This window comes from Salvelinus alpinus, chromosome 18 (assembly GCF_045679555.1).
Source record: "Salvelinus alpinus chromosome 18, SLU_Salpinus.1, whole genome shotgun sequence".
In the NCBI taxonomy this organism is placed as follows: domain Eukaryota; kingdom Metazoa; phylum Chordata; class Actinopteri; order Salmoniformes; family Salmonidae; genus Salvelinus; species Salvelinus alpinus.
This window is the reverse complement of record NC_092103.1, coordinates 17,257,480-17,329,568: the sequence shown is the minus strand read 5'-3', so window position 1 is coordinate 17,329,568 and position 72,089 is coordinate 17,257,480. Positions and strand designations below refer to the sequence as shown.

The following is a 72,089-nucleotide window of genomic DNA, read 5'->3' as shown; positions in this document are numbered from 1 at the left end:
TTAGAAAAACTCTGGTCCAATCATAGCCCATATTCAAACTTTTTACAACAGATTTATCACGTCATACAGTATCATACAGTATAAGGTCCAAAGGTTTACCTGGTTAGGTTACCAGATCAGGAAAAACAACAGCCCCAGAATGTTTTCTTTGCCACACCACTCTGGGACCTGTGGTGCCATCTCTGTTAGCAAGCATCTACATCCTGTAAATAGTGAACTTGTTTGTATTGCTCAATAATCTTCCCCTTATCCATGATTTGCAGTAAATCCCCAGTGCCCAGCTAATTGACCCGGAACATCCGTTCCAGACTTTCAGATATGGTCGCTTAAGAACATGTATTTTCTTTGTCTTTATAAATCTGGCACTTCTACTATCACATCTGGTATCACCTCTGGTATCACCTGCCACTGTCCATATTGATACAATATTCCACTTCTCTATGGAAGGTTGCGATATCAGAGAGCAGATACTATATCAGCCTTTAGTGAGATTATTTATGCCCCCAGTTTAATTTTGTATAGCTTGTTTGGTGCAGGTTGAAGGTGGACGTTTCAGCTGTCTCTAATGTCTGTGTCTATTAAAAATAATGACCCAGCAATGCTTTGTTCTGGGAAGAGTCTCTTTGATCCCAGTGCAATTTACAGTTCATTTAAACATGTAAAAAACTAAAATCAATAACCAGTTCTGATAGTCAGAGACGGAGTAAACTATCTAGGGATATACGTGGGATAAGACAATTTTTCTCCTATTCTTCCCAGCTATTCGTCATCATTGAAACATACTGTATTGGGAGAGAAATTTTTTGTTTTAGCCTAGAACAAGAACCAATTTTTCCCAAGGCATATTAGGCTCAGAGGCTGGCACATAGGCAGACAAGTAGGAGGATCAGCAGACAAATGGATAAACATAAATAATATAGACAGATTAACAGACTAACCTTACTCATAGACTAGGTGTGAGCTCACCAGTGAAAGTGTCCATGCAATAGACAAGCATGCATCTGTCACACCCTGACCTTAGAGATCCTTTATTCTCTATTTTGGGTTAGGTCGGGGTGTGACTAGGGTGGGCATTCTAGTTTCTTTATTTCTAGGTTGGCCTGGTATGGTTCCCAATCAGAGGCAGCTGTATCTTTGTCTCTGATTGGGGATCATACTTAGGCAGCCTTTTCCCACCTGTTGGTTGTGGGATCTTGTTTGTGTATTGTTGCCTTGAGCACTGCATAGCGTCATGTTCGTTTTGTTCTTTATTGTTTTTTTTTGCCGGTTCACGTAATAAAGATGATGAACCCAAACCACGCTGCAATTTGGTCCGATTCTTACAACAATGTTCGTGACAGCATCAGCCAGTCACTTCATCGAGACCTTCAGTGCAGCTGTGCTTTTATGTCTGGGGGTGAGAGGTCAGCTGAGGTAAGGTTGAAATAAAAGGTCCAGTTTAATCTGAATGCAACCAATCAACTCCCTCAAAGATCTTGCCAAGACACACCCAAAAGCCCTGTTAGAAACATTAAGCTCTTAATAAGCATCAGGTTTTACATGACTAGTTTTTAACTGTCATATATAACTACATATCTATCCTAGAAGTCACCCTGGATGAACAGTGCCTTAGGAAAGTATTCAGACCCATTCACTTTTTCCACATTTTGTTACATTACAGCCTTATTCTAAAATGGATTAGAATAATTTTTAAAAAATCCTCAGCAATCTACACACAATACTCCATAATGATGAAGGGAAAACAGGTTTTTAGAAATGTTTGCCAATGTATTACATATAAAAATACCTCATAAGTATTGAGACTCTACTATGAGACTTGAAATTAAGTTCAGGTGCATCCTGTTTCCATTTATTATCCTTGAGATGTTTCTACAACTTGATTGAAGTCCACCTATGGTAAATTAAATGTATTATACATGATTTGGAAGGCACACACCTGTCTATATAAGGTTTCACAGTTGACAGTGCATGTCAGAGTAAATACCAAGCTATGAGGTCGAAGGAATTATCTGTAGAGCTCAAAGACAGGATTGTGTCGAGGCACAGATCTGGGGAAGAGTACCAAAAAGTGTCTGCAGCATTGAAAGTCCCCAAGGACACAATGGCCTCAATCATTCTTAAACAGAAGAAGTTAGGAACCACCGATACTTCCCGGCCAAACTGAGCAATTGGGGGAGAAGGGCCTTGGGAGAAGGGAGATGACCAAGAACCTGAGGTCACTCGGACAGAGCTCTGGAGTTCTTCTGTGGAGATGGGAGAACCTTCCAGAAGGACAACAATCTCTGCAGCACTCCACCAATCAGGCCTTTATGGTAGAGTGGACAGACAGAAGCCACTCCTCAGTAAAAGGCACATGACAGCCTACTTGGAGTTTGCCAAAAGGCACCTAAAGACTCTCAGACCATGAGAAACAAGATTCTCTGGTCTGATGAAACCAAGATTCAACTCTTTGGCCTGAATGCCGAGCATTACTTCTGGAGGAAACCTGGCACCATCCCTATGGTGAAGCATGGTGGTGGCAGCATCATGTTGTGGGGATGTTTTTCAGTGGAAGGGACTGAGAGACTAGTCAGGATTGAGGGAAAGATGAACGGAGCAAAGTACAGAGAGATCTGATGAAAACCTGCTCAGAACCTCAGACTGGGGAGAAGGTTCACCTTCCAACAGGACAACGATCCTAAGCACACAGCCAAGACAATGCAGGAGTGGCTTCTGGACAAGTCTTTGAATGTTCTTGAGTGGCCCAGCCAGAGCCCAGACTTGAACCTGATCGAACATCTCTGGAGAGACCTGAAAATAACTGTGCAGCAACGCTCTCCATCAAACCTGCCATTAGCTTGTAGTGTCATACCCAAGAAGACTCAAGGCTGTAATCGCTGCCAAAGGTGCTTCAAAAAAGTATAGAGTAAAGGGTCTGAATACTTATGTAAATGTGATTATTGTACTTATTTTTAATAATTAGCAAACATTTCTACAAACCTCTTTTTGTATTGTCATGATGGGGTATTGTGTGTAGATTGATGATGGGGGAAAAAACCTATTAAATCAATTTTAAAATAAGGCTGTAACTAGGGCTGCCAGGAACATGTGATACAGCTGCCCGGGGAAGCAAGTGCCACTGCTGCCCATTGGGAAGCAATAGTGGAAAGCACCTTGATACAACACCGTTGCACTGGTCATTCACACATGTTAGCTACAGTAATTGGAATTTCAAATTATTTATTTATTTATAAAGCCCTTTTAACATCACCATTTTACATTAACCAATGTCACAAAGTGCTGTACAGAAACATCTCAATCTAAAATCATGGGATTAATATGGAGTTGGTCCCCCCCTTTGTTATAACAGCCTCCACTCTTCTGGGACGGCTTTCCACTAGATGTCGGAACATTGCTGCAGGTACTTGCTTCCATTCAGCTACAAGAGCATTAGTGGAGTCGGGCACTGATGTTGGGCGATTAGATATTGCCAGCTGTTGTACATATGTATATTATGGTGTTTTATATCATCTATTTTACAAGTGTACTGAGAAGTGACTGATTCCAGCTGCATCAGAAACCAATAAAGTGTTGACTTCAACTTCTGGATCATGTCATTGTGATATTCATGAAATGTATTTGGATTAACTAACTTCAATCTTACTTCCTAGACAAATCATGCAGGGAGCTGGTGTATCATTTAAACTTTAATTTGTTGGCAAGTAAACATGTTTCAATAAACAGATTAGTCTGTCAATATAGCAAAAAGTAGATATGGCTTGTATTCAAGACAGTTTATTTGCTCCGGAAACCGAGGCGAGTTTACACCGCAGTATGCAGGAACAGTAATGATTGACATATATACAGTAGAAGAAAAATATACTACTAACGTTTATAATAAATTATTAAAATATTAGCTATAGTGGAATAGTTATGTCTGAAACACCCTCTCATCAATCAGAATTATGTAGGGAGATAGGAAAAACACCCCAAATAATGTCTAGTTGTGAAGTTTCCCTTTAATTAACCAGAGCCATGCTGCTGTTGTTGCCAGCATAAACTAACTAGCTGGGAAGAGCATGGCTTATCAGGACAACTGACTGAACCGAATCCATTCATATCCACTCGAGTCTCAGCTGCGCAACATACGTCATCAATTTGGGAACCAGGCGTGTCCTTATAGCTGCTCCCATGTTCCCTGACAACTGGAATATCCGGTTGTTGGGTATTTGGAACATACTAGACAAAGATGGATATACTGACAAGATACACTACATGACCAAATGTATGTGGACACCTGCTCGTCGAACATCAATCAGGAACAGTAATGTATGACATATATACAGTAGAAGAAAAATAAACTACTAACGTTTATAATAAATTATTAAAATATTAGCTATAGTGGAATAGTTATGTCTGAAACACCCTCTCATCAATCAGAATTATGTAGGGAGAAAGGGGGAAAAAAACAAATAGTGCACTTGCTTCCATTCAGCTACAAGAGCATTAGTGAAGTCGGGCACTGATGTTGGGCGATTAGGCCTGGCTCGCTGTCGCGTTCCAATTCATCCCAAAGGTGTTCGATAGGGTTGAGGCCAGGGTGCTGTGCAGGCCAGTAATGTTCTTCCACCCCGATCTCGACAAACCATTTCTGTCTGGACCTTGCTTTGTGCATGGGGGCATTGTCATGCTGAAGCAGGGAAGGGCCTTCCCCAAACTGTTGCCACGAGGTTGGAAGCACAGAATTGTCTTGAATGTCATTGTATACAGTAGCGTTAAGATTTCTCTTCACTGGAACTAAGAGGCCTAGTCCGAACCATGAAAAACAGCCCCAGACCATTGTTCCTCCCCCACCAAACTTTACAGTTGGCACTATGTTTTTGGACAGGTAGCGTTCTTCTGGCATCTGGTGAAGCGTTAATCATCACTCCAGAGAACACAGTTCCACTGCTCCAGAGTTCCATGGCAGCGAGCTTTACACCCCTCCAGCAGAAGATTGGCATTGCGCATGATAATCCTAGGCTTGTGTGCGGCTGCTCGGCTATGGAAAGCCCTTTCATGAAGTTCCCGACAAACAGTTATTGTGCTGATGTTGCTTCCAGAAGCAGTTTGGAACTCGATAGTGAGTGTTGCAACCAAGGACAGGCTATTTTACACGCTACGCGCTTCAGTACTCGGCAGTCCCGTTCTAGGAGCTTGTGTGGCCTACCACTTTGCGGCTGAGCCGTTGTTGATGCTAGATGTTTCCACTTCACAAGAACAGCACTTACAGTTCACCGGAACAGTTCTAGCAAGGCAGAAATTTGACTAACTTACTTGTTGGAAAGGAGGCATCCTATGATGGTGCCACGTTGAAAGTCTCTGAGCTCTCCAGTGAGGCCATTCTACTGCCAATGTTTGTCAATGGAGATTGCATGGCTTCGTGATCGATTTTATACACCTGTCAGTAAAGGGTGTGGCTGAAAAAGCCGAATCCACTCATTTGAAGGGGTTTCCATATACTTTTGTATATATTGTGTACATGTCTCTACGCCCTAACAATGGGAGCAATTGTTCACAAAGCAGCACGGCAGGCTCTCTAGCTCCCGACTATCCTTTATTTGGATTGGTGGATACATCTAATCATTGTAATCCTTTTTTGAATATTCGATGAGGATTGTTGACATCAACCACCTGTATTCAATGGAGGGAGATGCTATGCTACTAGCCTCATGCCATGAATATGCATAGCCTTCTCGAGACAAAGGTGTTTTTTCTCAAAGTTGCCGGGATATCACGTGTCCTACTTTTATCAGTACACACGTAACGATTTGAGCATTATGAAACGTCTAATAGATCAAGTAACCTCACATAGCAAATAAGCCATTCATATTTTTGCTAACCAAATTTGACACTTTCTCATTGACCTCCCCCAAAAAATCCTTGCCTGGTGGGTGAAATGTTGGGGTGCCCTTGTTGCTGGGGATTGGAAGTGTCCATTGTAAGAGAGGCAGGTTGAGGTGGCCAGAGTCAGAGTAGTGCAGAAGGTGTAGTATGCTGAGGCAGTGATGAAAGTGGAGGAGGACGGGTCAAGGGTGAGGGATCCACGGAGGATCCCTGTAACTAGCAGATCTGTGCCAGCACAGAAGTATAGGCCAACGAGTGATATATGCTTCAGTAAGGTTGGCTTCTTAGCATTCATAGCAATGGTTATCAACTGTGCCGCAGAAATGGAACTTAATCATAGAAAATAGATGTAGGCAGCTGCAGAGAAGTATTTGGATATACGAGATATGACTTCAAAAGAGTTACAGGGTGTGTTGAGTGTTGGGTCCCGGTCCTCAAGCCGTTGGCATGGTGCAGGAGCAGATAGGTTCAAAGTAGTGGAATGAGGTAGTGGATTTTTAATGAGTATAGGGTTAGTTGGAACTGTATTTTTTTATTTGTATTATTAATAAATAAATAAAAATTGTGTGTGACTTTTTTCCATTTTGTATCACAAAGTATAATGGATTTATATTATAGTCCAGTTGGGGGTGGTAATGCAACATGTTGGATGCCAACTGCCGTTAAACCCCAAAGAAGAAGAATGCCCCAGTATGTAGGGGATCTAGTTTCAGGCATTTATTTTTGCCTGCTAGCTGCAACCTGGACTCATGGATAGACATAACATAGTAAATGTAAATCTGTCATACTCCAATTGGTATGTATATATTTGTTGATGTTCATCATCCATTTCATATAATATGTTACAAATTACAATTTGTTGTGACTAAAGTTAGGTGTCTAACGTTAGGGTTAATGTTAGAGTTAGGGGAAGGGTTAGCTAACACACTAAGTAGTACAATGTAGTAAGTAGTTGCAAAATGTCTAATTAGCTCAAATGCTGCAGTTGTCCTTCATTAGATTCAATATGCGTGTTACACGTAATGTAAGTTCACGTTATGTAACCATACCAAACATAACATATCAAATTTAATTTGATTGTCTCGGATTTACATTTAGTCTATTATGTTACGTCTAGTCTATTAGACCAGTCTGCTACATTAGATTAATTTGATCATGCCACACTTCATTCATACAGGAAGCTCCGTTTGACGAAGGTGGAGACAGGAGACATTTGATTGGTTAAACCACACGTGAAGACTCAAATGCTGGGGGCACGACTCACGAGTAGTATCTCATTAAATAGCACTTGGATGTCTTGAGAGAACATTCACATGAGCCATCGAAAGGTGTGATACTGTAACAACGTTTAGAATGGAAACAACTGGGATGTGATTTTCCGAAGCTGTTCAGCGTGTTTATTCTCTATTCTTCAAGCTAATTGCAGATGGACTTTATTAGAGTGATTTTGGAGTGAATATTCCGTAAGTAGCCTAGGTTTATTCTTATTTTTTACGTTTCTTTTTTGGCCATCTTTTCACAAATTAGGGCTACTTCGTATGCAATGTGTGTGTCCATGTGTTTAGTTTTTAATAGCTCGTTAACTGGGTCGTTCTACGAAAACGATGGCTTTCCTGTCCCACAATAAGTGTTTGAAGTGTTTTAAGTTAAATTGCAAAAAAAATAAAATGTTGTAGATCAGTAGCATTAAATTGGATAATCTCTGGGGTCATGAGTTGAGGTCTAGAGACATATTTTGTTTAAAAAAAATAAGTTGTCTCACTTTACATGTCGTAATACAGAAGTAATAATTAGCTTTATTTAGTTGACTACTTAAAACCATTACTAATATAAAAAATCATTTCAGGGAATAGCTGCTATAATTCCATATCACTGGTGTTAGCATATCCTTTTATATATAAAAAAAAAAAAAATACCACTTTGAACAAATTCAACATCCCTGACAACTTTTTCCTGGGTCAAATCTTTTTTTTTTTAAAGCACACGGTGGGTGTGCATTCTAGCAATTTGGTCATTTCATGCAAGGCTTAAGATGTGTTAGTGGTTTTATAGTAAGGGGAAAGGACATTTTAATTCAAATAATTGATCAAATCACATGTTTAAGTGATTTAAAAAAAATGTATTTACATTTTAAGAATTGTGGTTCAAGCTATTATGGGTGCCATTTTAGCTATGCATCTTGTCTGCAGATTTGTCACTTAGTCACTGGTGTTGTTTATAGTGTTACCTACACTAACCTTAAACATGCCTGTTTTTAAAGTAAATTATTACTAATCAAAAAAAAATCTTAGAAAATATAAATTTTGTCTTTGGTTTATATATGCATATGTATGCTACATCCTAAACTTCCATAGTGTAGTTTGGGTTTTAATCATCTCAGGAACTCAATTTTTTTATCTTGTATAATTGTGTCAGATGCTCATTCCAGTTATTTCCGTCTGTCCGTAACATTAGGGTTTTAACAGTGTCATTATAGATTGAGTATTACATTTGGTGTTTTTCTTGTTCACAGATATCATTCTGGTCTTTGCTAGAACAACTTTTAGCTCCGCTCCATACAACGTCCAGTCTGAGAATGAACTGTACACAGTAAGTGTTCACTAATCCTTTGGATCTCACCAAACACATTTGTAGATGTTAGATATTTTTTGGGGGGGGAAATGCATCCCCATTTCTCACCATCATTTTCTCCTTCCATCCTCAGAGTGCTTCATGTGTTTGGAGGCCACTCCATACCCCAGCAGTCTGCCATGCCAGTGGACCTCGCCATGCGACTGTGCCTGAGCCAGAGCCTGCCTCTCTGTCACCTACAGGGTGTGTCCCCTATGAAGGTCCTGAGACCTCACCTTCACACCAGAGACTACCGGTCTCCCAGGGCCAGCCTTCACACTGCTGCCCCGCATTCCTCATCTTCATCCTCCTCCTCCTCCCCAGAGCGATCAGAGACCAAGAGCTGTGTGCGCAGGAGCAGTGCCAGCCCTAAGAAGAAGCATGTAGTGTTTGCTGATACTAAGGGGCTGTCTCTCACTGCAGTGCGACTGTATATCCCAGACAACTCCTTTTCCACGGCCAAGAGGGCTGACTCCTCTTCCCCCTCTACCTCCTCTTCCCCTGTCAGACCGCAGGGCCTGTGGCCGGGTCCTGCCGGTGGGAAGCAGCAGCTCTGCAGATTAAGTCTGTCCTTCCCCCAACCCACGGCAGACTTCAAGACCTTCCAAGCCCGCCTGCAGGAGGTCCTGGTGCAGCTGGAGAGCTGCAGTGTGACTGAGCGATCACTGAGTGGCACAGTGCGTGTCTGCAATGTCAGCTTTGAGAAAGCTGTGTACGTGCGAGTAACCTTTGACTCGTGGCGAAGCCACCAGGACATCCCCTGTTCCTACCTGCAGCAGCGATATGGGGGTGCTGAGACTGAGGTGTTTGCCTTTGATGTCCCCCTCCCCCAAAACCTGGATCCCAGCGAGCGTCTGGAGTTCTGTGTGTTGTTCCGGCCAGGCAGCGGGGCCGCACTGCGTTGGGACAACAACGGGGGACAGAACTACTGTGTGTGTGTGGAGCCCGAGGGGGCTGGGTATAGTAAAGCCCAGGTACAGCGCCGCATCACCACTCCCCGCTCCCTCCAACGTCCCCCCTCATGGCCAAGGAGTGGGGGAACCAGCCTGAAGAGCCCCCTTTACCCTGGACTCTCCCACCCCTCGGAAGCATTCATCAGCCAGAGTTCGGGGTGACTGGATAACTGTCACTTTCTGGTAGAGTGAACTCTCTCTCGTTTGGTCAGGAAGCGAGCCAGCTTTGCCATTTCTGATTCAGGTGTGGATCTAAGTAGCTGTCTCAACTTGCCAGCTGGACAATCTGTTGCTAAGGAAATGTGCAATGTTAAACCTGATTTAATCTTGATCGAGGAAGTGACTCATTGAATTGACTGTTAAAATTGAATTGACCCCATCTGATGGTAGAGGTTAGGAGGACTACAATGTGTTCCTTTGTAGTGGCCCTTACGTCCACGGCTCATCTGGGCCCCAACTAATGTGAAATTGATTTGCACCTTTGTATTTCTTACAGAATATGTGTGTTACTGTTTTTGTTTTTTTTCCATTTCAGTGTGTGAGTTTCCCAGCACCAAGATCATAATATCTTATTTTAGTGTACCTAGGCTTCTGGGAAACATCCAGATGTTTTTAGGTGTATATGGGGCACTAATTGTATAAACCCAATGCCCTCCCACTGAGGCTGGGTGTTCTTTATAACTGCCATGCAGACTCCAACTTCACCCACCTTAACTGGCCTTTGAACAAATGTAATATGTGCTTTGAGTTTTTATTAAACATTTGAATATAATATTAAGTTCTCATTCTAGTACTTGCACATCACTCCAGTGTCAATTGCTAAATTGTAATTACTTTGCCACTTTGGCCGATTTATTGCCTACCTCCTTACTTCATTTGCACACACTGTATACAGATTTTCTAGTGTTATTGACTGTACGTTTGTTTGTGTAATTGTTTTTGTCACTTTGCTTTATCTTGGCCAGGTTGCAGTTGTAAATGAGAACTTGTTCTCAACTGGCCTACCTGGTTAAATAAAGGTGAAGTAAATAAATTCTGAAACTTCATGGATAGCTAAACAGACACAACATACCACCCTCCAGTTTCCTATACTAGTTATCAGAAGACATCTAAGCTAACCCCTACTATAAGCACGCATACCAAAATGAGCTACTCAAGTGAGCCTACTTTGACAAATGTGGACGGAATCTTGCACATTCTTTCTGTTGTCCCATGAATGGAACGCAGTAGGAACAGGTTTTTGTCCAAAGCCGGTGAACAACAGCAATTATAACTAATCAAGCTTTTTAATTTATTACAAAAAAACACAAGGAAGGGGTAACATTAAAGTATTAGAACATGAAGGACAAACAATACAGCATCAAGACACTATCAAACATGTATCAGTCTTTCTGCAACAGAGCCATCCTTGTGTGAGTGTGCATGATAGTGATATAAAATATATGTCATAGCTTCCTTTTTCATGATCACAGTCTTGTGAATAGCTGTCCCTCAACCATTTGAGACCCCTCCCACAGTCCCCCCCCCCCCCCCCGAAGAAAATACAATTAATTCCATTCCCCACCCCCAAGAACCCCCAAATGCACCAACAACCAAGAGAAAAAAGGAAGAGACAGAAAACAGCTAACAATGCAAAAAAATATATATATATATATTAAAACAAAGGACATCAGGGACAACTGAAATCATAACAGCAATGCCAACTGTATATGTTTGTGTGCATGTCTGGCACTTACATGTACGTGTGTGTTCTTGTATGTGTTTATTTGAATGAGAGTGTGTGCATATGCACGTGTACAAACACCTGCACGGCATCAGTCTCAGGCAAACCAGCATTAGTTGTAAAAACACTGCCACTTAGTGTCATTCAAATGTACTTTTATGTTTTATTTTGACTTTTTTTTCTTTCCTGTGTCTTTTGACCATCATTCTCTCTCTCACACAGCAACTCCACTCCCACTTGTCTCCAATTCCACATACCAACCCTCAGCCCATCCCATCTATCTTTTCTGGCCACCCACTTCGTGTTTCTACTCAACACATATCTTTCAACTATGCTATGATTAACGTACAATTTCAATCTATCTAATCGAATAGAATCTACAGATTGCGTGTTGAAGATAAATACTTTTAGTAAGAGTATTAGTATATTAGTAATTGACTGACCCGGTCTCTCCAGATCTCCTAACAGTACTATTTCTAGGGTCAATTTTAGATCAATGCTATGCATTTTCAGCCATTCCTGAACCTGAGACCAGAAACAGGCTACCTGAGGGCAATACCAAAAGTAATGGTCTATTGATTCTGTATCCTCACAACAAAATCTGCAGAGCTTCAATGATTTTATGCCCCAAATATTCAACATTTTGTTGGTGGCAAGAATTCTATATAATAATTTTAGCAGAAAAGCACGAAGTCTTGAATCTTGCGTTGTTTTATATATCAACTCAAACACCCTGTACCTTGGAATCGGTACATCAAAAATCTCTTCCCAACTATTTTGCAATCTGTATGGCACAGTTGTCAACATCCTAACTAATCAAGCTTTTGAGTTGTGTCCATATTAGTATATAAGTCAGGTGTGCAGTTTGCTCATGCTTCCACTACCGAACACTATCTAAAGGCTTGTTATTGTGCTCTACATCAATAAGGCTCAGATTTCCCTGGGTGTCTTCCTATCTGCCACATCATGCATTCCAAACAGCCTATGTCAATGGATGTTCTGGGTGGAGGAGTGATACAATGGCATGCCTCCACATGAGCCACCCTGACTGGCACGCCCAACTATCTGCAGTACTGTTGGGTAATGCTGTAGAGCCTCCGGCAACGTGAACATCAGCTCACTTGGGCGGTAGAAACAGTAAGTGGTTTGTTACCATGGCAGCATTGGAGCCTGTGTTTACATGCTAGGTGGAGTCACCATGTGTTCGGAATAGAGAGTGATGTGAGTCTGCTTTCACTTGTTCTCTCTTACCCCCCCCCCTAGTCCAATGTCCTTGGACTACAGATGTTGTGAATAGTTCCAGGTAGTTAGGTCAGCCTGAAACTAGTGTGTGCGTGTGAACACGGATCTCACATTGTATGGTCATCATGAAAGGTGATGCCATGTGTCATGACCCCTCCCCACAAAACATAAACATGATAGTTCTCTATTTCCAAATATAACTCAAAAGCCAGCATGGCATGTGTCCACTATTGTATGTTCTGACCAGCATGGACTTGGAGCATTTCATATTATTCTGTATGTAAATCCGAGACACTCCATTTAGTAGGAGTTAGGTTAAATGGTTAGGGGAAGGGGAAGGGTTAACTAAATGCAAAGTAACTAAAAGTAGTAAGTAGTTGAAAAGTTGCTAAAATGGTAAAGTTGTCCGTGGGCAATCCGAGTGACACAGCGGTCTAAGGCACTGCATCGCAGTGCTTGCGGCATCACTACAGACCCGGGTTTGATCCCGGGCTGTGTCAGAGAGATCCATGAGGGGGAACACAATTGGCCCAGTTGTCCGTGATGAGATTCAAACTTGTGTTATATTTGCCCACCCATCCACCTCGACCAATCACCCCACTTTAGATTTTGCCTTAAGGTAACCATCTGTCTTATGTAACCAAACATAACATACAGGTATCATACTAATTTGAGAGTCCTGGATTTACATTTACTGTGTTCCGTCTGACGTCTGACGTCTGAGACCAGGCTGTTCTGGCAGGCTGGTACAGGTAGACCTACATGTTATGGAATGTTCCAAGTTCCAACCCCACAATGAAGCAGCACATGCTGTTCCGAAGAACAGAAACACTACATATTACCCAATAAGTATGCCAAGTTAAAATGTCTGGACACGTGTAAAGCTCTCCCAATGAAATGTCAGTCGGTGGTCTTTTTCTAAAATGCAGGCCAGTAATTTGCCGCCAACCATTCTGCTTCTCGGTGCCATTCTGAAAGCTCCCCTGTTGAGTCTAGTGTTGTCCCACCTGAATGCTACTAACATTTATGAACCACTCGCTAAACAGAGGGTTTATGTTGCTGTGTGAAGTTTTTCTGTCGCTTATTGCTGCTGCTCTTCACCATGACAAGAGGAAGAGGGGGAACGCTCTTTTGTCTGTGAGCTCTTTTGTCAGCAGCACACCTGAGAAGGGCCTGAGCAGACAAACAGAGAACTGGTCACATTGCGTTCCACAGTTTGGCAGGTGTTCAAATATGTTGTGCATATTCCTCTCAAAGTGCAGGACTTATCACTAGTAGGACATATGAAAACATTGGTGCCCTCTACTGGGGGGTTGAATGTTGGCCTGCAGTGTACAATATTTGGGCCCTGTTTGAATTATAATCTCTTTGCCTCCCTCTTTCTTTACTTCCATAGTGGACAGTTATCCAAATAGAGAGACAGTGACACTAGTGCGAGTTTCTCAATCTTTATTAAGTTTCATCTGTTACTTAGTTTATCATCCACACAATCTCAAATATAAATAAATCCAAGAGTACAGTAGAACGAAGTGTGTTACTGGCTGGTAGGTTGCGAGTTACTGGCTGGTAGGAGCGAGTTACTTGCTGGTAGGTCACAACCAGATATAGGACACAACAGGTAACATCAATAGCTGACAACCAAATAGATTCAACTCAAGAGTGGTGACTTGAAAAGATAAGGTGGTTTTAGCGGGGGAAAGCAATTGAACAAGGAGCTACCTGGACCACTGAAGGAGCAGTGGTGGAAAAGTATTAAATTGTCATACTTGAGTAAAAGTAAAGATACCAGAAAATGACTCTAGTGAAAGTCACCCAGTAAATTACTACTTGAGTAAAAGTCTAAAGGTATTTGCTTTTAAATATACTTAAGTATCAAAAGTAAATGGAATTGCTCAAATATACTTACTGTAGGTATCAAAAGTAAAATTCTAAACCATTTCAAATTTCTTATAGCAAACTTTTTTTACACGGATAGCCAGGGGCACATTCCAACACTCAGACATAATTTACAAATGAAGCATTTGTGTTTAGTGAGTCCGCCAGATCAGAGGCAGTAGGGATGACCAGGGATGTTCTCTTGATAAGTGTTTGAATTGGACCATTTTCATGTCAAAATGTAACGAGTACTTTTGGGTGTCAGGGAAAATGTATGGAGTACATTTAGGAATGTAGTGAAGTAAAAGTTGGCAAAAATATAAATAGTAAAGTATAGATACCCCAAAAAACGACTTTAGTATGACTTTAAAGTATTTTCACTTAAGTAATTTACACCACTGTGAAGGAGCTATCTGAACTATGTTGTGTGATGGCTGCAGGTCTATCCAGCAGGAGCAGGGTCCTCTGTGGGCCTTATTTCCTGTCACACTCGCAGAAGAACTTCTCACAACCGTCATTGTTGCCTGAGGATGTGAGAGAAAGAACAATAAGGAGGGTAGAGAAAGAGAGTGACATGGAAAGAGCAAGGTAAAGAGTGTGATGAATACCATGAGCAGTACTATAAATAATGCAGTACATCGCTAATCATTGCCGTGTATGAGGTGAGAGGGGAGGGGACTCTTTGGAGCAACAAGTGACCTTTCTGAGGCTCTGGTCACAGTCATGGGCATAGGACTCGGTGTAAGGATTGTCAACGATGGCCCAACATTCATTGTGCTGCATGGCATCATTGTACTGTAGCACTTGCCATGGACCTCACAGCACCCGTTGGATGATACCATAGAACACACTAACTCTGAGACAATATCAGAATAACACACACTGGCAATACTTTGGTCAGTACTTTGGTGGCAACAATAAGTAACAAAGAAACAACACTTTAAAGCAAAACCTTCATTGATGTCAATTCAACATAGATTCATTAGTGGTTGGGATAGAATGTGCGTGGACTGGAATGGTTTTAACACTATTGCCATATTCCCAACCCTTGTCACTTGACCCTTAACCCCTGACCTGTCCAGATCGTCCACAGGGGACCAGAGCCTCACTTGCCACAGTAGCATCCGTAGTCAGTGTAGTCCAAGATAGGCCAACTATCAGGCATGGTGCAGGGGATCATGTTTCTGAGCTGCCACAGGGTCCTGTCGTTAAGGTTGGTTGCTTGGGCTATAAGAAAGATGATAAGGGATGGTTCAGATCAGATGAATATAAATATTAAGATTTGACCCCTTTACTTGTTTTCTTCATCCATTGAATACATTTAACATATTCACAAATATTGGATGATGCTAACAAGGATGATGATAATGATCGAGACTTATGCATGACAACATGGAATTGAAACTGTTGCAGGTAAACATGCCCGATTATAATTAGATCGTATGAAGCTGCTAGTCACCAACAGAGAGGCCCAAAGCCACAAGGAAAACTGCTTGGAGGGTGTTCATGATGTCAGCCAATAAGAAGAAGTGAAGTTCTGGACCTACAGTAAATCTCTGAAATAGGGTCTACTTATATTACTTGTAACTCCAAGACAAATCAGTAGTAGACATTTTGGCAGATACTGTTTACAGGAGAACATGCAGCCCCTCTTTCCAGACACATATGGTCATGTCTGAGATTGAGATTTTAGTCATTTAGCAGAAGGTCTTATGCAGAGCGATTGGGGTTAAGTGCCTTGCTTCCAGCCGCACCTGAGATCGCAGGAGAACATACAGTCCAGTCCAGACAGACATAACTGAGCTTGTCTTGTCTCAAATAAGCTAAGAGAAATGACAGTCCATCATTACTTTAAGATATGAAGGTCAGTCAATCAGGAAAATGTAAAGAACTTTGAAAGTTTCTTCAAGTGCAGTCGCAAAAACCATCAAGCGCTATGATGAAATTGGCTCTCATGAGAACTGCAACAGGAAAGGAAGACCCAGAGTTACCTCTGCTGCAGAGGATAAGTTAATTAGAGTTAACTGCACCTCAGATTGCAGCCCAAATAAATTATTCACAGAGTTCAAGTAACAGACACATCTCAACATCAACGGTTTAGAGGAGACTGTGTGAATCAGGCCTCCATGGTCAAATTGCTGCAAAGAAACAACTACTAAAGGACACAAATAAGAAGAAGAGACTTTCTTGGGCCAAGAAACACAAGCAATGGACATTAGACCGATGGAAATCTACAAAACACCAGTTTTAATGTCAATAGTGAAGAGTTCCTCTGTCCAGTGTCTGTGTTCTTTTGCCCTTTTTTATTTTTGTTGGCCAGTCTGAGATGTGGCTTTTTCTTTGCAACTCTGCCTAGAAGGCCAGCATCCCGGAGTTGTCTTTTCACTGTTGACGTTGAGACTGATGTTTTGTGGGTACTATTTAATGAAGCTGCCAGTTGAGGACTTGTGAAGTGTCTGTTTCTCAAACTAGACACTCTAATGTACTTGTCCTCCTGCTCAGTTGTGCACCGGGGCCTCCCACTCCTCTTTTGCGCTGTTCTGTGAAGGGAGTAGTACACAGTGTTGTACGAGATCTTCAGTTTTTTGGCAATTTCTCGCATGGAATAGCCTTCATTTCACAGAACAAGAATAGACTGATGAGTTTCAGAAGAAAGTTATTTGTTTCTGGCCATTTTGAGCCTGTAATCAAACCCATAAATGATGATGCTCCAGATACTCAACTAGTCTAAAGAAGGCCAGTTTTTTGCTTCTTTAAAACTTCTTATGGATCAAATCCCTTTAGCGGGATCGATTTGACAACATCCGGTGAAATGGCAGAGCGCCAAATCCAAATTAAATTACTATAAATATTAAACTTTCATGAAATCACCCATGCAATACACCAAATTAAATCTACACCTGTTGTTAATCCAGCCAACGTGTCAGATTTCAAAAAGGCTTTACGGCGAAAGCAAACCATGCTATTATCTGAGGACAGCACCCCATCAAAGACAGACAATCATAATTCAACCCGCCAGGCGTGACACGAAACTCAGAAATAAAGATATAATTCATGCCTTACCTTTGACGAGCTTCTTCTGTTGGCACTCCAATATGTCCCATAAACATCACAAATGGTCCTTGTTTGATTAATTCCGTCATTATATATCCAAAATGTCCACTTATTTGGTGCGTTTGATCCAGAAAAACACCGGTTCCAACAAGCACAACATGAATACAAAATATCTCATAAGTTACCTGTAATCTTTGTCCAAACATTTCAAACAACTTTCCTAATACAACTTCAGGTATTTTTTTACGTGAATAATCGATTAAATTTAAGACGGGATAAAATGCGTTCAATACCGGAGGAAAACAAAGTGGAGGGGGCTTTTCAGGTCACGCGCCTCTATCAAACAGTACACTTCACTCGACCCTCATTCTGAACAGGGCTACTTCTTCATTACACAAAGGAAAAACATCAACCAATTTCTAAAGACTGTTGACATCCAGTGGAAGCGATAGGAACTGCAAGCAACTGAATTCTAGATTTCCATTGAAAACCCATTGAAAAGAGAGTGACCTCAAATTCTTTTTTTTCCTGGATGGTTTGTCCTCGGGGTTTCGCCTGCCAAATAAGTTATGTTGTACTCACAGACATCATTCAAACAGTTCTAGAAACTTCAAAGTGTTTTCTATCCAAATCCACTAATACTATCCATATCCTAGCTTCTGGGCCTGAGTAGCAGGCAGTTTACTTTGGGCACGCTTTTCATCTGGACGTGAAAATACCGCCCCCTAGCCTTAAGAAGTTTTAATCACAACAGTTTTCAGCTGTGCTAACATAATTGCAAAAGGGTTTTCTAATGATCAGTTACCCTTTTAAAATGATAAACTTGGATTAGCTAACACATCGTGCCATTGAAACACTGGAGTGATGGTTGTTGATAATGGGCCTCTGTACTCCTATGGAGATAGGAGCTACAATAGTCATTTACAACATTAACAATGTCTACACTGTATTTCTGATCAATTTGATGTTATTTTAATGGACAGAAAATCTGTTTCAAAAACAAGGATATTTCTAAGTGACCCCAAACTTTTGAATGGTAGTGTGTATATAATGTTGAAGTCGGAAGTTTACATAACCTTAGCCAAATACATTTAAACTCAGTTTTTCACAATTACTGACATTTAATCCTAGCAAAACTCCCCTGGTTTTAGGTCAGTTAGGATCACCACTTTATTTTAAGAATGTGAAATGTCAGAATAATAGTAGAGAGAATTATTTATTTCAGCTTTTATTTATTTATTTTTATTACATACACTCAATTAGTATTTGGTAGCATTGCCTTTAAATTGTTTAACTTGGGTCAAATGTTTCGGGTAGCCTTCCACAAGCTTCCCACAATAAGAATTTTGGCCCATACCTCCTGACAGAGCTGGTGTAACCGAGTCAGGTTGTAGGCCTCCTTACTCGCACACGCTTTTTCAGTTACATTTACATTTTACATTTTAGTCATTTAGCAGACGCTCTTATCCAGAGCGACTTACAGTAGAGTGCATACATTTTATAAAAAAATTTTTTTTTTTACATACTACATACAAGGATATCCCTACCGGCCAAACCCTCCCTACCGGCCAAACCCTCCCTAACCCGGGCGACGCTATGCCAATTGTGCGTCGCCCCACGGATCTCCCGGTTACGGCCGGCTGCGACAGAGCCTGGGCGCGAACCCAGCCCAGCCTGGGCGCGAACCCAGAGACTCTGGTGGCGCAGCTAGCACTGCGATGCAGTGCCCTAGACCACTGCGCCACCCGGGAGTGAGGACAGCTGAATGTGGTACCTTCAGTTCTGCTCACAAATTTTCTACAGGATTGAGGTCAGGGCTTTGTGATGGCCACTCCAATACCTTGACTTTGTTGTTCTTTAGCCATTTTGCCACAACTTTGGAAGTATGCTAAGGGTCATTGTCCATTTGGAAGACCCATTTGCAACCCAGCTTTAACTTCCTGACTGATGTCTTGAGATGTTTGTTCAATATATCCACATAATTGTCCTCCCTCATGATGCCATCTATTTTGTGAAGTGCACCACCTCCCTCCTGCAGCAAAGCACCCCCACAACATGATGCTGCCACCCCCGTGCTTCACGGTTAGGGTGGTGTTCTTTGGCTTGCAAGCTTCCCCCTTTTTCCTCCAAACATAACAATGGTCATTATGACCAAACAGTTCGATTTTTGTTTCATCAGACCAGAGAACATTTCTCCAAAAAGTACGATCTTTGTCCCCATGTGCAGTTGCAAACTGTAGTCTGGCTTTTTTATGGCGGTTTTGGAGCGGTGGCTTCTTCCTTGCTGAGCGGCCTTTCAGATTATGTCGATATAGGACTCGTTTTACTGTGGATATAGATACTTTTGTACCTGCATTTTCACAAGGTCCTTTGCTGTTGCTCTGGGATTGATTTGCACTTTTCGCACCAAAGTATGTTCATCTCTAGGAGACAGAACGCGTCTCCTTCCAGAGCGGTATGATGGCTGCGTGGCCCTATGGTGTTAATATTGTTTGTACAGATGAATGTGGTACCTTCAGGCGTTTGGAAATTGCTCCCAAGGATGAACCAGACTTGTGGAGGTCTACAATTTTCTTTCTGGGGTCTTGGCTGATTACTTTAGATTTTCCCATGATGTCAAGCAAAGAGGCACTGAGTTCGAAGGTAGGCCTTGAAATACATCCACAGGTACACCTCCAATTGACTCAAATTATGTCAATTAGCCTATCAGAAGCTTCTAAAGCCATGACATAATTTTCTGGAATTTTCCAAGCTGTTTTAAAGGCATAGTCAACTTAGTGTATGTAAACTTCTCACCCACTGGAATTGTGATACAGTGAATTATAAGTGAAATAATCTGTCTGTAAACAATTGTTGGAAAAATTACTTGTGTCATGCACAAAGTAGATGTCCAAACCGACTTGCCAAAACTATAGTTTGTTAACAAGAAATTTGTGGAGTGGTTGAAAAACGAGTTTTAATGACTCCAACCTAAGTGTATGTAAACTTCTGACTTCAACTGTATATATATATATATACACACACACACACACTCTGGACTGCGACATTGCTCATCCTAGTATTTCTTAATTCCATTATTTTACTTTTTAGATTTGTGTTTATTGTTAGATATTACTGCACTGTTGGAGCTAGGAACACAAGTATTTCGCTACACGCGCAATAACATCTGCTAAATATGTGTATGTGACCAATCAAGTTTGATTGGATTGATATACATTTATTCGAAAGGTACTGTACGAGATAAAGTACAGTAGTTTTAGTGAATTTAAAGTATCCCAGACACTCTGACTCAGGCAGATGTGTTCCCAGAATAGCTTTGAGATAACATGGCATGACAAAACGAACGGACACACTACTAGATAAGAAGACGAGGTAACGTTGTTGAATTTCCACCAAACATATGACAACTTTCACTGCAATTGAGCTCAGGGCAAACCAAAGAATTACATTACTAGTTGACCAAATGCTTTTTTTTTTAAGTTGATGCAACAATACATCAAAATCACACATTTATACTCATGTAGATTAAACATATATGTTGTGTCTGGAAAGTGGGGCTGTGTGTACTCCTGCCATCACTCTCTTCAAGGTCTCTATCCTTTTCACCCCAAAACATGTCCAGGAAAGAAATGTTCATATTGCATTGGGGAAGAATATTTTTTTTTCAGACATATTGCCGTCTTCACACTTTTAGAATGCCATCTGGCTCCTTCTCCTAGGATTAATAGGGCCATGCCCCAACAAAATGTTACCTATTACTTGAACATGAAAGAATACTAATATAACACTTCAATAGATTAACAATATTTTGGTTCAACGAATACTGTGGAAATCAAATCAAACAAAGGGGAGGAATACATTTTGATTAGATCTTCCATATGTGACACTCAAATTGATAGTCAAGGGGCTATGCCCATCTACAAGAGTTGTATTCCTATCCATGCTGGTAAACCCTTTATTTCAGAGATACCACACAATAAGAATGCTATAAAATCAATTATCTTTATTGGGATAGAAATCTGGAAACAAAGGAGAAAAATGTACACATCATGGTCCAAGAGGGTTACATTAACAAGGATGTCAAAGGAGCTTCAGCCTCATTAATCCATCTCCAACTCTGCTTGTCTGTCACCCCACTGAGTTGGTCCCTTGGATTCACATGTAGGGGAGGTGTTTTGACCATATATAGTCATTTAGAAAATATACACAGCACTATCTAATGATTACTTAACTTACTACTATTTAAATAAAACATGTGCACTGATACGCAAACTGATATAGCTGGTGAAGCATAATGATCCAAAGGCCAGGCACACTGGCCAAATGGCAAGTAACAGAGGCTGGAGAGAAAATCACAATAAAAAGGCAGGAAAAAATCTCCACTGGCAAAATCAATGATTATTACTACTGTACAGCAACACTGGGGCATCCATCCAAAATCAAACACTGTATGGTTTTCCATGATACTGCATCTTACCTACTACTTCCTGTTCTACTATTTCCTGTTCTTGTCTGATGAAGGGACCTCCTGCCATCAAGCACAGGCCACAACACAACCCTTACGTATTATCAGTCAGAATTCACCACCACCCCCAAAACGTCTCTATCCTTCCTATGCGTAACTATTCTGCTACCTAGTACTCCTTTATGTCTATAACAAAGCAAGGTTGGCGATCAGCAAATGGGATGGCAGTCATTGAACAAGAGGAAAGGCAGACTGAGGAGGATTGGGGTGATAGAAATAATTCAAAACTGAGATATGTACAGGTGTAATGCTGGAGGCTGTGCTGTGAGAAGCTGTGGTGTCTGCGGTGCAAAGGCAGAGACCTCTGGTCAGATCGGCTTATACAGCAGGGTGGTGACATACTTCTTCTTGTAGCGATGAGTCGCACTAAGCACCATCACACCATCCTGAGAGGAGAGAGAGAGAGAAATATACAACTCCATTAGCACATACTTGACATTTCCCTTCACCTCTCCAAAAGCAACTCTTCTGGGAGTCCTTCTGTTACCTCTTGCAGACGTTGAATCAATCTACTAAGGCTCCATGGCTTTGATTTAATCTTTCTGATCTCCCTGTGGTCTTACCTTGATGGACAAGGCGTAGAGGTGATTGAGCATGACATGGTTGGGTTCTGGGAGCAATGCAGGGTCACACTGAAGAGGGAGAGAGAATACATCTTACTCCAGTGCATGCACATTACTGTCAATGACATGAATAGTTCTCATGTCTTCATCATTGATATTCCCATGAGGGTTTGGATTCAGTTGTTAGCGTCTTGTACTCACAGAGATTCCTGTGTCCTTGTTTAGGATGACCTGTAGCAAGTGAGGTGGGAGAATGGGCGGAGACTTGAACTTTTCTTCCTGCTTGGGTATGTAAGGGTCCTGATGGTACGGTCCGGGAGGGGAGCTGGACAGGTCTAACTCACAAACAGATGGGAGGAGGGGCAAGTTAATAAATACAATGGGAGAGCGAACACCAAGATTTGTCAAGTTAATATTTTGCTATTGCAAGTTGAAATCTAACTTTCTAACACCATGGAGACATTTTCCAATACAGTAGCATAACTTGAATGGATGAACACGTTATGGATACTGACCTTGACACTGACCTGACATATCAGAGCATTTCTGTGAGTCCACCATAAGTGCATCAAACACCTCAAAGTCAGTCTTCTTCACTTGGATGACATTGTTGACTGTGCCTAGCTGGTTGGTTACAACAGGCTGGCGGACCACAAAACCAGCAATCAAACAGAGAACTCATAAACATCAAATATGTTACAGTCATTCACTACCGTATGCCTGTGTAAATAGCTGAGTAGACAGTTGTTCCTAAAAGCCATTACAACATGTAAAACAGAGGTCGTTCTGGTCCCAAAAACACGCTGCTCACCTCAGCTGGGTCATGGGTCCACGTTCCGTCCACATAGAACTTATACTGATGCTCCCCTTCAGGCAGATCCACAATTGCCACAAAGTTGTTCTGACTGAAATAGAGAACAAACTAACATTAAGCGTTATGAATTCGGGGGCAGAAATGATTAAATATTAAAGCATTAGACCTCTCACTAAAGGTCTTCATTCATACAAAAACTATACATAAATCCAAACTGGTTCTCTAGCAGATAGGTAAGAATCGCTCACCCAGTGTTCAAGAATGGCCCTTTTCCCTTGATTCAGATTACAACCTCTCACTTGTTTAAAAATGAAATAATTTCCAAAATATCACTATTTTTAGAACAAGCCATAGAAAGTTGGTTGCAATTTCAGTTTAATCCACCAGAAAAGACAGAACAAATATTACAACAGATATAGTTAAACTCAAATATACAAAAAAAAAAAATCTTTTTTTTTTTTAAATATGGAAATGTCTGCTCTGTCCAAAATTACAACCAACTGATTGCAGCATTACCACAAAAATGGAGGAGGAAAGTGAAAGGGGGAGAAATTAAGGGACTTGTCTGTCGGCCCTGAAGACCATAATTGGTTAAAGAAAACTGCTATAAATAAAATGTATACTAGTTTCATTTAAGGACCAAAGAATTGACAGCTGTGTTGTATAGATTGCAAAATAGTTGGGAAGAGATTTTCGACGTACCGATTCCATGGCACATGGTTTATGAACTGATACACAAAAGGATGCTGGATTCAAAACCTAAGAGTTATTCAATTTAAATGATTTTACAAAACTCTTGCAACATATATAATGTTATATGTATGGGGGATACAACCATCCCAGCTCTGAAGATTTTGCCGCGAATAGACAGAATCATCAGATCATATGTTTTGGTACTGTCCATATGTAGCTTGTTTTTGGTCTCAGGTATGGCTGAAGAATTCAAATCAAATTGTCTCTCAACCAGCTTCATGAGGTAGTCACCTGAAATGCATTTCAATTAACAGGTGTGCCTTGTTAAAGTTTATTTGTGAAATATTTTTCCTTCTTAATGCGTTTGAGCCAATAAGTTGTGTTGTGACAAGTTAGGGGTGGTATACAGAAGATAACCCTATTTGGTAAAAGTCCATATTATGGAAAGAACAGCTCAAATAAGCAAAGAGAAACGACAGTCCATCATTACTTTAAGACATGATGGTCAGTCAATCTGGAAAATTCAAAGAACTTTTAAAGTTCCTGCAAGTTCAGTCGCAAAAACCATCAAGCGCTATGATGAAACTGGCTCTCATGAGGACTGCCACAGGAAAGGAAGACCCAGAGTTACCTCTGCTGCAGAGGTAATAAATGCTTCACAGAGTTCAAGTAACAGACACATCTCAACATCAACTGTTCAGAGGAGACAGCGTGAATCAGGCCTTCATGGTCTAATTGCTGCTAAGAAACCACTATTAAAGGACACCAATAAGAAGATAATTTCTTGGGCCAAGAAACACGAGCAATGGACATTAGACCGGTGGAAATCTGTCCTTTGGTCTGATGAGTCCAAATTTGAGATTTCTGGTTCCAACCGCTGTGTCTTTGTGAGTTGCAGAGTAGGTGAATGGATGATCTCTGCATGTGTGGTTCCCACCATGAAGCATGGAGGAGGTGTGATGGTGTGGGGGTGCTTTGCTGGTGACACTGTCTGTGATTTATTTAGAATTCAAGGCACACTTAACCAGCATGGCTACCACAGAATTCTGCAGCGATACACCATCCCATCTGGTTTGCGCTTAGTGGGACTATCATTTGTTTTTTAACAGGACAATATTCCAACACACCTCCAGGCTGTGTAAGGGCTATTTGACCAAGAAGGAGAGTGATGCAGTGCTGCATACGATGAACTGGCCTCCACAATCACCTGACCACAATCTATCTGTAATTTTAAAGCTGATCTACCCCCTTAAAATAAAATAAACAGTAAGGGCATACATACAGTATACACTGAGTGTATAAAACATTAGGAACACCTTCCTAATATTGAGTTACACCCCCTTTTACAAGGTGTCGAAAGTGTTCCACAGGGGTACTGGCCAATGTTGACTCCAATGCATCCCACAGTTCTGTCAAGTTGGCTGGATGTCCTTTGGGTGGTGGACAATTCTTGATTAACACAGGAAACTGTTGAGCGTGAAAAACCCAGCAGTGTTTCAGTTCTTGACAGACTAAAACCAGTGCGCCTTGCACCTACTAACATACCGCGTTCAAAGGCACTTAAATCTTTTGTCTTTCCCATTCACCCTCTGAATGGCACACATACACAATCCATGTCTCAATTGTCTCAAACCTTAAAAATCCTATAACCTCTTGAAGCTAGGGGGCAGAATTTTTATGTTTGGAAAAATAACGTTCCCATTGTAAGCTGCCTATTTCTCAGGTCCAGATACTAGATATGCATATAATTGACAGAGTAGGATAGAAAACACTCTAAAGTTTCCAAAACTGTCAAAACATTGTCTGTGAGTATAACAGAACTGATTTCGCAGGCGAAAACCTGAGGAAATCCAACCCGGAAGTGACTTCTATTTCGAAAAATCACTGTTCCATTGCCTGCCTTTCATTCATTTAAAGGGATATCAACCAGATTCCTTTTCCTGTGGCTTCCTCAGGGTGTGAAAAGTCTTTAGACATAGTTTCAAGCTTTTATTTGGAAAAATAAGCGAGATTTATCAAAACGCGTCAGTGGATAGATGGATGTCCCTCCCTTAGTTCTTGCGCGCGACAATGGTTGCTCAACATTTTCTTTCTCTCCAGTATTGAATAGTTTACAGTCCGGTTGAAATATTATCAATTATTGATGTTAAAAACAACCTGAGGATTGATTATTAAAAACGTTTGACATGTTTCTACGACCTTTACGCATACTATATGGAATTTTCGTCAAGCCTTGATGACTTGCCTAAGGCTGTGGAATACTGAACATAACGCGCCAAACAAATTGAGTTTTTTTTATATAAAAAAAATCTTTATCAAACAAAAGGAACATTTATTGTGTAACTGGAAGTCTCGTGAGTGCAAACATCCGAAGATCATCAAAGGTAAGCGATTAATTTTATTGCTTTTCTGGCTTTCGTGACCAATCTACATGGCTGCTAGGTGTTCTTAATGTTTTGTCTAGTGATCGATAAACTCGGATTGCTTTCGCTGTAAAGCATATTTTCAAAATCTGACACGACAGGTGGATTAACAACAAGCTAAGCTGTGTGATTTCATGAATATAAATATTTTTTGCAATTTTTTTGAATTTGGCGCTCTGCAATTAAGCGGTTGTTGATGAAAATGATCCCGCTAAAGGGATCCGTGCGTCAAGAAGATAACCGGTCTTCATCTACACTGATTGAAGTGGATTTGACAGATGACATCAATAAGGGATCATAGCTTTCACCTGGTCAATCGATGTCATGGAAAGAGCAGGTGTTCCTAATGTTTTGTACATTCAGTATATACTCACTCACAAAACTGTGTGAATTGCACCAAAGGCAGGTCAACAATAGTGTTATAAGTATGATGCCCTTCTCATGGCTGCTAACCCACCTCCTGGTTAGGGGGATCTTGTTGGCCCAGTTGTTGAAGGATCCGGACAGAAAGACTTCCTTTCCGCTTCCAGTCCAGCGGAACACAGTGGGGCGGTCCAGTGTGGGCCCTTTATCAGCCTCCAGGTCCTGCCGCCATGCAAGGTACTCCTCTTTCTCTAGTGGAGCCTAGGAGACAAGGGAAGAGGGAGAGACAAGTCTCTCTGTGTGTGTTTTGACCAATGGGTAAAATACTATGTTAATACTGTAGATAATCCTCTAAGAAAACCAATGGTCCAAACCTAATGTCTCCATCATAATCCATTCAAAAGTTATTGAAGTTTTTACCCTTGAAGGACAGACAGAATTAGTTTGGCATCCTACAGTGTGACTAAATGGAGGACAGAGAAAAAAAGTGGTAATAAATCTGGAAAAATGTCATCAAGTCAGCTAGGCGGGATTCTGTGCAAGAATTAAGGCTACTGTCTACCTGACAATCCACAAAACATAAAACAATAGAGGTAAGATGGATAGGACACATGATATGTAGTATTTTATTTAAGATTCACGTTCTTTTTCGAATATTTCTCACAAAAACAAGCGTCTCTCTGTGAAATGTCAACAGAGCACTGAGCTTATACCCAGCTTTTTATTTTCAAAGCCTTTTACATTTCATTCACCTCATGTCATGCTAAATTAGCTTTTTAAGACCCACTGAAATAACTTTGAAGACGACGACCACAAAATGTAAAATCCTCAACAGTTGTTACGAGAAACCTGCACCACTGTCAACAGAGCTCGGTGCTTATTATCGGATGTATTAGGTTACGAAATCTGTCTTTTTGGATAGAATGTTAATGATATGATAGAGAACGACCCCACTTGAACGATTCAGAACATGAATAATCATATTTGTCTTGGTAAAATGTATTTTATAAACATAAGGAAGTTACATTTTATCACCAAAGCACGTTTTCTCTGGGGCAGAGTGGTTGGACACCCTACATAATTACAGAGGTTCACTCCTGTAAAACTGACCTTGATGTCCTCTCCATGGAACATATCAGCATCCTCTGGACTGTCCATAAGGATTTTAGGCCTGTCGCCCTCCTTGGCGCGGCTGTCCCGCCTGTGTCCCGTACCCATACCGGTGTTAGTGTTCCCCATGGTCCCCTCTGTGTCAATAAGCCAAAATCACTGTGGACAAAGGTTGGAAAATTGCTTAAACTAATGGGACAACAGTAAAAAAACTTAAATCAATACGGGACATCATGGACAGAGAATGTGGGCACATCCAAAGACTATGCGTAGGGTAAATGCATTTGAATTGAATCACTTTTTCACAGCATCCCTTTTAATTTAAACAAAACTTTGCATACATGTTTTCCCATGGAAGAAGTGGTCAGAAAGATTGTTTTTGGACATGAATGCCAAAACATTCAGGAGATAAAGGTGCTCAAATTGACCCATTTTGCATACCCCACCATACCATGAGACATTCATGTCTTCAGCACTGGAAAAGATAAACGGTTGAGTTTTATATAATTGAAAATCTTACAGTGTTGTCAAACTATTCTGTTATTTTTTTATATATATATATATATATATATATATATATATATATATATATTAGAGGTCGACCGATTAATCGGAATGGCCAATTAATTAGGGCCGATTTCAAGTTTTCATAACAATCGGTATTTTTGGACACCAATTTGCCAGATTTTTTTTTACACCTTTATTTAACTAGACAAGTCAGTTAAGAACACATTCTTATTTTCAATGACGGCCTAGGAACGGTGGGTTAACTGCCTTGTTCAGGGGCAGCACGACAGATTTTTACCTTGTCAGCTCGGGGATTCGTTTTTGCAACCTTCCGGTTACTAGTCCAACGCTCTAACCACCTGCCTTACATTGCACTCCACGAGGAGCCTGCGTGGCAGGCTGACTACCTGTTACACGAGGGCAGCAAGAAGCCACGGTAAGTTGCTAGCTAGCATTAAACTTATCTTATAAAAAAATTATCAATCTTAACATAATAACTAGTTAACTGCACATGGTTGATGATATTACTAGTTTATCTAGCGTGTCCTGCGCACCGCAGGATGCCTCGCCTGTTAATTTCTCATTGAATCACAGCCTACTTCGACAAACGGGTGATGATTTAACAAGCGCATTTGCGAAAAAAGCACTGTCGTTGCACCAATGTACCTAACCATAAACATCAATGCCTTTCTTTAAAATCTATACACAAGTATATATTTTTAAACCTGCATATTTAGTTAATATTGCCTGCTAACATGAATTTCTTATAACTAGGCAAATTGTGTCACTTCTCTTGCGTTCCGTGCAAGCAGTCAGGGTATATGCAGCAGTTTGTGCCACCTGGCTAATTGCGAACTGTGTGAAGTCCATTTATTCCTAACAAAGGCCGTAATTAATTTGCCAGAATTGTACATAATACTTGACATAACATTGAAGGTTGTACAACGTAACAGCAATATTTCGACTTAGGGATGCCATCCGTTAGATAAAATACGGAACGGTTCCGTATTTCACTGAAAGAATAAACGTTTTGTTTTCGAAATGATAGTTTCCGGATTCAACCATTTTAATGACCAAAGGCTCGTATTTCTGTGTGTTATTATGTTATAATTAAGTCTATGATTTGATAGAGCAGTCTGACTGAGCGATGGTAGGCACCAGCAGGCTCGTAAGCATTCATTCAAACAGCACTTTCGTGCGTTTGCCAGCAGCTCTTCGGCTGTTTATGACTTCAAGCCTATCAACTCCCGAGATTAGGCTGGTATAACCGATGTGAAATGGCTAGCTAGTTAGCGGGGTACGCGCTAATAGCGTTTCAAACGTCACTCGCTCTGAGACTTGGAGTAGTTGTTCCCCTTGCTCTGCATGGGTAACGCTGCTTCGAAGGTGGCTGTTGTCGATGTGTTCCTGGTTCGAGCCCAGGTAGGAGCGAGGAGAGGGACGGAAGCTATACTGTTACACTGGCAATAGTAAAGTGCCTATAAGAACATCCAATAGTCAAAGGTATATGAAATACAAATCGTATAGAGAGAAATAGTCCTATAATTCCTATAATAACTAACTACAACCTAAAACTTCTTACCTGGGAATATTGAAGACTCGTGTTAAAAGGAACCACCAGCTTTCATATGTTCTCATGTTCTGAGCAAGGAACTTAAACGTTAGCTTTTTTACATGGCACATATTGCACTTTTACTTTCTTCTCCAACAGTTGTTTTACTATTTTCTACATTGCAGAATAATAGCGAAGACATCAAAACTATGAAATAACACATATGGAATCATGTAGTAGCCAAATAAGTGTTTTAAAAAATCTAAATAGATTTTAGATTCTTCAAAGTAGCCACCCTTTGCCTTGATGACAGCTTTGCACACTCTTGGCATTCTCTCAAACCTCTTCACCTGGAATGCTTTTCCAACAGTCTTGAAGGAGTTCCGACGTATGCTGAGAACTTATTGGCTGCTTTTCCTTCACTCTGCGGTCCAAATCATCCCAAACCATCTCAATTGGGTTGAGGTCAGGGGATTGTGGAGGCCAGGTCATCTGATGCAGCACTCCATCATTCTCCTTCTTGATCAAATAGTCTGGAGGTGTGTTGGGTCATTGTCCTGTTGAAAAACAAATTATAGTCCGACTAAGCGCAAACTAGATGGATGGCGTATCGCTGCAGAATGCTGTGGTAGCCATGCTGGTTAAGTGTGCCTTGAATTCGAAATAAATCACTGAGTGTCACCAGCAAAGGACACCCTGACAATCACACCTCCTCCTCCATGCTTCAAGGTGGGAACTACCCATGCGAAGAGCATCCGTTCACCTGTTGAAACCAAAACTCTCAAATTTGGACTCATCAGACTAACATGCTGACCAAATTTAGAAATCCATGTTATTCAATTATTGTGCCAACGAGCGTCTAATAGAAGTCATTCCTATTTCTGACACAGATCGCGCTGAAAGTCCTGCCTCTCCCATCTCCTCATTGGTTTATAGAAACAGGTACCCACATGCCATCTCCTCATTGGTTATACCCACGTAGGTGATTGAAAGACGAACTTTGTTGCAGGTTGTCGTGGTAATACTATGAAAGTTTAGATGAGATCACCATATAAGTTCAAAGATGAAAAAGCCTGGAAGGAGGAGAGATGACTAGAAACGATTCGGTTGGCCGTTTTATGTGTGGATTAATTGTCGGAGTAGAGGTCCTTGTGTATTTCAGGTAAAATAACAACTCAATGTTTATATCCCAGGACAAATTAGCTAGCAACAGCAAGCTAGCTAAATAGGACAAATTAACATTAGCTAGCAAGTGCAAGCTAACTAGCTAAATTGCCATACATGTTTAATGCTTTTCGACCTGTCCCCAAATTAATGTCATTAGTTCAGAGTTTGTTTTGATATTTTAACCTGCGTGTCGTGATCGCGTTTGGTGTGGGTGGACAAAATAAATGTATGCACGATAGCGCACTCGCGCAGCAGGTTTGGGTTCCGTGTAAAGGACAGATTTATACAGGTCTAATGTCCATTGCTCCTGTTTCTTGGCCCAAGCAAGTCTCTTATTATTATTTGTGTCCTTAAGTAGTGGTTTCTTTGCAGCAACCTTCATGTCTTAAAGTAATGATGGACTGAAGTTTCTCTTTGCTTATTTGAGGTAATAAATACATTTTATTCAGTTAAGAACAAATTCTTATTTACAATGACGGCCTACACCAGCCAAACCCAGACGACGCTGGGCCAATTGTGTGCCGCCCTATGGGACTCCCAATAACGGACGGTTATGATACAGCCTGGATTTGAACCAGGGTGTCTGTAGTGACGCCTCTAGCACTGAGATGCAGTGCCTTAGACCGCTGCGCCACTCGGGAGCCCAATATAGACTTGGTCTTTCACCAACTAGGGCTATCTTCTGTATACCACCCCTACCTTGTCACAACACAACTGATTGGCTCAAACACTTTAAGAAGGAAAGAAACTCCACAAATTAAGTTTTAACAAGGCACACCTGTTAATTGAAATGCATTCAGGCGACTACCTCATGAAGCTGGTTGAGAGAATGCCAAGAGTGTGCAAAGCTGTATTTTGATGTGTTTAACACTTATTTTTTGGTTACCACATGATTCCATATGTGTTATTTCATAGTTTTTGATGTCTTCACTATTATTCTACAATGTAGAAAATAGTAAAAATAAAGAAAACCCTGGAATGAGTAGGTGTGTCCAAACTTTTGACTGGTACTGTGTGTGTATATATATATATATATATATATATATATATATATATATATATATATATAATATAATATATACACACACAGACAAATAAATAGTTTGACAACCCCGTTTGTAAGCTTTTAAATTATATAAATCTCAAATGTGATTTTTGCAGTGATTAAGACATGGATGTATAATGGTATGGTGGGGTATGCAAAATAGGTCAACTGGGCAGCTTTGAATTAAAATGGATTTACTCCATGTTAGCTAGCTACAGAGCCTTCAAAAAATATTCACACCCCTTGACTTTTTCCACATTTTGTAGTGTTACAATGTTTTCACTGGACAGTTACTTTAAGCTGCAATATCTAACTTTTTAGGCAACCCTACCAAATTCAAATAGAAAATATGAGTTTATAGGCCTCTCATTCCCTTGAAAGACAGTCTAAGAAGTGGTGGATATGTCCTATGTGAACTATGTCTATGCTTCCCGTTCTAAATACTATATTTTCAGTTATTGAAAATATATTTCACAATGGTTTAGATGGTACAATGATTCTCTACATTCTCTATGCTTGTTTTGTCACATATACCGAAATCAGGCAAACTATTAGAAATTTAGCAACCAGGAAATGGCAGAGCGATTTCTGCCAAAAAATGATGGATATACTGACAAGATACTTCTCTCCCCCCCAAACAGCCTCATCCCATGAATATGCATAGCCTTGTGAGACAACTCCGATATAAATAGCAAATAAGCCATTTGTTTTTTGTTGTTGATCAAATTCAACAATCTCATTGATCTCTATACAAAAACTCCTTGCTTGGTGGGCGACAAAACACCAACTGCTTGAGGGAGACAGATTTTCCATCAAGTGGAGCCTCGCTTTGCCGAGTCCTGTTTGTTTCTGCATAGTTCACCTTTAAAACAGGCTGACATTTTTTTGATAAATGGATCAACTTCCAATTCCGGGAAACGCAGTAAACAATACGGGAATGGCGCTTTTTATAACCATTACTTGCAGGTGAATGGATAAATTGTTTTGGGATAATTTAAACACTCTTTATATTCTACTATTTTAAACAACGAAAATACATCCGCAACAGGGCCCGGATACGCTACATAATTGCAATTTGTTTTTTGGAAGGAAAACGATTTAACTCATATTGTAATTAATTATAGGTTATATTTCATACTAGACATCTAGAAACACCGGACAGTTTAGTATCCCTGGTTAGGGTGCTGTGTTAACGTAGCTAGCTAAAAACATTAGCTAACGTTCGCTTTACGTTACCAAGCAATGTTTAGTAGCTATGTCAAATAATTTGTGTGTGCTTCCCTGGGGTCAAACTTTTCCACATGGTCGGATATTAAATGTTTTACAGGGAACAGATAATAGATGCGTGCTGTGTAGGCAATCGGGCAAGCTCTTTTCGAGCTGCTGCAACCGATGGATTATTGGATGCTATAGTTACTAGCTAGCTAGCTAAAGTAAACAGCTAGCTCCCTCTGTGGCTATATCTGATTTAACGTTGACAAGAACCACAAACTGAGTAGGAAATATGAATATTGAAAACCATACCTTAGAATTGATGTCAGTTTACACCACTAAAATGCTCGTCTTTTATTTTACAATTTTCCCACGTTCTGTTGTTGACAACACAACCTTCTTCATCACTCCAGAGGGCTCCGCCTCCTTTCTTAACTGTCAGATAGCGCATGCAGTTTCACTTTCTTACCACCAGGTGGAAGTGTCGACCTTTAATGGGCTATCAAGGCTCAGTCCAGCAGGGAAAGCTAGATTTCTAGGACATAAAAGTTATAGACCATCCCAGCTAAACACTCATTATTTAAGCATTATTTAGACATTATTTCAAACATTTTCCTTGTGTATATCTACAGTCACATAACAATGTATAATCCCTGTGCTGAAAGTCAAACTAGTAGTCCTTGTGTTTTTCAAGTCAACTTTACAATCATGATGACGGGCAGTCAAACAAACAAGAATGGTCACTTGCTTATAAACTTCTGATATGGTTTTTCCAACACGCTACAGCTCTCAGCAGCTTGTGAAATAGCCCTGAGTGGCTGGCTCTGGCTGCACTGTCTGGTGGCTCCCTATATTCAGTCGGTCTGGGTGTGAGGAGAGCTACAGAGGAGACTGCAGATGATTCTGTCCCTGTTTCATCCTCACCTTCTGAATGTCCTATATGCCAGTACCAATTACTCCCTTACCAGCCTCCCTCCATAATACACAAACAGAAGGCTAGTGAGAAGAGAATGTCTCATAATGATACCTGAAATGGAGAGAATGGAATGGTATCAAATGCATGGAAACCATGTTTGATGCCACGCCATAGTATTCCGTTCCAGTCATTACTATGAGCCCATCATTCCCAATTAAGGTGCCATCAGCCACCTGTTATACACACACTCATCCACTCATAAACAGACACACTCATTATACACAGTTGCACATATTTCTGAAGCTGGAGTCTTATATCTCCCTCTCTAACTTTAAGCATCAGCTGTCTGAGCAGCTTACCAATCACTGTACCTGTACACAGCCAATCTGTAAATAGCACACCCAACTACCTCATCCCCATATTATTACTTACCCTCTTGCTCTTTTGCACCCCAGTATCTCTACTTGCACATCATCATCTGCACATCCAGTATTAATGCTAAATTGTATTTATTTTCACCTCTAGGGCCTATTTATTGCCTACCTCCCCACTCTTCTACATTTGCACACACTGTACATAGATTTTTCTTTTGTGTTATTGACTGTACCTTTGTTTATGGGGAACTCAGTGTTGTTGTTTTTGTCACACTGCTTTGCTTTATCTTGGCCAGGTCGCAGTTGTAACTGAGAACTTGTTCTCAACTGGCCTACCTGGTTAAATAAAGGTGAAATAAAAAAAATAAACGCACTTTTCAAGACATAGACACGTACACTCTCTCTCTCTCTCTCTCTCTCATGCATAGGCCAGGTACACATATACATAAGGCATCCTCACAAACATACGGATACCCTCCAGTTTTGCTTGCTACCGCACAGGGAGCCTGTGCCCTTTGCTGTGGCTCATAATGAGGTCTCGGATCAAAGTGCTGTTCAAAGGGATGCTGGGTTGTGATGCTCACAGACAGTAGGAGGCTAATTGTTACCAAGCTATCTAAAAACATAATCATTATATTATAGTAACATGGCCCCATGTTTAAAATCCAATCTTCCTTCACCCGAATCCCTTTTATTCAAATAATGAGCATTACTTTCTAGCTGGGAGCAGGATGGTGCTGAAGGTCCAGCATCCCTGTGGTGCCCTGTCTGTCAATCACACGGCACAGCATGCCCCTAGAGGCCAGGCCAGTCAGCAGTCCTTCCTCTGAGCTCAGTGGGACGTTTGTTACCCTTTACATTGATTTACACTGACCTTCATTCAGTCACACAAGAGACTCTGCATAGACACACTCTGGCTTGAATGGGCCCTGACCCTGCTGTCACTGAGTGGATCATTGCTGTGGTAAAGAATAGCAGTGCTGTGAGCTATTTTTGAGACAAAGGCTAAATCAAATTCAACTTCAAATGAAATTGTATTTGTCACACTTTGTAAAAAAAACAGTTGAAATGCTTACTTACCAGCCTTTCCCAACAATGCCAATATATTGTTTTTAGAAATAATAGAAAAATAATAAAATGAGGAATGCATAATGAGTAACGATAACGTGGCTATATACACAGGGTACCAGTACCAAGTCAATGTGCAGAGGTATGAGGTAATTAAGGTAGACACAGTTGAAGTCTGAAGTTTACGTACACCTTAGCCAAATACATTTAAACTCAGTTTTTCACAATTCCTGACATTTAATCCTAGTAAAAATTCTGTCTTAGGTCAGTTAGGATCACCACCTTATTTTAAGAATGTGAAATGTCAGAATAATAGTAGATAGAGTGATTTATTTCAGCTTTTATTTCTTTCATCACATTCCCAGTGGGTCAGAAGTTTACATACACTCAATTAGTACTTGGTAGCATTGCCTTTAAATTGTTTGACCCAAGTTAAACATTTGGGGTAGCCTTCCACAAGCCTCCCAGAATAAGTTGGGTGATTTTTGTCCCATTCCTCCTGACAGAGCTGGTGTAACTGAGTCAGGTTGAAGGCCTCCTTGCTCACACATGCTTTTTCAGTTCTGCCCACAAATTTTCTATAGGATTGAGGTCAGGGCTTTGTGATGGCCACTCCAATACCTTGACTTTGTTGTCCTTAAGCCATTTGCCACAACTTTGGAAGTATTCTTGGGGTCATTGTCCATTTGGAAGACCCATTTGCGACCAAGCTTTAACTTCCTGACTGATGTCTTGAGATGTTGCTTCAATATATCCATATAATTGTCCTCCCTCATGATGCCATCTATTTTGTGAAGTGCACCAGTCCCTCCTGCAGCAAAGCACCCCCACAACATGATGCTGTCACCCAAATGTTTCACGGTTGGGATGGTGTTCTTCGGCTTGCAAGCATCCCCTTTTTCCTCCAAACATAACGATGGTCATTATGGCCAAACAGTTCGATTTCTGTTTCATCAGACCAGAGGACATTTCTCCAAAAAGTACGATCTTTGTCCTCATGTGCAGTTGCAAACTGTAGTCTGGCTTTTTTACTGCGGTTTTGGAGCAGTGGCTTCTTCCTTGCTGAGCGGCCTTTCAGGTTATGTCGATATAGGACTCGTTTTACTGTGGATATAGATACGTTTGTACCTGTTTCCACCAGCATCTTCACAATGTCCTTTGCTATTGTTCTGGGATTGATTTGCACTTTTCGCACCAAAGTACGTTCATCTCTAGGAGACAGAAAGCGTCTCCTTCCTGAGCAGTATGACGGCTGCGTGGTCCCATGGTGTTTATACTTGCATACTATTGTTTGTACAGATGAACGTGGTACCTTCAGGCGTTTGGAAATTGCTCCCAAGGATGAACCAGACTTGTGGAGGTCTACACATTTTGTTTCTGAGGTCTTGGCTGATTTCTCTTGATTTTCACATGATGTCAAGCAAAGAGGCACTGAGTTTGAAGGTAGGCCTTGAAATACATCCACAGGTACACCTCCAATTGACTCAATTATGTCAATTAGCCTATCAGAAGCTTCTAAAGCCATGACATCATTTTCTGGAATTTTCCAAGCTGTTTAACGGCAGTCATCTTAGTGTATGTAAACGTCTGACCCACTGGAATTGTGATACAGTGAATTATAAGTCAAATAATCTGTCTGTAAACAATTGTTGGAAAAATTACTTGTGTTATGCACAAAGTAGATGTCCAAACCGACTTGCCAAAACTATAGTTTGTTAACAATACATTTGTGGAGTGGTTGAAAATGAGTTTTAATGACTCCAACCTAAGTGTATGTAAACTTCCGACTTCAACTGTATGTACATATAGGTAGGGATAAAGTGACTAACCATCAGGATAGATAAACAATAACAGCAGCGTGATGAGTAAAAAGAGTTAGTGCAAAATAGTTACCCGGGCTAACTATTTAGCAGTCTTATGGCTTGGGGGGTAGAAGCTGTTCAGGGTCCTGTTGGTTCCAGACTTGGTACATCGGTACAGCTTGCCGTGCGGTAGCAGAGAGAACAGTATGAATTGGGTGGCTGGAGTCTGACAATTATTATGGCCTTGCTCTGACACCGCTTGGTATAGAGGTCCTGTCCTGGATGGCAGCGAGCTCGCCCCCAGTGATGCAAGTTGCCATACCAAGCGGTAATGTAGCCAGTCAAGATGCTCTCAATGGTGCAGCTTTACAACTTTTTGAGGATCTGAGGGCCCATGCTGAATCTTTTCATTCTCCTGAGGGGAGAATGCCCTCTTCACGACTGTGTTGGTCTGTATGGAGCATGATAATCCCTTAGTGATATGGACACAGATGAACTTGAATCTCTCAACCTGCTCCACTACAGCTCTGTCGATGTTGATGGGTCTCTGACCATCTCACTGTAGGTCTCATTGTCGTCGGTGGTCAGGCCTACTACCATTGTGTTGTCGCCAAACTTAACGGTGTTGTTGGAGTCATGCGCTGGTGAGCAGGGGGTACAAGAGCGGACTAAGCATGCACCCCTGAGGGGCCCCAGTGTTGAGGTTCAGCATGGTGGTTGTGTTGTTGCCTACCCTTACCACTTGGGGGCGGCCTGCCTGGAAGTCCAGGATCCAGTTGCAGAGGGAGCCATTTAATCCCAGGGTCCTTAATTTAGTGATGAGCTTGGAGGGCACTATGGTGAGCTGTAGTCAACGAACAATATTCTCACATCGATTAGTTGAGTTTCTTCAGAACTGCCAATAGACAGAATATCATCACTTAATCTGTTATGAAAGCGTTATAAACGCTCATCTAAGAAAATATCCCCAAGCTTAAAACTCCATTTAGAGATGGATCCAATCTTTTATTTTTCAGAAGAACAGTCTTGACAAACTCCCGGGGATAGTGTTCAGTGGTGTTGGTGGCAGTAGCCACTCGCAGTAACCATTTTACGCCCACCACCGCAAGGTAGGGCTTCTTAGAAAACCACCCAGCCAGGGAGAATGTGGATCACTCTGTGCCTTTCACGCTTACTGGCGCCACATGAACATCTGAGGGGTTTCAATGAGCCACTCCACTCAACAACACTCCAGTGAGCTGCTTAGGATACAATGGTTAGTCACTATCTATATAGTACTCCTGGCATTTATTTACAGTTTTACACATTTACATTTATCTCTATAGAGCAAATGTAATCTAGTAAAGACACTAACGTTTGTTCCCTGAGCATTGGACACTTAGCAAAGAAACACGTAGTACATAGAGTCCATTAGGAGGGTTGATGCCATGCATTTATTTCATCACTGTCACATATTCCCCAGCCTTTACCATCTTAGCATTCAAGTACCAGACATTAGACCTTCATTACATGAGTATAAACATGATATACTGTAGCACCTGGGAAAATGTATCAACATGTTCCCCTAACTAACCCAAACTGTAATGCCACTCCATAAAGCCAATACATTTCACAGTTAATGTACAAGTCGAGTCTGACGCAATGCTACTGCAAGTATCATGAAGGCCGAATGTGTAGGCTCCAATCTTACTCATCCTACGGAGATCCTTTTAAATGCATGATTTCAATTCCAAGAAATAACCCTCAAAAGCTGTACAATTCTACATTTCTGTGTTCAAATAAAATATTAGAATGGCAGCAGCAGATTATTCCACTTTGTCATGTGCAGTGGTTGTAGAAGGCTACTACAGGAGCAAATATACTTATGGATGAATGAACAGGCCAGCTACTGGATTAGTGTCCAATACAACAACAAATTCACAACCTTCATCATAGTCTTCGCTTAAAGATAACATAAATGGATCTTAAACAAGTGAGTGGAAAAATGGAGGGTAGAATAAATACAGCTTTTTAAATGCATAATAATATATGTCATTATACTTATATGGCATATGTCTTGATATATAATATTATGTATGCACATAGCTTTCATTCCTGTTTGGTACATGTGCTGATCAGGAGCAGTTGCACTGTCAGTCTTAACACAGAAGTCTATCCGTTCATCAACCAAGATTTGAAGGGGTTTCAAAATCTCCCTCAATGACAGATACTATTTTACTTTCAACAATTATGATACAATACAGAAGATGATCCAAATAAGATGCTTGAACCAATAGCAGGTTATGTGATAGCATAAGACAGCCTATCAATGTAATTCTTATCCAATTCAAAATCGATCACACAAAAGGTGTCTTAGACTGTAACATGACAAATGGAATGTATAAAGTAATCATTTAGGGCAGCGTTTCCCCAACTCCGGTCCTCAAGGACACCAAAAGGTACATATGTGTGTTGTGGCCCCAGACAAACACACCTGATTTTACTTGTCAACTAATCATGAAGCCCTTGACAAAAACATCTCATTTAATTTGTCCGGGGCAACAACAAAAATGTGTGCCGTTGGGGGTAATCAAGAACCGGAGTTGGGAAGCACTGATTTAGGGGAAAGTGAGCCTCTCAGGATACCCCGAGCCTTCAAAGCACCACTGAATTGTTGGCTTGTGTGTGAAAATGGGCTGTTGCCTTTTTATCCTTAGTGTTTTCATGATTGTCTATAACAAGTGGGCTGTCTGCTTGTGTTGTCATTTTACTGTCAGTAAGTACATTGAATGTTGTTTTCAGTGGGTCGTTGATTGGTTGTTTTCAGTGGGTCGTTGATCGGTGGTGTCAGTGGGTCGTTGATCGGTGGTGTCAGTGGGTCGTTGATCGGTGGTGTCAGTGGGTCGTTGATCGGTGGTGTCAGTGGGTCGTTGATCGGTGGTGTGAAGCAGGAGATCTGTTGATGGCTTGTTCTGTCCAGTCTCTTAGTGGTGCACTATTCCTCTATTGGGCTCAGGTTTGTCCCCTATACTGCCATGGTATATGCTCTCCCAGGCAGGGTGAGGTCTCTTGGGCTATAGTGGTAGGCGGATGTGCATGGCCAAGCTGTTGGGCCGTGCAGCCAGGATGTAGATGGCACTCTCCCTCAGGAAGTCTTCCCAGCTCACTGGTCTGGTGAGGGGAACAGAGAGGTTAGGGAGCCAACTCCTCTAAACTGAGGCTTGCTTACTGCAAACACACTAAATATTATATTTAGTACATACCTGTTGTCATCTTTCTGACTGCTTCTCTCACTGCTGGAGCTGGCTGGACTGCTCTCAGATATGGGGCCAACGTGGCTAATACTGCCTCAGGAAACACACAACAGAAATATTGTATCACTATACACTACAATTGGTGGCATTGAGTTTCCAACATGTCTGCCAAGGACAAGACACCTTTTTCTTTCAAAAAGTGTTTTGTTTCAGCTGTGAAGAGGTCAGGTGCAAATATAGTGCAAAACCACATTCCCACTGAAAATGTCTCAGTGGGTTATTGAGACCAAACGGCGCTCTTCCAGGCCACAGCCAAACTCATGATTTATTAAAGACAGAGAAAGGTTCAAGGTCTGCTTTGTGAACACTTTCTGTTACATCCTCAATCTTCTCACACTCTCTGGCTTAATATTATGTTTACATTATACATTCTCCGGCTTAAAATGATGTATATCATATACTATAAGTAAGCTCTATGCAAAAGCTGTAAAAAAATAAATAAAAAAAAACAGCAGCTTCTGACCTAAGAGGTGAATTAGAATGCATTCTCAGTTCTGGGCGTAGACCCTCTCACGACAACTTAGCCCCCTGTGTCCTCAAAGCTGATGAGTGAAGCCTCCTAGAGCTTCTCACAGAAAAACGAAAGCCTATCTTTTGATCTTTCTAATGAGAGGACTGGATCGATCTTATCAAACCAACAGGGAATCATCATAGGAAGGACTCTTGGAGTACAGGCTAGACATCTCAATTTGTTCTTTCAACTTTATAGCTTCCACCTGTAGTGTTTGATCTGTGATTTCCTTATTCCTCAGGTGGATTTTATCCTGGCCTTGGTGGGTGGGGGAGTGAAATGATGGGTGGAATGTCAACAGGGAATAGGTTGTGTGAGATTACTTGTGGATTGAGGGCTTGGATGTGCCGAATTGAAGAAAAATACGTATAACCCATGCCGTGCTGTGTCACTTACCCACAATTCACAGGAGAACACAATCCAAAGAGTCTGTGAAGGATGGAATGGCATTACATGACATATAACAATGAAGGAGGGTAACAAGTTAGTGCATGCACACACTTATTGTGAATTAATTGGTATCAGAGAGAAGGTCTAGATCACAGTGAGACCAACACTGAGATGAAGAGAGGTGAGTTATAGAAATAAAGCTAGCTTATGTAAATTATTTCATACAGCTCAGAGCAGCCCTGAACAGGGCCAACTCTACGAGGTAGCAAAGCCGGGCATGGTTATGTCATAAGGGACCATCTTTACCTTGTTAAGGAAGCTCATCGGATCCCAGGGTGGGGTTTCTTTCCTCACAGGGGGCGAAAAAAAGTAGTTCACTTTTGCAGACAGCTAATAATAACCTAGCTAGTAGATACTAGCTTTGTTATGTTTTGGTAGCGACAAGCTGAATAATTATAGGTGGTTGGCTAAGCGTTTATCAGCATGGACATCCAAAAATGGCTGGGCACTGCCAAGAGCACAAAAAAATAAAAAGAGGACCATGTCGAGAGCGATCCCAAGCTCACTGATGAGCCTGCAGCAGGCCCGGCCACTGAGATGGAGAAGAGCCAGGGCCTATCACCAGCAGCACAAGGGTAACATCACAACAAGCACCTGTACCTCTGTTACCCCAGTCAATAGCAACTGACAACCTGTTGCATCTAACCAAAACTGAACCAGTGGAGTTTATTGTGGCTTGAACATTCTTGCAAAGTGAAATGGCAACCACAGCCAGCAACAAAAATGGACCCCACTGAGTGTTCTTCAAAGACAGGATGGGCATTTGTCAGCAATGCAGACTGTGCTGTTGGTACTGAAATATGATTAAAAGTTGAGGCATCTACAGCAATGTGAGAAAATTCAGATGAAACCCCTGCAGTCAGCTTTAGTTCACAGCTCTCACAGGCACAGTCAATTTGCTGCATCTCACACCATAAAAAAACGAATATTAGTTCTTCGTTTGTAGAGCAGGGTTCCCCAACTGGCGGCCTGCGATTTCATAGATTTTTTTATTTTTATTGTTGGACATAAAAGACTGAAAACACCAGTAAAATCAGCTCCAAGGGAGCTTTGGAAATCTGTTCCCAAGTATTCCCACACATAATAGAGATATACTGTATGTGATTGTATACAAATTTAAGCAAGGTTTAAAAGTACTATGTTTTCGTACAAAATTATATCCGTTTGGGCTTCTTGCAGTCAATTTGCAGTCTACAAAATATTTGTAATTATGAAAATATCATCCCGCAGCTGAATTTAGTTGATGTTCCCTGTTGTAGAGTATGAGGCGGATAGAAGAGGAGAAATGGGTCACATTGAGTTGGAGCGCCTGACTGCGAGTCTGTGACAGACATTGAATTAACTTTTCAACCTCATCTCCTGTAGATGGATGGTCCTGAGCCCAGTCTCACCAGCGTTATGCTCACCTCACGTTGCAGGACTGGGACTCCTTGCTGAACTTCTGAAACCAGGACTGCTGGGCCCAGCAGGTCTCTGCTCCCGTGACCACACCATCTTTATCCAGGTCCAAACCCACGAACACTGACCGCACGTGGTCTCTCTCCTTAGCGCTCAACAGACGCACCAACGAGTTCTGGGAACAAGGCAGTGTTAATTTTGGCTCTCTTTTTTAGATTTAGTCCAGTCTCATTTTGACTAACATATCATTAAGTCTTAGTCACATTTGTCATTTGATTAATGATTTAGTTTAATTGTCAAAATTATGAAAACAGTGGGCCATTTTAGTCAAATAAATGCCCTTTCATTTTAAATCACATTTTTATTGCCTCATTAACCTATAGTTAACATAATCAGTGACCATGTGCACAAACATACATAGCCTTGTCCTACCAACATATTTTAATGCATAACATCCTATTCTTCCCAACAGCAGAAATATGACAAACATAAACTCAGCAAAAAAAGAAACGTCCTTTTTTCAGGACCCTCTCTTTCAAAAGATAATTCGTAAAAATCCAAATAACTTCACAGATCTTCTTTGTAAAGGGTTTAAACACTGTTTCCCATGCTTGTTCAATGAATCATAAACAATTAATGAACATGCACCTGTGGAATGGTCATTAAGACACTAACAGCTTACAGACGGTAGGCAATTAAGGTTACAGTTATGAAAACTTCGGACACTGAAGAGGCCTTTCTACCGACTCTGAAAAACACCAAAAGAAAGATGACCAGGGTCCCTGCTCATCTGCGTGCAGGTGCCTTAGGCATGCTGCAAGGAGGCATGAGGACTGCAGATGTGGCCAGGGGAAAAAATTGCAATGTTCGTACTGTGAGATGCCTAAGACAGCGCTACAGGGAGACAGGACGGACAGCTGATCGTCTTCGCAGTGGCAGACTACGTGTAACAACACCTGCACAGGATCGGTACATCCTTAAATCACACTTGTGAGACAGGTACAAGATGGCAACAACTGCCCGAGTTACACCAGGAACGCACAATCCCTCCATCAGTGCTGAGGGCTTGTAGGCCTTACCAGACATCACCCGCAACAACGTCACCTATGGGCACAAATCCACCGTCGCTGGACCAGAAAGGACTGGCAAAAAGTGCTCTTCACTGACGAGTCACAGTTTTGTCTCACCAGGGGTGATGGTTGAATTTGCGTTTATCGTCGAAGGAATGAGCGTTACACTGAGACCTGTACTCCGGAGCGGGATCGTCATGGTCTGGGGCAGTGTGTCACAGCATCATCGGACTGAGCTTGTTGTCATTGCACGCAATTTCAACGCTGTGCGTTACAGGGAAGACATCCTCCTCCCTCATGTGGTACCCTTCCTGCAGGCTCATCCTGACATGACCAGCCATACTGCTCATTCTGTGCGTGATTTCTTGCAATGGAAGGAATGTCAGTGTTCTGCCATGGCCATTAAGCACGTCTGGGACCTGTTGGATCGGAGGGTGAGGGCTAGGGCCATTCCCCCCAGAAATGTCCGGGAACTTGCAGGTGCCTTGGTGGAAGAGTGGGGTAACATCTCACAGCAAGAACTGGCAAATCATTGTGCAGTCCATGAGGAGGAGATGCACTGCAGTTCTTAATGCAGCTGGTGGCCACACCAGATACTGACTGTTACTTTTGACCCCACCTTTGTTCAGGGACACATTATTCCACTTCTGTTAGTCACATGTCTGTGGAACCTGTTCAGTTTATGTCTCAGTTGTTGAATCTTGTTATGTTCATGTTATTTTTTCCACCTTTATTTAACCAGGTAAGCTAGTTGAGAACCTGGCCGAGATAAAGCAAAGCAGTGCGACAGAAACAACAACACAGAGTTACACATGGAATAAACAAGCGTACAGTCAATAACACAATGTTAAGTTTGCTGAAAATAAAAGCAGTTGGCAATGAGAGGAAGTTTCTTATTTTGCTGAGTTTATAAGAATTAGCTGGCCATGTAAATTCCTAATTCAGCCTACATAGATATTACTCATTACATTAAAAAAAACAGAGAGAGACAGAGAGAAGCACAATCACCAGATGGTGCAGCAAAGTATTGGCAAAGTAGTATGGGTTGCACCTTGCATCATTGCCATTGTTGTCAATGTTCCACAGATGAATCGGCCACAATTGGGGTTTCGCCCAGTGATGTAGTTGAGTCACTAAACCGCATGTCCAAATCGGGAGTCCCAAGTCCCCTGTACTCGAGTCCCAGACAAAGTCCGATTCACCAATGGTCGCCAATAGGACCACAAGTCCCTATGGCTGAAGTCTGAGTCCCAGTGCTCAAGTCCTGGTCCAATTGCTCAAGTCTGAGTCACTGGGTCCACATTAACTCAAAATAACAATATTTACCAAGTCAGTGTAGTGGAAAAAGGAAATTGGTCAATAAATTGTTTGCAATCCCTTTTCTTCTGTGCCACCAAATATTTCTGGTAATGTTACCAGTTGCAAAATGTTGTTGAATGTTGCTGGTAGAAATTCCATGAATAGAGACGACGTTGTTCCTATGCAACACGTCAGCGAGGCATGTTTGTTTTACAGATCATATTTCTATATCTGAATGTTCCAAAATGTTCCATCGTGCTGAACACGCCCCATGTTAGCTATAGCTAGCTAATGAGGTAACATAACCATTTTAGGCTACACCTTGTTCAGTTAACGGTCCGGTTTAGAATGGTCTACTATATGCTCTATGAATGTAAATGAAATGCAGTGGGGATTGTGGGAAGATTGAGTGAGACTACAACTTCAAAGACATTCTACTTTTCTACACTCAAGGGAGATAAAGGCATAGCTAGAATGTTGTTTTGCTATTAAACAATGCGGTTATTGTTTTTAATTTCGTAAAGCAGCTTGTGTTTCTTAACCAGACAAAGGGTAGCTAACTAGAAGGCTGGTGGTGACTGGTTAGCTACAAGGAAGCAAGAGAGTGCGGCGGAGCTGGAGCAGAGCCTGTCTGCCCACACTCCCTGGAGCGGAGCCTGTCTGCCCACACTCCCTGGAGCGGAGCCTGTCTGCCCACACTCCCTGGAGCGGAGCCTGTCTGCCCACACTCCCTGGAGCGGAGCCTGTCTGCCCACACTCCCTGGAGCGGAGCCTGTCTGCCCACACTCCCTGGAGCGGAGCCTGTCTGCCCACACTCCCTGGAGCGGAGCCGGAGCGGAGCCTGTCTGCCCACACTCCCTGGAGCGGAGCCTGTCTGCCCACACTCCCTGGAGCGGAGCCTGTCTGCCCACACTCCCTGGAGCGGAGCCTGTCTGCCCACACTCCCTGGAGCATAGCCTGTCTGCCCACACTCCCTGGAGCAGAGCCTGTCTGCCTACACTCCCTGGAGCGGAGCCTGTCTGCCCACACTCCCTGGAGCGGAGCCTGTCTGCCCACACTCCCTGGAGCGGAGCCGGAGCGGAGCCTGTCTGCCCACACTCCCTGGAGCGGAGCCTGTCTGCCCACACTCCCTGGAGCGGAGCCTGTCTGCCTACACTCCCTGGAGCGGAGCCTGTCTGCCCACACTCCCTGGAGCGGAGCCTGTCTGCCCACACTCCCTGGAGCGGAGCCTGTCTGCCCACACTCCCTGGAGCGGAGCCTGTCTGCCTACACTCCCTGGAGCGGAGCCTGTCTGCCCACACTCCCTGGAGCGGAGCCTGTCTGCCCACACTCCCTGGAGCGGAGCCTGTCTGCCCACACTCCCTGGAGCGGAGCCGGAGCGGAGCCTGTCTGCCCACACATCGCTTTCTCCCCTGCAGCTCACCGGCTGATGCAGGCTGTGTGCCAGGTGTGGCATGTACATCCCATTGCTGAACAGAACTGCACTGCGCTTCTAATATTAATTGTGCTTATCACTGAAAAGCTCTCAATCTCTCCAAAAACTAATCCAGTCCACTTAGAAGTTAGATATCATTTTGTCTCGTCTCGTTTTAGACATCTGAAATTAAAATAATGTTTGTTTAGTTATAGTTTCTGGGTCTATTTAGACAGTTATGGTCTTGTCAATTGCCACTGAAAAATAGGTGTTTGACTTATATTTGAGTCACTATTTTTGTTGACGAAATTAACACTGGAACAAGGGAATCCAGAGTATGTGAGTGTGTGTTTGATGGGTTTTGGTACCTCGGTGCGGAACTTCCTGAGCACTCCCAGGGATTCATGGTATAGGAAGTCAGACCACTCAATCTGGCCCCTCTTCTCTGGGTCCAGGGCAGCGAACTGAGCCAGTACCTCCTCTTCCTGCTCATCAGACAGGTCCTTCTCAAACAGTTGCTTGGACACAAAGTGGCGGTACTGCAGCAGCTCATCTGACACCAGGCACGACTCTACACAGCAAGAGCAATTGAACCAAAATTAATCTCCACAAGCAGTGATCCAAAATACAAATAGTTTATGATTATTATTAATTTTACAAAGGTGAAATGCCTCTTGTTGATTTCCCTTCACACAGTAGGAAACAAGGCTGTAATCGTGTGCAGTTTTATAGCTACCTGTAAACAGACAATTGCTACCAAATATATACATTAACAGGTAGTTACCAATAATTTCTATATAGACATTTTTTAGTTATTATGAGCATTTGCCATTACAAAAACAGAGCTTTTGGCACCTTTCTGTAATCAGTAACTCAATGCGCTCAGAGGGTTGGTTCAGAGATACTTGAAGAGCTGTATGAGAACAGCCCTGTATGCATCTACTGATCTATTAATCTGTCAACTGTGCTGTACCAAATAAAGCATACTTGTCCCGGCTTATGGAGATCTGTCAGCTATGAAATGTATTGTTCTCTAGAGCTGCAGCAGTATGACTGACCAGGGATGATCTTGCACTGCTTGAATGTTTCCATTAGGCTGTACATCTCCTCTTCAGTCAGAAGCAGGTTCACATTGTCCTGTGGGAGGGAAAGGTCACGGTTAAATGGGGAGAGATCTGATACAAACTGGCATCTGTAGTAAAGTCAAGTAGAAGGTACTGGAAAGCAGTACAAAGTTCGCTTGGGCGGGATACCGTATACTGAGGTATTTGGAAATAGCCTCAGGATGTTTTTTTTCAATACCATCAGAAATTTGAGACTTTTTTTTTGTTCATTACATTTTTATATTTGTAGCTTCTTTAAGTAATAACCTGCAGTCAACTTGTGCAATACGATAGGAAATTAAGCAGATCACGGTCTTCATTTCACATGATGAAACTTACCAAAGTTCCCCATAACAGCTGAGCCAGTCATGTGTTCGTTTGAAAATAGCACAACAGGAGAAAGCGGGAGCAGGTGAGTCCAGCAGTGTATTGACATGGGTTGCGTTTTATATTGAAAGGCTGTTGTTTTTGCTTCAATAGAGTGATTAGTGGCATGCAGCTACAGTTTTCCTTCACAGAAGATACATTAGTGCAACACATTCGGCAGAAAATAGCTTAATTTTCATCAAATGACAACAGAAGTGCAACGCTATTTGGTTGGCAGCCCACACAAGTAAATTAGCTTACAATGAAAAAGCAAGGTATTTTTTGCAAAAACGACACATGGCCATCATATTTCTAATGTTTATCATAGAAATAATGTAGCCAGCTACATTTCCTAATGTTCTGCTTAAAGTTAATCTTGCATTTCACCAGAGAAAAGTAGGCTACACAACAGAAAGTAGGCAACTGAAGCACAAAATGTGTCTGATGCCTAGCAAAAATTTCAATAAGAAGCATTTTAGATCTGTGTTTACAAAATGCAGCAAGATATTTTAAGGATTGAACGCTATAATAAGGGTTACATGGAGAAAATTGGACATCTCTGAAATGAAAACGGCCCTCCCTTGACCAAAATATGACCTAAACCCTCCCTAAAAGTTAGAGAGAAAAAAACAAGAGACCCTCCGCTATACCCAAGATAGTAATTAAAACAAAGCTCATTCTAAAAATGTAATTGCTTGATTACATGACCCTCCCATGGACTAGATTTTTTTTTAACAAAAAAAAACTAAAACCCTCCTCTTGACTGAAATTGAAAAAGCATGACCCTTCACCCTCCAATTTTACTCCAGGTACTAATTCTGTAAATTTCGATCCATTCCTTACGGGTTTTATCTTTTTTTCATTGTGAAAAACAAATATCATAATTTTGCATTAACGCTTCCCCTAAGTTTAACTTGCTAGTTAACTAAGTAAGTGGCTGAATTAATGAGGAGATGGGGCATCATATAGTGTTCGCTTTCTGCTGTGTTTGAGAAGTCTGTACAGCTGCCACTGCTATGATTTCCTTGCATTTTTTCTCCTCTCTGTTCTTGTCCCTCTTCTCCAAGCAGAGCATGTACACTGCTCCGGGGCCAGTACTGTTCTTCCTAAAAAGACAAGCATGCGTCAACTTTGTTCATTTGCACAATAAATCTCGTTCACATTAGCTTGTAAATGTCCAAACTCTAAATTCGGTAGCTCCTACCTATATGTATAAAACTTTGACCTTTGCAATTCACTTATTTTCGTTTGCGCTCGTTAGAATATTTAGCTAGCAGTCTCCATGGAAATTCACTATTACTTCTGCAAATTTGGTAATAGACACCCAATGGGATTTTGTGGGTTGTTTTTGGTGCCCCATTGTGTACTAAGCCAGTAATAACATAAATCCCAGGATGAGAGAAGGACGGTAGGACGATATGAAAATCTGGATACTGCCCAGCCCTAGCACAAAGTGTGACCCACTGCATGCGCTATAATGGCGTGTACCATAATTATTTGAAGTGTTCTGTAGTAGATTATATATGGTGTGTGCCCTAATGGATTCATGTGTAGTGTGTCTGAACACATTAAGTTCAACATGCGTCATACATGTTCCAGAAAGCCTTGGTGTGCTTATTATGCAGTTTCTTTGAAGCTACTATTATCAAGTATGTCAAGTGCATGTGCTGTCGTAAAATGGCTGCTAGATGGTTTTATAGTATCGCTTCTTAGAAACTGTCCTGAAATAAACAACCACAGTAATAGGAAAATATAAGCCTAGCAGCCATTTTACTACACTCCAGAAAGGTGATGAGTCTGAATGTGCACTATGTCTACCTGATTCTGTCTACCATGCTGTTCACGCTGAAAACTTGGCGAGGGAGCAGTTCAGGTCGAACACATTAAAACTTCAATTAAGTTAATTATCTGCAGGTGTGTGGTGGATGCGAAGGCCCTCAACCCTGATGAGCAGGTTGAGAGGAGGGAGTTGGAGGACAGAAGGTAATAATTGGGTTGGATAATTGGCCATGATGGGTGAAATCTCTGGGTAGCCCAGGGTTATGAGATCACATGAATATCAAACCATTTGATTTCCAGTAGCGTCGCCCACCGAAATATATTTAGATTAAAGCTTTACGCACTAATATGGAGCTTGAAAACAGGATATGGAGTCCAGTGCTCTTTGGGCTTTCACTAGACCCTTTAAGGAATCAAATAAACAGTAGCTTCAGGAAAGATAGGAGTATTCTTTAGAGCAGTGGTTCCCAAACGTTTTATAGTCCCGTACCCCTTCAAACATTCAACCTCCAGCTGTGTACCCCCTCTAGCACCAGGGTCAGCGCACTATCAAATGTTTTTTGCCATCATTGTAAGCCTGCCACGCACACACACACACACAATACATGTATTAAACATAAGAATGAGTGTCACTTCCCACGAGGCAGTTTGTGACAAAGAGCTCTTATAGGACCAGGGCACAAATAATAATAATTTTGCTCTTTATTTAACCATCTTACATATAAAACCATATAAAACAGGTTAATGAGAAGGGTGTGCTTGAAAGGATGGACATAACTGCAATGTTGGGTTGTATTAGAGAGAGTCTCAGTCTTAAATAATTTTCCACACAGTCTGTGCCTGTATTTAGTTTTCATGCTAGTGAGGGCCGAGAATCCACTCTTACATAGGTACGTGGTTGCAAAGGACATCAGTGTCTTAACAGCGTGATTTGCCAATGCAGAATACTCTGAACGCAGCCCAATCCAGAAATTCAATTTTCACAGAACCGCTTGTTGCAATTTGATGAGGCTCTCTTGTTCAGATATCGGTAAGTGGACTGGAGACATGGCATGAAAGGGATAACGAATCCAGTTTGTGTCATCCGTTTCGGGAAAGTACCTGCGTAATTGCGTACCCAACTCACTCAGGTGCTCCGCTATATCATATTTGACATTGTCCGTAAGCTTGAGTTCATATGCACACAAAAAATCATACAATGATGGAAAGACGTGTGTGTTGTCCTTGTTAATGCAGACAGAGAAGAGCTCCAACTTCCTAATCATAGCCTCAATTCTGTCCCGCACATTGAATATAGTTGCGGAGAGTCCCTGTAATCCTAGATTCAGATTATTATTTATTTTTTATCACCCAGATATGCCAGTCGTGTGAGAAACTCATCATCATGGAAGTGGTCAGACAAGTGAAGATTATGGTCAGTAAAAATGTTTTGTTTTTTTAAGTGTCAATACTTTGCCCCTTGATAAACAGCACACTTCTCTATGTTGTAAAAGCGTTACATGGTTGCTGCACATTTCATTGCATAGTGCAGAAAATACACAATAATTCAGGGGCCTTGCTTGAACAAAGTTCAACCATTTTCACTGTAGTGTCCAAAATGTCTTTCAAACTGTCAGGCATTCCTTTGGCAGCAAGAGCCTCTCTGTGGATGCTGCAGTGAACCCAAGTGGTGTCGGGAGCAACTGCTTGCATGCGCGTTACCACTCCACTGTGTCTCCCTGTCATGGTATCTGTACTGATGGCGCAAAAGCCAACACATCTTGACCACCAAAGTTAATTTGATGTCACAAAGCTGTCCAGTACTTTAAAAATATCCTCTCCCGTTTTCCTGGTTTCCAGTGGTTTGCAGAAGAGGATATCTTCCTTAATTGACCCCCCATAAACATAAAGGACATATACCAGGAGCTGTGTCAGGCCCGCCACGTCTGTTGACTCATCCAGCTGTAACACATAGAATTCACTGGCTTGTATGCAAAGCAGTAATTGTTTCAAAACATCTCCTGCCATGTCACTGATGCGTCATGAACCAGTGTTTGATGAAGGCATGGGCCTTTTCCCCCCAGCCATATCTGCAGCAACAGGAATAATTAAGTCCTCCACAATAGTATGGGGCTTGCCTGTCCTAGCCACTCAGTAGCTCACCATATAAGATGCTTCTAGCCCCTTCTTATTAATGGTATCTGTTGCTTTAATACGTCTTACTACTCAAAAGTCGTCTTAATTCTCACTCAAAAAACGAATGTGGCTTATTTTTCGAATTGGCATGTTTTGTTTCTAAATGTCTGCGCAAGAGAGTTTCATTGAGTTGTGAGATAGTACGTTTGTACATAAAACACACTGTGGCTGAGGAAAGGTACTACTCCCAATATAAGTGAACCCCAAATCAATGTAGTTCTCATCATATTTGCGCCTTCGATGGTCCAACGTCCCTGTCTGTTATTTGGTGCTTTCCCGGGTAAGAGGGCAGTAGCTCTTCGGCTGCATCAGATTCACAACTGTCAGTGTCCATGCTAGCTGGGCTAACAACAAATGTAGAATTACTGATGCTAGCATTGGATGTGCTCGTGGAAACAGAACAACTTGTGTCGTCGACAGGTGCAGATGTAGTACTGCTGGTAGTAGCAGTACTACCAGTAGAGCTGGTCCATATAGACACATACGTGGGCCTTATTTTATTTTAACCATTTATCAATTTGAGCAAACGGAATGAGCAGCAGCTACGTTTGGCTACATACGGACTGTTAGTGGAATTCCCACAAGAGTGTAACGGTTAATGTGATTGGATGTTAATTATTTGACTAGGCTACCTGTATTTGACATTTGTTTGTTATTTCGCTGAACACTAGATGGTTCAATTTTATTTATGGCAGTGAAACGAGGCTACTCAGGCGAGAGAAGAAAAAAAAAACTCACCCAAATGTACAGCCACGTTGGAAAATATAAAAATGTACTGTTTGAAAATGTGAAAGGCCAATATTTTTTATTTGGAATTACCCCGACGGCATTGCGCGTACCCCAGTTTGGGAAGACCTGCTTTAGAGAGCTCATTTATCACACGTATGCTAAGTAGTCCAAACTCTGCTTGCCAGATATCATAACAGGGGGTGTCCGAACAAGAGAAAGTCAGAAGAGGAGGGGATGAAGAGGTGGTGAATCAAATCTGAGGGCTGCTAGAGAGCCTGCTGGGTAACATTAGTACTTTTGTATTTCTGAGGATTGCGTAAACACACTGCATTCAATACGAGTCAACAAATAATCCCATAATTGTGAGTGCATTGATTAGCCTGCATGGGGAGGCAGTTTCCTGGGCCTGGCAGTGTAACATACTCACTCTCACTCAATATCCATCATGCTCAAATCACCTCAGCACCGGGAGACTGCTGACTTCATGTTTGAAAGAGCGAAATCTGTTCTGTATCTGTACATAGTGGGATGTGTTGAACTTGGTGTATAATTAAAACACCACAACCCACTTTCTTGGCTACTATATGTATGTGTAGTCTCTGGCAGGTTTTCTCAAGATCAGTTCATGGTGAAAATAATCCCATTTGAAATCCTCAGGGAGCTATAGTAAACATACACTACATGAGAAAAAGTATGTGGACACCTGCTTATCGAACATCTCATTCCAAAATCATGGGCATTAATATGGAGTTGGTTGCCCCTTTGCTGCTGTAACAGCCTCCATTATTCTGGGAAGACTTTCCACTAGATGTTTGAACATTGCTGCAGGGACTTGCTTCCATTCAGCCACAAGAGCATTAGTGAAGTCGGGCACTGATGTTGGACGATTAGGCCTGGCTCGCAGTCAGCATTACAATTCATCCCAAAGGTGTTCGATGGGGTTGAGGTCAGGGCTCTGTGCAGGCCAGTAATGTTCTTCCACACCGATCTCGACAAACCATTTCTGTATGGACCTTGCTTTGCGTATGGGGGCATTATCATGCTGAAACAGGAATGGCCTTCCCCAAACTGTTGCCACAAAGTTGGAAGAACAGAAGATCATTGTATGCTGTAGCGTTAAGATGTCCCTTCACTGGAACTAAGAGGCCTAGCCCGAACCATGAAAAACAGCCCCAGACCATTATTCCTCCTCCACCAAATTTAACAGTTGGCACTATGCATTCGGGCAGGTAGCGCTCTACTGGCATCCACCAAACCCAGATTCGTCCGTCGGACTGCCAGATGGTGAAGCGTGATTCATCACTCCAGAACGTGGTTTCCACTGCTCCAGAGTCCAATGACCACTCCAGCCGACGCTTGGTATTGCGCATGGTGATCTTAGGCTTGTGTGCGGCTGCTCGGCCATGGAAACCCATGTTATGAAGCTCCCAACAAACAGTTATTGTGCTGACGTTGATCCAGAGGCAGTTTGGAACTCGGTAGTAAGTGTTGCAACCGAGGACAGATGATTTTTAAACACTTCAGCACTCAGCGGTCCCATTCTGTGAGATTGTGTGGCCTACCACTTTGCGGCTGAGCTGTTGTTGCTCCTAGATGTTTCCACATCACAAGAACAGCACTTACTGTTGACCGGAGCAGCTCTAGCAGGAAGAAATTTGACAAACTTACTCTTTCGAAAGGTGACATCCTATGACTGTGCCACATTTAAATTCACAGAGCTCTTCAGTACGGCCATTCTACTGCCAATGTTTGTCTATGGAGATTGCATGGCTGTGTGCTCGATTGTATACACGTCATGAACGAGTGTGGCTGATATAGCCGAATCCACTAATTTGAAAGGGTGTCCACATACTTTTGTATATATAGTACAACAACAGTAATAAATTGGATGACCTGCCCTAGATATTTCTGATGATATTGTCATCTCCCGAGTAACACCTGGAGTTCTTTTTTTATGTATGTGTTAATCCACAATCCAAACAAGTTTAAATAGGTTACTCTATCGTGAGCACTTTGGGGATTTGTGCACCGAATCAAATTATAACATATTAAAAGTAATTCCTTTTATGTTACAAAGACCCTTAAGCAATAACAATAAAATTTAGGGACAATGTTGCTGTGACTTTCTGGTCCCAGTGGAAAAGTGTAGTCAGAAGTGACAGCAGCACCAGCTCTAACCACTTCAGTCAAAGCCCCAAGCCTGTGGATGAGAAGAGAGGTGATAATGGCACAACACCAAAGCTGTGAAATTAAAATGTCAAATGGGGACACAGCTAGACATTTTGGATGACTGTACTAGGCGATAAAATAAATAGTATTTGTTTCTGCAGCGTCGATGAAGGTTCTTTGGCTGTCCCCATTGGATAACCTTTTTTGGTTCCAGGTAGAACTCTTTGGGGTTCCATGTAGAACCCTCTGTGGAAAGGGTTCTAACTGGAACCAAAAAGGGTTCTTCAAAGGGTTCTCCGATGAGTACAGCCGAAAACCACTTTTAGCTTCTAGATAGCACATTGAGTGTAGAGCTGAACTCTTCTGAGATGAAAAGGTGTCTTTTTCTCACTGTCACCCTCTTCTACTATCACTCTTCATCTCTTCACTTTCTCCCTCTCACCCATACATGCTCTTCAACCGATCAGTGCCCGCACCTGCCCGCCCGTCCAGCATCACTACTCTGGACGGCTCTGACTTAGAATATATGGATAACTATAAATACCTAGGTGTCTGGTTAGACTGTAAACTCTCCTTCGACTCACATTAAGCATCTCCAATCCAAAATTAAATCTAGAATCGGCTTCCTGTTTCGCAATAAAGCATCCTTCACTCATGCTGCCAAACATACCCTTGTAAAACTGACCATTCTACCGATCCTCGACTTTGGTGATGTAATTTACAAAATAGCCTCCAACACTCAACAAATTGGATGCAGTCTATCACAGTGCCATCCGTTTTGTCACCAAAGCCTCATATACTACCCACCACTGCGACCTGTACGCTCTCGTTAGCTGGCCCTCGCTTCACTCTCGTCACCAAACCCACTGGCTCCAGGTCATCTACAAGCCTCTGCTAGGTAAAGCCCCGCCTTATCTCAGCTCACTGGTCACCATAGCAGCACCCACTCATAGCACGCGCACCAGCAGGTATATCTCACTGGTCACCCCCAAAGCCAATTCATCCTTTGGCCGCCTTTCCTTCCAGTTCTCTGCTGCCAATGACTGGAACGAACTGCAAAAATCACTGAAGCTGGAGACTCATATCTCCCTCACTAGCTTTAAGCACCAGCTGTCAGAGCAGCTCACAGATCACTGCACATAGCCAATCTGTAAACAGCCCATCCAACTACCTCATCCCCATACTGTATTTATTTATCTTGCTCCTTTGCACCCCAGTATCTCTACTTGCACATTCATCTTCTGCACATCTACCATTACAGTGTTTAATTGCTATATTTTAATTACTTCGCCACCATGGCCTATTTATTGCCTTAACTCCCTTATCTTACCATTTGCACTCACTGTATATAGACTTTTTTTCTACTGTATTATTGACTGTATGTTTTGTTTATTCCATGTGTAACTGTGTTGTTGTATATGTCAAACTGCTATGCTTTATCTTGGCCAGGTCGCAGTTGCATATGAGAACTTGTTCTCAACTAGCCTACCTGGTTAAATAAAGGTGAAATAAAATACAAATAAAAACCACTGATCTTGGGCCAGATAGGAAGAAGTCAATTGGCAGAATTGTGCTGCATAGTATTTGGGGACATGGTGTGTTCAGGTTCATAAAGTGTGTGCTGTTAACAGTTAGTGGTCAGAGCGTTGGGCCAGTGTAACAGTTAAACTTTAGTCCGTCCCCTCGCCCCGATCCGGGCGCGAACCAGGGACCCTCTGCACACATCAACAACAGTCACCCACGAAGCATCGTTACCCATCGCTCCACAAAAGCCGCAGCCCTTGCAGAGCATGGGGAACCACTACTTCAAGGTCTCAACGCGAGTGACGTCACCGATTGAAACGCTATTAGCGCGCACCACCGCTAACTAGCTAGCCATTTCACATCGGTTACACCAGTAACCGAAAGGTTGCTGGTACAAATACCCGAGCCGACAAGGTGAAAAATATGTTTGTGCCCTTGAGCAAGGCACTTAACCTTAATTTGTACTGCTATGGCTGCCCTGTAAAATAACATGTCACAGCACCAATCCGGTGTATGTGACAATAAAAGTTTTTTTCTTCTTTTTTAACAGTATGACTCAAGGGAAAAAAATACAAAAAATGTAAAACAACTTTGTGGAGCGTGGTTGGTCCATGTGAATAGCCAATGGGAGGTTCAGATTGAGTGACTCACGCAGTAGTAGCAGCTCCAGCCTGTTGAAGTGTGGGCTGTCTCCCTCATCTCCTGCAGGAGTTCGGTGCGCAGGTAGCCCAACTCCCTCAGACAGCCGTCATGGAAGACTCGTGTGCAGGTCCTGCAGGGGAAGAGGTCGTTGGCCGTCCACACCTCACACACCTCGCACATCTCATCATTGACCGGCTGGAGGAAAAGGCAATTAAGGTCACTAGGTTAAAGGGTTATACTCAATTCATAAAACTCATTGGGGTTTGATGCCTACGTAGGAGGACTGTGAGTTGTATTTCAAATCAACTAGGTGTCACTCACACACAGACAGTGTTTAAGTCACTCACACACAGACTCTCAGACAGAGCAGCTTTGAATCAGATGGCACCATGAAGGCTAGCGGTCCTCTCCTTGAAGTTACAGTCTTGACTGGGTATTGGCTTGATTAAATAGCGAATACAAATAATTATGCCATTGTCTGCTGATTATGCCACATACTCAAATATAAGTTTGGATTCACAGCTTAGACAGCAATGTTTTCTTTCGTAGTAATTTAATAAGTATGGAGTGACATTTTAGAAGTATCAGTTTAGTCTTGGTCTCCTCTGATTTCAGGTCTGTCCCTCAGGACTGTATTTACAGGAGGTACACACTTGACTGTCAACACAGTGAAAATGATTATAGTGGGACGTTTGACTATAGCACAGGCAGTTATTATTATTAGAATAATAAGTTAGATTCAATTCACTGTCTGTGTATTTACCTTTTTAACCGTAGTTTTTATCCTATCATGGTCATCTGGACTGACCTTGTCAAACCTGGTCCCTGACAGATGACCATAGCCAGAAGGAACCATACCTCCTCCATGCTCAGTACTCAAACCTATGAATTATATCCCACAGACAGTGTGGTCTACACTCTCATCACATTATGAAACGGATGTAACTCAACAGTAGTTTCCAACTAGCTTGTCTTCTCATTATGTGGGAGGATTCTTATTATTCTGAAGAGGCTGATAGGAAAGGTGAAAGGTGAAATGACTATTGGTTCTACCCAACCATGAAGGAGGCTGAAACTGCTTTCCAATATCACAATTATAGCAGATTTTTTGTAACTCCTTGATGACTAATTAGGATTTTTTTTTTTTACTCTTATGCCAAGTATCCTACAGCTCCAAATAAAAACAGTGTAATTTAGGTCTGATCTGTAAGTGCTATAATAATATATGCCATTCAGCATTTTGTTGCTGCTATGGCCATCCGTTTCAGTCAGATGTTAATGTTTTATCTTTTCCTCTCCAGTCTGACCCTGGAGCTCGTATTATTGTAACATATCATTGTTAATTACTGCAAGTAGTCCACTCTCTATTCAATTTGTTATATCTGATGAGCACCATTAGTGATAGAAAGCATAACAATCCTCTTTAAGAGTCCTATTATAACAATGTGCTCTTCCTAATAGACCCAACCAGCTGATTGGTCATCTGGTACACTCCTGAACCCAGCCCCCATCCCTGACCACCTCAGGATCCCAATTAGTTATGGTGGCCCTGGGTAGTGAGGCAGGGCCAAGGCCTCCTCTCAGACAGCCCGAGTACCCGCCCACAGCACGCGCTCTATGAAGAGCACTTAGACAAAAATTATATAGTGGAGTGGAAATAGCTGGTGTGTTTAATTAGTCATATGTACGGGATAGACATGGTATACACCGTCCAACGAAATGCTTCCTTGCTCATCTATAAATGCTTATTTCACCTATGGGAGAAAATGATAGACTCTCCATACTTAAGTTGTTTAGGTCTCTTTTCAGTCAGAACATCAACTCAACTGGAGTGCATGGGAGATAATACTGTTGCCATGGTAATTCCTTTAAAATCTCACACGCATCTTTAAAATCCCAAGATCCGGGGATTTAAAGAACAAAGTGTGGATTTAGTCAAAGTAAACCCTTTATTGTACAATACCCTACCTGCTCTCTCTGTCCCAGTGCTATTTCTACAGGCTGGTCATCATTGGCATCTCTCTTGGGACGTACAAATGCAGGTGGGGTGAGCTGATGGCCGGTCTTGTCCAGATCCTCAGGCTCCACCCCCTTCCCATCCCGTAACCTATTCCAGGCCTCCTGGTTGACCTTACACTCGTCCCTGGTGGGAGCCGGACCTGGAGCAGCAGCTTGCTGGGAGGTCCCCGAGGGTCCCACTTTGCTGTCTGCCTCCCCGTGCTCCCCCTCCTTTGGATTTGGTGGTGGCAAGGATTCAGCCGGCCCCTCTCCAGATCTTTCCCCCTGGTTTGTTGTGGAGGGAGCGCGTTCCTTCATGCCCTGCTGAAAGGCAGAGACGACCGAGGTGCATTTCTGCACCTGCTGCTTCTTAGACATGAGCACTCCCATTACTATAGATAGAGAGTGAGAGAGAAAGAGATGGGGGGGGCGAGAGAGGTGTTCATTACTGCGTGCATGGCATAAGTATCAGTTGAGCGATATGGTTAATTAGACTTGCCATTTTATCAAGAGTTACTATCAAACTGATATACTAAACAACTTTGTGTGATGTTTGTGTGCTTGCATCACATGCCTTGCTCTTAATGGTTCCATTCTCAGGCCTAGTGACATGATCTATCATCAGATTGATGAGCAGAAGCGGCTGAGCTCAATCACATCCCACTGGGCACAGATGTCAATTCAACATCTATTCCACTTGGTTCAACATCATTTCATTGAAATAGAAACACGTAGAAACAACGTTGATTCAACCAGTATGTACACAGGGGGATGAAATGGAGCAGTAAACATAAATCAACAAATGAAATGGATGGGAATCGTAGAACAAAACCCAGTAATCTCCAGACAACAAACACAACATATGTAACTAACTACTTGTGCTCATTCCACTCGGCTCATAAGTGACCATGAATTCCATTATTGAAAATGGGGCAGTTGGATTCAAGTTGATTACACGGTACTTAGAGGACACATGTTGTGATCTGAAATCCAATCCCATTCATCCAGAGTACAACAGGAGTCCTTCCGTTGTTCTTACGTGACTCTGTCCTCTCCTGTCATTCTCCAGTTGAAGGGCTTTAGGCTTCAGTTCTTAGGGATTTTGGTGTACTATTCCCTCCTGCTCAATGACAGGATTTGGAGGACAGTCTCTCCACACACCCATAGCCCTTTACTGATACAGCCTCCTTCTGTGGACCTCCACTAACTAGCAGACAGAGACAGAATGTGAACACAAGCTCAAAGGCCTGAGTGACAGGAGGTGATAATTATGCTGGTGTAATTAACCTCACCCAGTGATGTGTCCTTCCTCCCTTAGCTCAGAGTGTTGAGGTGATGGGGGACGGGTGATACAGAGACGCAGTGATGAGGCTTAGGAGCCAGGATGTGTCTGCGGAGTGGTCTGTCTGGGTACTGTCTCATATTAGATAGTATTGAAATCAGGAGTAATGGCATGGTCCAGGGTGGTCATCTTTGTTGAATCTACTCTAAATGTACTGAGGAAACATACGATTTGTCACGTGCACAGGACATAACAGGTGTAAAACAGTACAGCGAAAACGCTTACTTGCAAGCTCTTTCCCAACAATGCAGTATTACATATCAATGGAAAGAGGAAATAATATAAAATGTTAGCTAGTGTAAAAGGTGTTTCTAGACACTAGAACTAAGTGAAATGAAAGTGGAGAGCTTGCACTGTGAATAAGGAGAGGAAAGACCATGCAGAGGATCATATAAAAACATGAGCAGGTTAAAAATAATAATCTCCTTTGATCATGTCAGATATCTTCTATGATGGGAAGTCTGACTGTATCTGGGAGTTGGAGCTCACATATTGCTGCAATACTCATGGCACCCGGTTGTGGGAAGAGTCTATAGAGCTCACAGGGCATCTGAGGAAAACCACAGGGAGGCTACAGTCAGGCTCCACTGGAGGCCATCGCTGGCTGACCAGACCTGGCACACACACACACTACCATTCTGACTACAGGGCCTGGCACCCCCTGATAGATATAATAAATAATCCGCCTCATTACTAAACATCTTCCACTGGAGCTGCTCGTAGAGAGACTGAGCAGTGTAGCAGTCCTCACCGTTTTGAGGTTAAAGGGGCAGTGCAATTATAAACATGATTTTCCGTTTAAATGTTGTTGTTTTTTCCACACTATGTGGTCGAAATAACACTCTGAAATTGTGAAGATTACATAAAATGCCCTTTGTGTAAGCCGTTTGGAGAAGAAAAAGAAAACAATTTCGCCTTTTCAGGTGGGATGGAATTTTTGGCCCACATGATGTCAATGTGATCTGATTATAATAGACCAATGACTGTTCATCTGGGTAAGGGAGTGGGCTCTAGACCATCCTATCAGCCAATCAAGACCGTGTGTAACGTGTACGCTGGGAGTCGGGAAGGAAGTACAGGGAGTGAATTTAATAATAAATAGACGGACATGGACAAAACAAGAAACATGAGCAGCGTACAGACATGAACACAGAGTCAATAACGCCTAGGGAATGAACCAAAGGGAGTGACAGTTATAGGGAAGGTAATCAGGCAGGTGATTGAGTCCAGGTGAGTGATGAGGCGCGTAACGATGGTGACAGGTGTGCATAATAATGAGCAGCCTGACGACCTTGAGCGCCAGAGAAGGAGTATACGTGACAGACCCCCTCCCTGACACGCAGCTCCAGCCGCCGACCAGAGGTCCGATCCCGGAGACCAGGAGCGAGTTGATAGCTTCTGCTGAGGCGCAGGGGCCTGACAAGCTGGCTGAGGCATGGAGAGCCCAGCTGAGGCATGGGGAGCTTGTCGCGCAAGCGGAGGTATGGGAGCCTGACGAGCTAGCTGAGGCATCCTCGGTAGACACGGCAACGGACGCTTGACGGGGCAACCGGGTCTTGTAAACCTGATGAGCCAGCTGAGGCATCCCCGGTTTCTCCGGTACCTGGACCCGACATCACCTACACTAACAAACAAAAAAAACACAAAACACTCCGATGCTCCCCTTTGGTGAGGCGTTATTCTGTAGCATGTACACTGGGAGTCGGGAAGCAAGTACAGTGAGTGAATAATTTAATAAATAAATGAACATGGAACAAACCAAGGAACACGGGTAGCATACAGACATGAAACAATAATGCCTAAGGAAAGAACCAAAGGGAGTGACATAGGGAAGGTAATCAGGCAGGTGATTGAGTCCAGGTGAGTCTGATGAGGCGCAGGTGTGCATAACGATGGTGGCAGGTGTGCGTAATATAAGTAAACTGGCAACAATGAGCGCCAGAGAGGGCGAGCAGGGGTAGACGTGACAATGTATGTAAATATCATCCCATTTGTTTCCTAATGCCTGCACGATCACTGAGCATTTCAAGGGCCAAAAGAGGCTCAGGGAAATAAATTATTAAACAGTGGTTTAGACAGTGATTACTTAAATTAATAACAAAGACTGCATGGGGGTTTTGACTTATTTTTCTTGTGGAGGCAAATTGAAGCTGACAAGTTGGTCAGTGCTTTGTACCATAAATGGAATTGAGAAATATGCCACTGGTTGTCTAGCTTTTGCCAAGTAACTGTCACAAAATAATATACTTCCCCTCACACTTGGCTGGTGTTTTAGTAAGAATGTTTTACACGAATCTTACCTCATGAGACACTCAGAATGTGTAGCCTATGATCCAGAATTTACTCCAGTGAAAACTGCATTTATTCACAAAAGGGGATAAAGACTCAATATGTCTAAGATGGCAACAACCTTTATCTTTTGGCCCACATACTACAACTCAGGCTAAATCCAGAGAAATATGTAGGGGAGGAGTGCTGTGGTTCCATCAGGCTGGCTTTTCACTCGTTTCCTACAGGAGCAGCTGGGTCAGACCACTCTGAATGATTTAAATGCCCCTGGATAATTTGGGGGGGGGTGGATGAAGCGGAAAACATGGGCACTCCTTGGGGCCGGACCTGACATACATGCATGGCAGAGAGAGAATCCCAGTCTGAATGAGCTGCACTGCGACAGCCTGAATATTCTTCCACTAGGTCTTGAGATATGGGTTTCATTCTAGGCCCTTTTATTGGCACTTGTATCTTTCATATTTTTCCGTTTAACAAGACCCGTAACACCTATGGAGAACTGGGTATTACTGTAATAAAGCAAGAATAACGAGTGTGCAGTGTTTTTGGCAGAGCAACAGCATAGTGAATTTGCTCAAGCTAAAAGAGGAGCACTTTCACATGCAGTGACCATCTCTGAATGTAATTTTTTTAATGAGTGGTCAACACACACTGTCTTACACTACTACTTACTCAATGTGTGGATCCAAGTGTGGATTGTTGCCTACAGAAACTTCTGAATCAGTTTGATTAGCTTGCTAATTTTAACTAAGACCTCAAACTGGGTTTGCGCTCTGTAGAAGCAAGGCACCTAAATGGTGGTGAACAAGATGGATGACGCTCACTGCACCGTCTTGGTGTAGTTAAATATTGATAATTTTGGAGGAAGATAAGAGCACCATGGTGCTCTTTAAAATCCCTCTGATCTAGCGCTCACTCCCAGTAATCCTGTTTGTAGGATGTCTACACTCCACTGGTCAGACATGATCTATCAGAACGAGACCATGTCTGGCAGCTCTGATGGAAGTTCTTGGGTGTTATATAGAATCTAGTTGTCCCGCAGAGATGACATTTTGGCAAAGGTAGAGCATATCCCAAACAGGAAATGAATCGTGGACTGGAATTAGAATGGGTTGAATCCTGTGAGCCGTGTATCAGGGGCAGATCAGGGCACCTTGGTTCTCCATTAGTATTCAGTCAGACACCTCCTCTGCGCAGGTCTCTAAACACGTTTTATGTGAGTAAAGTCATACCGTATAACAAAAATAAATCATGACGTGATGGAAACAGGAAGGGTCGGTACAGTTTTATAAATGTCGATAGACAATTTGTTCGTTTGACACAGTGGGATCTTTTTGTGCCTGTAAAATTATTTATGCAAAAAAATTCAAGTGGAAACGATTTCTTGCTCAATTGTTGATAGAATAACCATAATGTAAAGGCAAATTTGCAGTCATCCCACTAGGCACAGACATCAATTCAACATAATTTCATTGAAATGACGTGGAAACAATGTTGATTCAACCAGTGTGTGCCCAGTACAATTTGAAAAAGCATGCACAGTTTATTAGGCTACAGATGAAGTTAGAATGAACTTCACAGGGTGGTGAAAGTGTATGGTGATGAGCTTGATGCTCCTTACCAATAAATATCTAGGGTCATAATTTGTATGCAATGACATCATCTGTCTCTCTGTGTGTGTCCTCACAGTCCCTGCCATTCCATGAGATGTTGTTTAATCCGTTATTTAATAAAGGTCATTTTGCTGTTAGCTTGAGTAATTGGAGATTGGAGTGAACTTTTGCCTTGAGAGCATGCGCAAAAACCTGATTGGGTAAGTTTGCCATTTATTGCAATAGTTTGTGACAAAACCATCAATAGATTGCATTTTCCAATGGAAACATTGAATTTGTGTTTTTATTTGGTACATGAGAACTTATCAAGAGTGGTTTTTATGTGCACTGTTGTCACACAGCCTTTTATTCGCAACAAGTCAGGTTGATCGAAACAAATCTCTGCTGGGAAAAATGAGATTTTCCCCCCCCCCATGCAGATTTTATATAATATTCACATGAAAATCTGTCAAATTGGATGGAAACCTAGCTACTGTGGAATGTCATCCAAGTTTAGCGCCTACATGATTTTTTTTCTTCCTGCATTATACAAACTGGTGGATTTAAAAGATTAGTTCAATGAATCCAGTTTCACAGTAAGGCTTGAGGTTCTAGGTCTGACTACAGAGTTGACTGTACATGTGACATGTTTTTCTTCACAGGTCCATTCTGGATATGTGCTGATTAGAATCCCAACCAGTCCTCCTTTTCATGCTGGGATCACAGTGGGGGGGGGGGGGGGGGGGGCACAAAGCGTTCCCATTTAGCCAAAGATCTCATCCACAGACCCACAGAGCAAAGACCTGGAAATAATTACACTAACAAGTTCGCCAATGAGCAGAGTAGTTTACAAAACGTACACAAACACACACACTGGTAAGAATACACAAAAATGGCAGAGACAACGGTTTATTTTTGGAAACACAGACCATCAGGCAGAAGCTGTATAATCACATCTGTTTGAGGCATACTGCCATAGTTCTCTGTGCATGTAGAGAATGACTGAGACAAAATCTCCTTGCCCTGCTGGGACTCCTCATCTCTGGTACCCCCGAGAACACCTCTTCTCTTCTCTGTCCCAGAACCCAACAAAGACACCCAGGGGGCTGACAACTGTCTGGTTGGTCCCAAAAACAACATATGGTGAGTTAAAATTCTGTTTGTGTGCTGTCCATAGTGCACAGACAGAGGCGCCTGGAAGTAGAGGAATTTAAATCTAAATGCATCCTTAGAGAGCAGCTCCTATGTTGGCATTGACAGGCTGCCAGGCAAGCAGAAAGGCTGTGCCAGTCAATACACTGAGGCTGAGAGAAGCGGACAATGGCCACCGTGAGAACGGCAGAGGAACATGCACAAGCTGCAGGGATCTGTCGCAGGCTGTTGAGCAGGACTCAGTCCAGGGCTCCAGAACTCCCTAGGTACAGGACCTGTGTTGACCCCAGGATTACCACAGGATGGGACATACTACCTGGGGTAGTATTGAACTCTGTTGCTCTGTTCTGCTCTGTTGCAGGTAGCCTACTTAGTGGGACATGATTCAGCATTAATTGAAGTGAGCCATCCTACACTGCCCAAAGAGAGGTTATGATGCACAAAATGATCAAACGTGGCTAGGATCTACCCCCCGGCTGAGTGCTGACCTAAATCGGCTGCGAAACGTGCTGTATTCCAGCCAGTATAAGTGGAACGATTCCAATCATTTTTCAAATTAACTGTCAGTATGCCAACATTCCATACAAACAATGCAGTCAATCAACAGCCATACAGTAGCTGAAATTAGTTGATGACAGGACTTAACGCAACAAGTACTGATATTTTATCATAACACTCAGTTTTCCTAGAAAACAAACATTGAGACATTTATGGTCTGTTTACATATATTTTAGAGGCTATTTATATTGGTATAAAACTAGTGTAAATGATTATAAATACATGACAATATTTTAGGTTGACAGTAATTATATTACACAATCTCTGATATACATCAGATGCCTTACTTTCAATTTCCTGCATAAGAAAAAGCAAGAATTGCATCACCTATGACACAACTACCATTCATTCAAATTAGACTGGTTTGGATTTCTCCCTGACCACAATGGCTGACATTTTCATATCATTTTGGAAATTGGGGCCATAGCCACTCTAGTAATTGAATAGGATATCTGTGGGTTCACCCCTAAAGCACACACATAGCGTTGCGAAGGCCTTGCTGACACCAGGTCACTATATCCAGCCTATGAATGTTTAGTTTAAAAACACAGCCATCAATCATTGGCAGATGAAGAAAAATGCTATAGCCTAGCTCCTGCAAATCACCCGAGATGCCTTTTCGTCATGCATTAATTAAATGCAAGTCTGAAATGTGTTATGCAACAATTTTGCTGTTGGTCTGTATGTCATATTGAAAATAAATGGAATTTACCTGAGATAAAATCGGACAACTCTCCACCGCGATTTGGGACTTTTTTTCCTTGTGTCTCACGAACAGCTACCCAGCATTGCAAGGCTTCGATTGAATGAAAAGTACGCGTTTAGCCTACTCAAAATAGCCTAGATTTCACAAATATATACTGCAAATGTGACACGAATTACCTATCCGCGATAAGAGTGACAAGAGTCCGTCAAAACGCTGACGTGGACAGCTCCAGTGCTGAAATGTTTTTCTTGCCACTTGCACGTGTGGAGAGCGACAGTACAGCTCCGCCAAGAGGAACGCGCCCTTGAAAATGCAGCCGTACGCACAGCACAGTTACAGCCAGAATGAAGAACCATGGAGCGCTATGCACTAATCACACCCACACTAACAACACGCCTTGCAATTCAATCGAAAGCATCGAGGAGCTAGATAACTTGTAGGCTACTAAATCTACCTTCTTGATTGGCCGGGACCAGTTCTAAAAAAAAAAAATGAAGTTTGTGCCAGGATACACTTATAGCCAATAACCTCCCAGAAAGGTTGAGAACGTCATGTAAATGGAATGTGGAGGCTTTCACAGCCCTCACTCACGGATCAATATCATCAACTCAAAACAACATGATGCAATCTGGAAATCTAATGGAAGCCTATAGAACTATCTGTTGACACACAGTTCGGATACTCATCGGTACAGCACAAGACATGCAACCAAAGGACTCTTCACAGTCCCCAGGTCCAGAACAGAGGCTGGGAAACTCTACATGGAACTCTGCCACCCCTGGTAACTCAAGCTAGCAATAAAACCAGTTTAAAAAACACAGATAAAATAACACTTTACTGCACAAAGGGGCCTGGAGAGACACAGCCATATATATATATATATGTATAAATATATTTACAATGTATTAGACCTAGATATTGTGTGTATATACTGACATGTAGGCTGTGTGATGTTTTAAAATGTATGTATTTCAGTCCTTGACTAATATGTTCTGTACTATGTATTATGTCATGTTTCATGTGGACCTCAGGAAGAGTAGCTGGTGCTTATGAAGCTGCTAATGGGGGATCCTAATAAATACCAAATTGAAGTTCAGGCATCTTCCAAATTCATTGGAAATTATATTTTGACATATTCAATTGCACATTTGATCAAAGAATAAATTCAAATGAATATCATAAATTGTAGTCCTTGTGCCTGAACACAACTTCTGACCACATGACTTTAAAAGCCCTCAGTTTCTGAGCACATCACTTCACTAAGATTGCCCTTTCTACATACACTCCCCTCCATATGTATTTGGACAGGGAAGCAACCTTTTTTAATCTGGCTCTATATTCCAACATTTTAGATTTGAGATGCATTTTGTTGGATGCATTTGCAGTTTGTTTTGGATTATCTTTAGCCCAAAAGGAACTGAATGTTGAAAAAATATTGTACCATTTTGGAGTCGCTTTTGTCATAAGTAAGAATAGAAGATGATTCTGAACACTACTACATTTATGTGGATGCTACCATGATTATGCATAATCATGAATAATGATGAGTGAATTTACAGAGGCACAAAGATCATACACCCCCCCCCCCCCCCAAAGAAAATACTAAGCTCCCCTGTTATTGGAAAGAGGTTCGTTAGCATGTTTTGGTGAAGCCTCTAACCTTTATCATCATTATTCATTCAATATAAATTGTTCATAAACATCTTATCTACTCACTTAAAATTAAATTACTTAAGGTCATTATTCAGTTACTATTGGGCAAAACATAACACAAAACAAACTGCAAATGCATCCAATGAGTTTGTAGAGTCACAAGCTTGATGTAGTCATTGCAGGCAAGGAATATGGGACCAAATACTAACAGCTTTTGACATTAATACCCTTTAAATGACTAGTTTCCTTTACACTGACCGGCTGGGATGGTGCAATGGAACAGATCATTAGCAGTTCATCCACAATGCAATAGCATTTCCATTAGCATTCATTTGGCTGGATTTAGGAGAATAGCCTTGGCTGCTTTTCATGCACCCTAATGAACAAATGCCCCAGCACCATACCAGAGACAGGGTGTCACAGTCTCCTATCCCTTTTCGTTCGCACCCGTACCCTCCGAAGATATGGTAATTGTTGCATTGCCTTATGTTTGAGCCAAGATTGATGTGAGTGAGTGATATGCTTGCTTCCTTTGTCCTTTTCTTATACAGACCCTCAACTCAAGTATGAACCTTTACAAGGCCTTTCATTCTTCAGTGTCCTTGCCATCTGCGATCCTTGTGACCTTGTCACTGTAGATGGAATTTCCTGAATGATTGACTGCTCAGGATTCAAACCAACATAATGAAAAGCACATCCACGCTCTCGCTCTGTTCAAAAGATGATTAATAAAATAAAAATTTAATTCAATGATCTGTTTTATCAAACAACCCCAAAACATTAATTAATCAAAGGGCAAATCAAAGCTTTCATCTGTTGTATACCATGCACACAAAAAAAAGAAAAAGATTTAGAGAGCACAAAAGAGAGCTGACTATTATCCAAGTTGTATCCATTCTCTCATTTCTAATCCATGTCAAATGTTTTAAATTGGAGATTTACAAAGGTCATAAAAATATTTCAGTGTCTCCAGATTGATCATCTTTAATTCCCTTTTTGTTCAAGCTGGACTGTTGCATTACAATTACTGATATGCCCACAGCCTCTCCTTCCAAGTGCAGTTATACTGTGTCTGTATTTTGCCCAAGACAGCTGAGACAACATTACCTATCAGGGTTCTTTCACAGTGTACTCTTCATCAAATCAGCTCACACTGCCAAACAGTGCCTGTCAGAGACTTAAAAAAGGAATGTTTAGAGGCCAAATGTGCTGCCGCAAGGAGATTGTTCCAGATCATTGTGAGTCATGATTTAAATATTAACCAAAACTTTGTTTTTCAGAGAATATGGGGATTTTCTTTTTTCTCTTCAGTTCAACGCAGTCCCCATCAGAGGAACATCAAAACTCAATAACAGAGTGAGCAGACAGTATAGGAGGAAAAGTGAGTTTAGAACTGACGTGGTGCTGTCAAACCTATTTAGTCTAACATGATTCAATCATGTAACCGGAGGCTGTACAGTACAATACTTTAAGTGCAATGCTTCACTATAGGGAAACTCCCAACCTTGGCGGTTGGTCTTTCTCTTTTCAAATAGCTACGATAGAATATTCTAGTAGTGCAGGGGTTTACACAAAGAGATAGAACCCTATGGGTTTACACCCCTCCAAAAATAATCAACAACCTACATATGACTGACCCTGGAGTGTGTCATTCTCTGAGATACCATTTAGCCTCCTTTCTAAACTGGGTTAAAACGGTCCTTCATGGTTTGATAGGATTTAAAATAGAAACTTAAGAAAACATATCCGTGCATCCCTATGTTACTGTATTGTGTTAATATTTACTAAATAAACTAAAGTGTTTTAAAAAAGGAAAATTTCTTAACTGCATTGTTGGTTAAGGGCTTGTAAGTAAGCATTTCCCTGTAAGGTCTACCTACACCTGTTATAGTCGGCGCATGTGACATATACAAATTTGATTTAAACATGAATAGGAGGCGGTTGTAAAAGTATAGTGGTGTATGTTGATGCCAGGACTGTAGCCGAGCAACTAAAACAACTGATTTAGAATTACTCCAATTTGTGAATTGTTGCTCTTGCAAAGTGTCATGTCTCGATTGGCACTGTGCAACTGTCCTTATAGGCCCTTCCTTCATAAACCTGGGAGATAGAAACAGCTGGTTACAGCACCTTACCAGACATAATAGAATGTAATGGTAATTGGATTAGGGTCCTAATGCTGAAACGCGATCGAGACTACTACAGGCAATAGTCTCCTTCATTCAGGTGTCAGAATCACATTTTTTCACACTAAAGGCACTGAAGCTAAAAACTACAGACTATACTTTAAGCTACATTGTAACTAATATACAGTTGAAGTTGGAAGTTTACATACACTTAGGTTGGAGTGATTAAAACTCGTTTTACAACCACTCCACACATTTCTTGTTAACAAACTATAGTTTTGGCAAGTCGGTTAGGACATCTACTGTGTTTATGACACAAGTCATTTTTCCAACAATTGTTTACAGACAGATTATTTCACTGTATCACAATTCCAGTGGGTCAGAAGTTTACATACACTAAGTTGACTGTGCCTTTAAACAGCTTGGGAAATTCCAGAAAATTATGTCATGGCTTTAGAAGTTTCTGATAGGCCAATTGACATCATTTGAGGTAATTGGAGGTGTACCTGTGGAAGTATTTCAAGGCCTACCTTCAAACTCAGTGCCTCTTTGCTTGACATCATGGGGAAAAAAATCAAAAGAAATCAGCCAAGACTTCAGAAAAAAAATTGTAGACCTCCACAAGTCTGGTTCATCCTTGGGAGCAAATTCCAAACACCTGAAGGTACCACGTTCATCTGTACAAACAATAGTACACAAGTATAAACACCATTGGGACCACACAGCCGTCATACCACTCAAGAAGGAGACGCGTTCTGTCTCCTAGAGATGAACGTACCTTGGTGCGAAAAGTGCAAATCAATCCCAGAACAACAGCAAAGGACCTTGTGAAGATGCTGGAGGTAACAGGTACAAAAGTATCTATATCCACAGTAAAACAAGTCCTATAAATCGACATAACCTGAAAGGCCGCTCAGCAAGGAAGAAGCCACTGCTCCAAAACCGCCATAAAAAAGCCAGACTAAGGTTTGCAACTGCACATGGGGACAAAGATCGTACCTTTTGGAGAAATGTCCTCTGGTCTGATGAAACAAAAATAGAACTGTTTGGCCATAATGACCATCGTTATGTTTGGAGGAAAAAGGGGGATGCTTGCAAGCCGAAGAACACCATCCCAACCGTGAAGCACGGGGGTGGCAGCATCATGTTTTGGGGGTGCTTTGCTGCAGGAGGGACTGGTGCACTTCACAAAATAGATGCCATCATGAGGGAGGAAAATTATGTGGATATATTGAAGCAACATCTCAAGACATCAGTCAGGAAGTTAAAGCTGGGTCGCAAATGAGTCTTCCAAC

The 72,089-nt window shown here is 41.9% G+C and overlaps 3 protein-coding genes across 7 annotated transcripts; 1 reads left to right on the top strand and 2 right to left on the bottom strand.

Annotated features, from left to right (window-relative positions):
* Positions 1–7,063: 7,063 nt before the first annotated feature.
* LOC139543930 (protein phosphatase 1 regulatory subunit 3C-B-like) lies at positions 7,064–10,461 on the top strand. Its single transcript, XM_071350486.1, has 3 exons — positions 7,064–7,328; positions 8,378–8,454; positions 8,570–10,461. The coding sequence occupies exons 2-3, from the start codon at positions 8,441–8,443 to the stop codon at positions 9,588–9,590; spliced, it is 1,035 nt and encodes a 344-aa protein (XP_071206587.1). The 5' UTR covers positions 7,064–7,328; positions 8,378–8,440; the 3' UTR covers positions 9,591–10,461.
* A 10,849-nt stretch (positions 10,462–21,310) lies between these two features.
* On the bottom strand, positions 21,311–33,763 carry prkab1a (protein kinase, AMP-activated, beta 1 non-catalytic subunit, a). 4 transcript variants are annotated; one of them, XM_071350482.1, is made up of 9 exons: positions 33,609–33,720; positions 30,223–30,429; positions 27,814–27,972; positions 26,798–26,964; positions 23,222–23,315; positions 22,926–23,052; positions 22,612–22,745; positions 22,411–22,479; positions 21,311–22,233 (listed from the first exon to the last, which is right to left on the bottom strand). In XM_071350482.1, the coding sequence occupies exons 3-9, from the start codon at positions 27,940–27,942 to the stop codon at positions 22,156–22,158; spliced, it is 798 nt and encodes a 265-aa protein (XP_071206583.1). In that variant the 5' UTR covers positions 27,943–27,972; positions 30,223–30,429; positions 33,609–33,720; the 3' UTR covers positions 21,311–22,155. The 4 variants fall into 4 exon arrangements, with proteins under 4 accessions (XP_071206583.1, XP_071206586.1, XP_071206582.1 ...); XM_071350485.1 differs by having other exon boundaries at positions 22,938–23,052; XM_071350481.1 differs by lacking the exon at positions 30,223–30,429 and having other exon boundaries at positions 33,609–33,763.
* Positions 33,764–38,862: 5,099 nt separating this feature from the next.
* On the bottom strand, positions 38,863–67,457 carry LOC139543928 (PHD finger protein 24-like). Of its 2 annotated transcripts, XM_071350479.1 has the most exons (9): positions 67,022–67,457; positions 59,347–59,768; positions 57,388–57,573; positions 47,950–48,028; positions 47,260–47,462; positions 43,117–43,283; positions 41,657–41,689; positions 40,699–40,779; positions 38,863–40,606 (listed from the first exon to the last, which is right to left on the bottom strand). In XM_071350479.1, the coding sequence occupies exons 2-9, from the start codon at positions 59,764–59,766 to the stop codon at positions 40,510–40,512; spliced, it is 1,266 nt and encodes a 421-aa protein (XP_071206580.1). In that variant the 5' UTR covers positions 59,767–59,768; positions 67,022–67,457; the 3' UTR covers positions 38,863–40,509. The 2 variants fall into 2 exon arrangements, with proteins under 2 accessions (XP_071206580.1, XP_071206581.1); XM_071350480.1 differs by lacking the exon at positions 41,657–41,689 and having other exon boundaries at positions 67,022–67,452.
* Positions 67,458–72,089: the final 4,632 nt, after the last annotated feature.

Excerpts from the sequence above, each read along its gene's own strand:
- prkab1a (XM_071350481.1), bottom strand. The coding sequence starts at position 27,942 with ATGGGGAACACTAACACCGGTATGGGTACGGGACACAGGCGGGACAGC. Across the intron at positions 26,965-27,813 it reads TCCATGGAGAGGACATCAAG|GCTCCACTAGAGAAAGAGGA; the intron begins GTCAGTTTTACA and ends CTTGTCTCCTAG. Across the intron at positions 22,480-22,611 it reads ACAAGGACACAGGAATCTCT|TGTGACCCTGCATTGCTCCC; the intron begins GTGAGTACAAGA and ends CTCCCTCTTCAG.
- LOC139543928 (XM_071350479.1), bottom strand. The coding sequence starts at position 59,766 with ATGGGAGTGCTCATGTCTAAGAAGCAGCAGGTGCAGAAATGCACCTCG. Across the intron at positions 47,463-47,949 it reads GCAGTGCAAGATCATCCCTG|AGTCGTGCCTGGTGTCAGAT; the intron begins GTCAGTCATACT and ends CTTGCTGTGTAG. Across the intron at positions 41,690-43,116 it reads TCCCAGTCCTGCAACGTGAG|ACTCTTTGGATTGTGTTCTC; the intron begins GTGAGCATAACG and ends CATCCTTCACAG.